Raw genomic sequence first — 72,089 nt, 5'->3', positions numbered from 1 at the left:
AGGAGAGGTCTGCCGCGCCATGTGGTCACCTCCGGGGCAGGCGGGAATCTAACTCATGTGGAAGTGGCTTTAGCTTCTTAGTGCTGTACTTTAACCCACTGCACCACCAGGGAGGGCCAGGATCCTAAACTTTTATTTTAAACTCTTAATGTTATGAAACTCTTTTTCTATTTGTGAGGAAGCATGGTTCTAATGGCCTTAAAACATCAACATGCTGGGGAAATTTGTGTAAGCACTCACACAACTTCCACAATATACTGACCTCATTCTCCAATTTACCCAAGAACATATGCTGAATTAATTAAAGAAGGAGGTCAATAGATTAAAGTGATTCTAATACATTGGCAGCCTACATAATAAGCAAGCCAAAACTTAAGCCCTATGAAGACCTCGAGGGATAGTAGAAGAGTATTGGTGCTTGGGTGGTGGGTGTGTTGTGTAACACATCTGAAGGGGTGTAAATCTATACCTCTCCCTCATGTACAGTTTTGAAAACCATGGTCTCAACTGCAAAAAAATCAATCCTAAGGATTTCCAATCACAGCCAACTAGACTTATTCAAATAACGCAACTAATGCAACCACTTAAGCTAGATGCACACAAGCAATTTCCTGGCTTTGCTTCTGTCTCATCCCCATAAGTCTTTTCCCAGTTCCTGTTGGTGGAGCTCTCCTAACAACTTCTGGTTGATAGTGCCTGGTTCAAATGGCCTGTTGCAGAGCAACTCTCAAAAATTTAATATATTTCATATTATTTTCTAACTTGATGAATGAATTAGCATTAAAGAAACATGTTGTAGGGGCCTCCCTGGTGGTGCAAGGGGTTAAGTCTAGGCATTGCAGAGTTGTCAGCAGCCACTGCAGCATGAGTTCCATACCAAGCCAGGGAGCTGATCCACATGGCACTTGCAGACCTCTCCTGTCTCCCCTCAGCTGTGTATTTCAGTCAATCTGCCTGTTCTGCTCCTCACTCAATCTCCTGTGAATCTTCTCACCTCCTGCACTTCTGCCCTATACCCCAGCTCTTGTATTAAAAAATAAATTAATTTAAAAAAAACCAAAACACATTGTAGCAAAATAGCTTGTGTGTGTCATTATCACCATAACAAAGATAATGATGATACCACTAACCCTTGGGTTGTGGAAAATTATTTCTAACCAAAGATGAGGAATGTTCTAAAAGAACACATTTTTGCAAAGGTGAATAAATGCCAGTGAAACTGAGTTTCCAGAATGGAAACAGGATTTTGTCAAAATGAACTTCTACGGGTTATATTGCAACTTTCACTCTAGAGTCACTGTGTATCAGGAAGACTTTGGAGGAAAAACAAAACTCAGCTACTTGGACACAGGTAGAACCAGGGAAGTCTTTGTGGGACTTCCCAGGTGTGTGTAGAGCAATCTCTGAATTTAGGGTAAAGATTAGTGTCCTTTCCCACTGGCTCACAGACTCCAGGCACTTTGCTCCAAAGAAAAGGGTGATGACATTTCTAAGCCTTGGCAAACCCCCAGAGGTTGCAGAAGACCCTTAGCTACCCTTGGATCTCTCCCTCTCTCTTCACTTACACAACAGCTTGGGCCACACTTACGCTTTCTTAGTCAAGTGAATTTGAAGCCCAAGATGGCTCCCTTTTGGTCTTGTAGATAAAAAGCAACAGAAAAAAATGGGGGAGAAGGGAATTTTCATGCCTAAATTCTAGGCTTGATTCAGAAATAGAGTTAAGAAATTTTCTAGGTCACTGTCTTGGAAGGGGGTCAAAACTGAACTTGACAGGTAACAGATATGCAAGATGTAGTTGTTCCAGTTGCTAAAATTTTTAAATACTTCTATATGATTTCCCTAAACTCACAAATCTCTAGACCATCACCCTGTTCTTCCTAGTTTCCTCTCTGGGACTTCCAGAAGAGAAGACTCCACTCCAACTCACCCCACTCTGGAACTTCACCAACAAGAAACAAAGGGTTTACTGTCTTGCTCTGTGTAAGGCAACTGCCATTCTATGGGCCTGTGATGTCTGTGCAGTACTTACTAGTAAGGACTTTTAACATCATCTCCAGTGAAAATATCCCTGGAAATGCGATGTTCACAAAATGGGGAAAACAGGTTAGGACATAGCACTGCAAGCTAGCCACAAAATGGGGGAAATGATGCTCACTGTAACTTTTGTCAAGGAGACTGTAGAGGAATTAGGAGGGACATCTTGGAGAGATTTGCAGTGTAAAACAGGATGAGAATCCAAGTCCTGTTCAACTCACCACAACTTAAGGAGTGGGTCTTGTTGAGTTACTTCTGCGTAATGACTATACATGGCCACAGTGAAATTGCTTAACAACTGAGGAAATATTGTCTACTCTCACAGACAGTAGCCAACTTTCCCTGCAAATTTATTTTGGACAAATGTTTGTTCAAATTTTAGTTTGGAAGAGATACTTGATTAGCCTCCTGGGAAACAAATATTATTTAGTCTAATACTGTTTGAGCAATATGATCCCAACCTCTACCCTAGTCCCAGCAAGTTCAAACTCTGTCTTACATCCTGGCACCCCTCCTGTCCTCAGGAACATTGACATAGTTCACTGCTAACTGCAACCACTCATATCAACTTTGTTGCTGCTTCTGGCAATATCTGCTTTGCTGCCCACAATTCATTTGATAAAAGACCCATCTCTTTTATCTTATCTGATAAGATAAGATATATTTTTTATTTTATCAGATAAGCTGACCCCTCTAGTCACTTTTCTTCTATTTCCCTTTTCTAGCTCTGGCACAGTTCTTCTCTGGGTACTTCACTAGAATACCCCAGATGATACCATATCAAATGGGTACCGGTAGTTTTCTAATACAAATCCCTCCATTTTATCCATTATTCTCTTTGGTTGGATCTCCACTTCTTACCTCTTGCCCTATCATATCAACACTGATTACCCATTTCTTCTTCCTCGCCTTGTTCCAGATCCCCTGGTTCCTGTCTCGTCCTTCTGCATCCTAAGGTCCTGAGGGGGCTCCTAGTTTCAGAACCTCATACTTACAGTCCTTTTTAGTTCAAGCCCCAACACAGTCACTCCACTCCTTACTTACTATTCCTATAAGTGGGAATAGTTTTTCTTTGCTTGAGATGTGATCACCATTCTTTGCCAGACTAACTCTTTCTCATCTTTGTAGATTCAATAATATGACACCTGCCAGCTTCTTCATGTCTGGCTTCGATTAACCACATATAGGTACTCAAAGCATCTTGTTTTACTCCTAGTGTTACAGGACACTCCGATGTGAATTGGGTTTCCTGCCTGTTGGTCCTCACCCGCACGCTAACGATTCAGTTGTATTATGGACACGCACAAAAAGGTTCAATAATGGATTTATTTACAAGGAGAAAGGTAAAGGAACAACCCAGGGAAAGAGGGAGAGAAACACAAGTTAACTAGAATGTCCTACCAGTTCTGCTGATTTGGACTCCACCTGCATGCTGTAAACTAATCAAGAACAAAACGACCAGCCGCGAACCACCAGGCCAAGAGACCCCCCGGAGCCCACATGTCCAGTTTTATCCTACTTGGGCTGCTCAGCTTCGCCCTCACATCCCAGCGTGCTTCTCCTTGGTATTGATGGGATTAGCAGTTCCAGTATCTGGAGTGGGGGCGGGGTCCATGAAACCTGTACCTGTTATCCTAACACACACTGATCACACTGATTATCATTGTATTATTTGACTCTGCCCCATGAGAAGTGAGCCCTTGAGAGAAGAAACTGCATCTTGTATTAATTTTACCCTCAACATCTAGAACAATGTCTGACACATAGAAAACTCATAGTCAACTTTTATGTAGAAAACTAAAAAAAGATAATAAAAATATGTAAAAGTTCTAATGCAACCCTGTGAGGCAGTTTTTGTATTATCATTTCCATTTTTATAAATGAGGAAACTGAACAGAAAATTTAAATGACTTTTCCGAAACGGCAAAAAGAGATTATCCTATGATTTTTATAGCTGATATGCCACAATGGAGATAATTTTTTTTAAAAGATTTATTTATTTGTGCATACAGAACTGGGTACAGGCCAGAGGCTCAGGGGCGGCGAGAGGCTTCACCAGAGACAGAGCGGGGAACAGAACAGGCAGATCGACGAAGTATACTGCTGAGGGGAGCAGCAGGCGGGTCAGGAGAGGTCTGCCACGCCATGTGGTCACCTCCGGGGCAGGCGGGAATCGAACTCATGTGGAAGCGGCTTTAGATTCTCAGTGCTGTGCTTTAACCTGCTGCGCCACCAGGGAGGGCCCTGGAGATAATTTTTATAATGTGATGAATTGGGGCCTTGAGTGTCATGGAACCCCCTAGGGCCCCCTCAGTTCTTGTGTTTGGCAAGGAAAGAATCAACATCGAGACCAGAGTTACAGAAAAACAAGAGACTTGTTGATAGATAAAAGGAAGGACAGGAAAGCTCCCCAAGTGGACCAGAGTCCCAAGAGGGTAGGCACTGAGGAACTCAAAAACAGCTTATATGGGAATAGTGGGCAAGGAGTCGGGGTTCTACCACTCTGTGGGCCATTGGGTATGTCCAAATTATGTCTCTCACTGATTGGTTGGAACCTCTGGGGTCTCCTGGGTTATTAAAACCCACTGAATTCCCATATTACCTGGCTTGCCTTTCCAGAACCAGCTTTGGTCTGTCGCTTCAGCACTGTGGTATTGTGTTGCTGTTCTGAACATTCCATTTTTAACTGGGTTGGTAGGCACCCTGAACCCAACTGATCAGTCCCCACTTAGTTTGATAAATAAGTTTGAGGCACATGGGCTTGTGGGAGGCACCCTCTTGGTTCCTGCTGATTGTTCTGATTGATAAATGGGCTCTGGCCACCCTGTTCCTAATGATACCTGTATCCACTTGCCAACTTCCTCCTCCACCTTGATTACAACAAATATAGAGCCACTCCTATAATCCCATCCTCCATGTCACTTAATATCATCTAATAGTTTTGAACTAGTATTTTGGAGATCAGTCACAGCAATTTGACTTGGGGGTTTATACCTAAGAATATTGAGCATTTCTCAGAGATTCCTCTGAACCTTAAATTTGGGTGGCAGTATTTGTCTTCAGTAATAAAGGTAAGTAGATTTATGTTGCATGACAATATTCCTGGTGCCAGCATTTCATCTGATATGCATGCTGCCTTAACAGACTGAGAGAATCCCCTAACATCTGCTAATCATGGCATGAAGCATGATTAGACAGTATATATAATATTTTAGGCTCAGCAAAGGAACAACAGTGATAAAACTGTTGTTAAGACTAAAACATGTATGATATTGTCATCATAAGCTCACCTGAGTCCTTGCTACATAGGTGCACACAAATCAACAGTATCATCCATAAAATTTCCTGAAGCCTGGCTCTGAAGAAAACATAGTTTTGGCTGCTACTCTTCTGATAAAAAAGGTGAATGTGAAGCTGATATTAGGTCACACACACACACACCCGCCACACACACACACACACCTCTCCCTAACTGTGCTCCAGTGACCAGAACAGGGCCTGGATTATTAGGCATCAGATGTTTGCTGAATTGGTTCTCTGAGCCACATGGAGCGAACTTTGTCCTTCCTTCCACATGGGCGCAATGTCCCTCAGAGACACAGCACAAAACCACCCAGTGGGCCACGCTCCAGCTTCAAGTTCCCAACAGGCTGACCCTTTGCAAGTGCATATTGAGATAGGGGACAGTTCTATGGGCCGATGTGCTGCCTCTGAATCCCAAGCTGTTCTGTAATAATCGTTTGGATGAACCGAGAGGGATGTTCTTCTCTATGTGTACAGGGTTCACTTATTTATTTCAAAGATTTATTTTTGCATCAAAGAATTGGGGAATAGGCCAGAGGGATGAAAGGATTCACCATAGACAGTGGGGAGCAGAACAGATAGATTGAAATACATGGCTCAGGTGAGTAGCAATTATGACAGAAGAGGTCTGCTGTGCCATGTGGGTTAGCTTCCTGGCTAAGGATTGAAGTCTAACCACAGAGGTGATAGTACTGAGCCTTAACCCCTAGGTCACCAAGGAGGCCCTTAGAGTCCCTACAGTAAAGGGGAGGAGCTAGCTGCATATGACATGGTGATGATGGCTGGCACATATCAACTGCTCCTTATATTTAGTCACTATTGTTACTGACGGTGGCCAGTGGTAGCAGCTGCAGCAGAATAAACATTGCCAAACCCAATTAAGGCTTTCAGAAATACCTTCAAAGTATCTTTGAAGTTGTTAGTAAACCTTGAAACTATCCTCATGAAATCCTTAAATGAGCATCAGCAAAAAGCTATAGAATGCTACTTAGATCTTTACCTAATCTGCATTCAAATCCACTGGGGTACATGTTGCACTTGAGTAAATTCTCCCTAAGAGAGTGCTTTGTTTTGATTGAAAGTTGCAGACAACCTTACTAAAGTGTCTGTGTATTCATTAGCTCAGTACATCTCTGATCCTTCCTCTTTTGCCGTGAAATGATTGCTGCATTATTTGCCTGTAAATCTTAGTTGATATTCCTTCTCTAACTTTCTTAATCCCAGGTTTACTATAAATTCTACACTATAAATTCCTATAGATAGAAGCCATGAAGCAAACAGCATTGTATTTCTTATTGTGCCACTCTCTATCTCCTCCAAATCCCAACATTCAGTAAGCTTTCAGAAATGTTTCTTAAGTATATAAAGGAAGGGAAAAATGAAAGCAGGATTTCAAATATCTGGGGAGAGAAGAAAATATAATCTTGACACACTTTTTGGTTCTACAAGGGATAATGCACCTAGTTACAATGTGTAAGTGTTCTTATTGATTTTGAGTCTTTAGAACTGATCTATAAGGGGAAAAGCTGAAGATTTAAATATGACTATATGAGAGATTGAAAATATTACCTACCCTACTGCTTTAAAGGTACAGACCTGGTAGAAAGATGACCGTGGAAGTGGGAGGAGGGGTGAGGTGTGGTTCCCCCAGAATCTTTATTTACATTGCTTGGTCTCCATGCCACCTCCCTGAGCTGTGACCTTAGGCAAACTATCCTCTACCCCTCCCAATGCCCTAGTTTTCTCACCTGTAAATTACAAACATTGCTAATAAAGGTTGTTATTATATTATTATCTTAGGATGCTATAAAGATTAAAAAAGAGTTCTTGTAAAGCACTTAGGACAGTGTCCAGCTCTTAGTAAATACCTGATAAAATCCAGTCATTAATATTTTACATGTTTGAGAATGAAGAGATACTATAGAAAGTTGATGGGATCAGAAACCAAGGTTTACATTTATTGCATAAAGATAAAAAGTAACAGAGGAACTAGAACAAAAGGAATAATAAGGAAAACCTTGGAATAGGTGGGGAATTGAGGAAAGTAGAAATAACCTAAAACGGGAGAGCTGGTTGATACTATTTTAAGGTAGAGGTCCAAAATATAAATTAGAATTAAGGAAATAACCATCAGAAAATTAAACAAAAGCTTTTGGATGACAGTTTCTGGGTAGTAAGACAGGTGTGAGCAGGAGTAAGAAAGGTGCTATTGCTATTTGCTGTAATTCTTCTTACTATTAAACTTTTCACCATATGATAGATGATTCTTATAAAGTAGAAAAATTCACATCCAGGTACATACTCACATTTACAAGACACAAGATGCTTCCAACAAAAACAAGAGCAGCTTCTCTCCCTGATAGCAACGAATATGGCACTTTGCCAAAATGTATATACAATGAATACTGTTACATGAACAGTGTTTTCATAATATCCAAGGGGATAAAATGATGTGTTATTATGAATATATATCAGTGAGCTAAAAATTACTTAACTTCTGTCAAATAGGTTAAGCCTGTGCATCTTTATGTTTTTCCTTACACTGCCAAACATGTGCTTCCTTATTCTCTAAAAATAATGCTCAATGTTCTGAATACTTAAGGAAAAATGAATGTATATTGAAAAATGACATATTCCTCGGTACAGAAAGTGTAGTGGAAAATTCTCAGATTTACTTTACTATCATTTGTATACACCAGGGCAGTACTAACGTCCCATAAATATTGTATCAAATGATAAGCAAAAGTCACAGTTCAGGTTTAAAAAGGTAGAAGGAATTAAGGTTATTCTTTATAAAATAAAACTATAAAGCAAAACACAGCAGGTCAACTAATTATATAACTTATAAATTCTTTGAGAGATCAAAAACTTTGAATAGGAATTGTGTTTGGCAATGACCTGCCCTATTTGGTTTGGATTTGGGTTTGGGCCTCTTGAAAATACAAGTTCAGTAGTCATTTCTTTTGAATATTGGAAAGGCTTAAGAGGTTTAGCAAGGGAATAATACTTTTTTTTCCGAAGTGAGTTATTTACGTAAAACTGTAGAAAAAAAATTATCAGAGTCCAATTTGGGGAAATACATGTGTACTTGTTGGGGATCTTATTGACAGATAGATGAAAACCTTAGTGATAGTTTGAGGCATTTGGGAATTGAGAAGATAACTAAAAACATGAAGAAAAATCCTGAATATTTTATTTCAGCTTTTTACCTTTTGTGCATGCTCTGTGTGGAACTCTTTTTATGGTGTTTGAATCAATAATTAGCAAGGACACCTGGAAGTGCTGAGAGCCTAGCCTTTGAAAAAATACTGGGTTCTTTCCCCTTGAACTAATACTGACCTGCTTTACCCTCCCTGCATCTTATAATCCAGTAAAGTCCTTAAAACAATAAATGAAGATGTTTCTGAATATTCTTACAGATGGGAAAAAAAAATCACTCAAGATCTACATTTTGCAGAAAAGTTTCTATTTAAAAAATGTGATTAACTTCAAAGCATCCAGCCATGACAGGTTTGGAGGGAGGCCCAGCTTCTCCATTTCTCATGTCTCCACTGATATAATGAAGGCGATAGTTCCCAAGCATAGTTATTTAAGTGCCCAAATTAGATTTGGTAATAGAACCCAGTGAGTTCAGACCCCTTGTCCTCAAATCCACATATTAGAAATCTGAGCCTATTTCTAAATCTGATTATCTTAGGTCTGGGTCATATATTAGATAAACATGTGTAATTACTTTTTGGATTGTGTAATTTACCACAGGAAGTGTTTGCGTAAGGAGTTAGCTCCAGGAGGAATGATTCTGTGTAGTTACTTCTGTCACCGCTAGATGAAGCTCCTGCTGCTTTTGCTCTTTGCTCAAGCGTATGTGTTATTTGGCTCCCAGATGACATCATCATGGAATTGAAAAATCCTCAACTAGGGTCTTGCCAATTAACTCTGCTCTGAATGGAAGGTGGCCAGCCTATTTTGCTAATTTCAAAAAATTCCAAGAGTTCAGTGTTAAAGTTCATTTAATGGCCTTAAGACCAATCCATGATTTCTCTAGTTGGTAAGTATTTAAAAAGATATGCCCATCAGTCTCTGCACTACACAAACAAATATTGGCTTCAAGGAGGCACAAACAAGGAACATCACTGGAAAGAGAAAAGTCCCTAATTCCTCTTAGATGTAAGGTATGACTAGCTTATTCAACATATTTTCAAAACTATAACCATGAGCCTATTCAATTTTATTTAGGTGACTCCAGAATTTCCATAGTAGAGCATCATGGTAACAGCATTCTGGCTGGAAAAAAGACTGGGAGTGGGCTTATTTCATAGCTACATTTGCACCTAGGGAACATGGTCAGATGATTCTCTGCACAGTTCAGGGAAAGAACTGATGATGAATGTTGGCTTAGGGAAGGCCAACATGATCGTGGTGAAAACTCTGTTGTCTGAACATCAAGCCTACAGAACTATCATAAAGTGTCAGACTTCTAGCTGATTGAAATTGTTCTGGTAAATGATGAGTATTCAGGTGAAAGTTCTAGGAAGACTCTTACTGAGGTTTAGGGAAGTCTCCAAGTGTCAGGAGAAGGGTTTGGTACTTCCATTTAGAATGGCAAGCTGTGGAGCATCAGATTAAAGCATAGCACATGAAGCTGTCCACAGCCACTGCAGCACAAGTTTGATTCCTGACCAGGTAGGTGACCCATATGACACAGCAGACCTCTTCTGGCCCAGCTGTTACTCCTCTCGGCAGGGTATTTCAGTGGATCTCTTGTTCTGCTCACCATACTGTCTCTGGTGACTCTCTCTCACCACCCCCCCAACCCAGCACCTCTGGCCTGTACCCCAGTTCTTGTATGCATAAATAAATAAACCTTAAAAAAAAAAGGCATGCAATGCTTTTGGACTAACCTTCTCACTAAGGACAACTGTAAACATGGAGGAAAAGAAAAGACACCCTTAAAGCCCATAAGACTAAAAAGATAGGAAAAATTATTGATATTCTAGTAATTCTAGTAAGGATGGATATTCAAGAGGTATTTAAGGATGCATTTTTACCAGGCATTTGCAAATTTGAAAAGAGGAACTCAAAGGCTGAGAAACCTTTCGACACTCTTATAAAACAGGAGGCCAACTCTGAATCTTAAGTCCTGATGAAAGTAACAAGAAAGATAAAAGCAGCCCTAACACTCAAGAGCTGACCTGGCCCTCCTGCCAGGCCTTGGTACTCTATTGAACATAAACAATTTTACAGAATATCAGTTTCAGACACCATCACTCTGGGACATTAATGGATGAAAAAAAAAGCAGACTCCTTAATTACGTCTGAACACAGGCAAAACATAAACATGATCAAAGTCAGAAAAATAACCAAGCAATCTTCCTATCTTGGCTATATGAGTTACTGCTGCCCTTTAACAATTACAAATTTAACCTTCTTCCTTATTAAGATAGCCAACCCTAGAATTATCCTTACCTTTACAAGCACGCCTAATCCAAAGTCCTGCTTCATTAAGCCCTTTCCCAAACCACCCAACACACCCAATAGTAAATCCTTTCCTTCTGTGATGCCCCATGCTTCTCCATGGTATTTGTCTTTCCTTGGGGCAATGAGTAAAAACTCCAGCTTATATAAATAATCACCACTTACCTGTTTACCAAGCTGGCAGATGGCTAATTCTATGTGTTGTGAGCTAACCAGGTGCAGGGCGGGCAGGGGGGCTTGGGAGGCGTGAGGTTCCCAAAGAATCTTTCCTTTTGGGATTCTCTCTGGTGTTCTCTCATTTTCCTGCGTCTCTGTAGTCACCCACCCTCCTGTATTGGTTCTGCTATAGCTGTTCCACTGTTTTTATAGCCTCAGCCTCCAGCTCAGGTGTGTCCACTTATGCACATATTCAGGTGTTCATCATCAGGCACACATACCCCAAGGCCAGGCTCCCTCACACTTCTGCATTTGAGGCAACAGCCAGAGGCCAACAGCATAAAAACCTAGCTCCTCACCCTACACTGTGGTTTTGTGCTGGGACAGTGAGTTACTTGGCATCAGTTTGCACCTTCTGGATCTTGCATTTAAGATTTGTTAGGCAGTGGGCCTCCCTGTTGGCCTAGGGGTTGGGTTTCAACACTGTGGCTGCTACAGTCTTAGTTCAGTTTGGCCAGGGAGCTGACCCACATGACACAGCAGAACTTCCTGTCCCCCCGCTGCTCCCCTTAACAATCTATTTCAGTACATCTGCCTGTTCTGTTCCCCGCTCTGTCTCTGATGACTCTCTCACCCCCTGTACCTCTAGCCTACATTTACAAGGAGAGTGAGGATGTTACAGGGCAGGAAGAGAGGGGCACCAGTGAACCCCCAAACCTGCCTGCTCTAAATAGGTTCTGCCATCCACTGCAACAAGACAAAACAAATAAAACTTTAATGAAAAGAGACTTCAATACAGTAAATATACAACACGGAACACAAAGAATATAACTTCTAAATCAAACACCTGACATCACCAATCCCCTCGTGGGCAAAAATCAACCCAAAAGGGATTGGCCCAAAGCAAGGCCTGAAAGCCCATCACTAGACTAAAGCACCTTCTGGCCGGGACCCATGGAAAAGGGTCAGAAATGGCCAGACAAATATGGGAGGAAAAGAGCAAAATCAAAATCAATATAAACACTGCCATAGTCACCTCCCTACAGGTACCTCACCCACATCTGCCTTAACCAGTCCAGGGCCAGGAAACAAGCACGGTGTTTCCATCACATGTTTGCTGCTCAGTGTGGCTTCCTCAGGTCTCCTCTGGCTCCCCATCCTGCTTCCTTCTTCCTTTTCCTCTTTTTTTCTCTGCTCAGTTCCACCCTCCTTCTGGGTGGGGCAGGGAACCTGGAACTTCCCCTTTTCCTAGGGACCAGGACCACCCTGTTACAGAAGTTCTTATAGATATTTGAGCTAAATCTTTAAGTGGTAGGAAGTCAACATAGATTTGCTTCAATAAGTTGGTTTTATCAGTTGGAAGGATAAAAACTTACTTTCAAAATAATTAACAAGGTCAGAATCATTCTGGTTTATTTTATAATCATTTTTCTTTTTGAAATATACCACTAGTTATTTAAACAATCTCTAAAGGGAAAATGACAAAAGCACCAGAAATTTTCAACTCGTTATTGATTAAAAATTTAAATGTAATGCAATTTCAGTTACCTAATAATTGTCGAATAATCTTCTCCACCTTAACAGTGTTAGAGTTTTAGCCTTATGGTTTTTTGTTTTTGTTTTTAGTAAATGCTGTGGGAGACATACTAAAGGTAATAGTTTTTTAAACTGATTTAAAATTCTACTTTATGCTGTTTTAATTTTCTACTGAGTTTAGGAGAAGCTACCAAATGTCTTTTCTAGCTGAAATTGTCCTCATCCTCCACCAATTACCCCTCCCCACCCCCACCACCATTTTAGTTAGACCCTGGGTCTTTGTATTAAAAACTTTGTATGTTTTCCTTTTTAATTTAAAAAAATTTAAACTATATTACAGATTCTGCATTTCACTGGAAAATGAACAGTAGTACAGCAACAATTCTGTGAAGTGTTTTTAATAGATTTTTGGAGAGCCTTAGAAAAGAAATGGAAGGCAGAGATGAAGAAATGTTTTCTACAACTGTCAATTGGGTGGGGTATTCAGAGGGTGCCATTGAGCACTGATAAAGGCTAAGCTGCACTTCTGTGAAGAGGAGGAAATGCAGTAGCCCTGGTAGCAAAAAGGGAGGCTGAGATTCAATAATGTCTCATTTGCCAGCAGGCATCTGTCATGGCATTCTTCCTGGACTCTCACCACTGGCCACGCAGCCAGCATTTGGAAATCATTTTTAAGACATCTGAGTGCCTGACATAATGTTCAATTAGCTTTGCTTGCTAATTTTTTCATGTTGCAGAATATTAGAAGGAATATTTTTTCTAAGCATTTTATCATTTTAATTATATACATACATACATATATATAAATATTTACATCGTTTTTATTTTGTACATTTTTTTCATCTCAGTTGTCATCCTCATGGACTTCCCACCACCAAGTCACCCATGTGCCATCACCATAGTTTCATGCACTATTCCTGCCCCAGTTTTGATTCTATTCCCTTCTCCTCCCCCGTAGAATGTCTCTGGTTTATTGTTGTTAGTCAATTTTAGTTTTTACTTTATTACTTTATTAGAAGTCACTTTTTGGCCCTCCCCGGTGCCACAGCGGGCTTGATGCTACACTATGAAGATAAGCCACGCAGTGGCTGCCATCCCCGCCCCAGAGATGATCCACACCATGCCCCAGACCTCTCCTGTCTCGCCCGCTGCTCCCCTCAGCAGTGTAATTTGTCAGTCTTCCTGTTCTGCTCCCCACTCTGTTTCTGGTGAATCCTTTCACCACCCCAGCACCTGTGGCCTGTTCCCCATTTCTGTATGCATGAATAAATAAAATCTTTAAAAAAAGAAAAAAGAAGAAGCCACTTTTGGTGAGATAGAGAGTTTAAATAATGCACTAACCAGTCACCCGGACACCATGCAACTTTCTATTCTAGGATTCTGTAGCTCAATATGATTGCACTGTTTCCTCACTCTTCGTCATCATTTCTGTTCTGAGTGCTGAGAACACACACGTACACACACACACACAAACGTGTGCTAGGCCCTGGCACAGCAATATCATTTCCTTTACCGCCTTTTTCCTTTCCCTTCCCTGCTGGCAATTAGATTTCCAAGAATTGGCCTGTGCTACCTCCTCCTTCTCATCCACCTCCTCTCACTCCCCTGTTTCCAGTCACCCACCCCCATATACACTCACAATGCCGCTCCTTACTACATGAACCGTCATTCAGTTTTGATCTTCCAGTTCTCCTTGCTTTCCCCTACTCCACTTTATCAAAGTGTTCATGAAGGATAAAATATAAAATAAGAGAAATGAGGCTTGAGAGTTAATGAGGACCAAGTCATGCCAATACTTGAATACTGGGCAAGGCACAGATCACAAAATGGAATGCACAGCAAGACACGGCAGTCCATACAGGTGAATGAAGAGAGTCTGTAAGACAGGAAGACCCAAACTGAGCGTCTTTCACCCAAGCATAATTTCTATGTGGATACTCTGCCCTCGAATACACTAGGATTTAAACAAAGCCAAAAAGAGGATAAGAGTGTCCATGTGGCTCAAGGGCCACCAATGGCTGCTGTGGTCTCCACACGGGAACCTGCCTCCTTGTATGAATGGTGGGAAACCATGGAGAGGCTTGGAGCAGGGGGTGGCATGACCAATAGTGAAAAGGGTGACTCTGCTGACATCATCACTCACTGCAGGGGTGGCCTGGAGAAGGAAGTGAGACTCCTTTGAAGGCCATTGTATGGAGAGATGAGGACCTGGACTACTTCACTGATAGCAGGGATTTTTTAGTCAAGGTAGGTAGGATAATATGAAAAAGGAAGAGTCAAGAGGACTTGCTAACCACTTAGAGGGATTTAGATTCAGAATAAATGCATGATCCCATCATAGATAATGAAGGAAAGCCGAAGCAAAGTTAAAGAAGAAGCATCTTTCGGGGTGGGGGTGGGGGGGACCGTGTTTGAGTAGGCAGCACCTAAAGGTAGCCGCTCACATCCAGCTGTTGAAATTGCAGCAACAGAATGCTGCAAGGAGAGGTCAGGGGAGAGAAATGTGGCGTGAGTGAGGAGAGAAGCACTAGCTCTGCCCACACACTCTCTTCAGGGAAGAGAAAAGAGAGGGTGGTGTTCCGCTTTATGGAATGTGGCTCACAACTCACCGTGATGAGGAAGAAGAGGCCCACTCACCTGGCATAGAAAGAGAGCTGGAGAGGAGGATAGGGCACAGTTTACTTATGCCCCAGAGGCAAGAGATTACAGCCTTGAAAATGTCAAGAGTAAATACCTGTGATCAAGGCCACTGAAGCTAACGGGAGGTTAGGGATATCCTGGGTTTGCCATTTCGGAGTGGATGGACAGAAAGGTCAGGTTTCATGGCCAAAGGACACAGCTCAGGGAGTAACTCAAGATTGTTCTTAAAATAACTTGGTGCTTAAAAACACTAACTGGTTCTGCAGACTTAACACGTGGAGATAAGCAGGTGGGGAGTTAAGTCAGCAGGAGAAGCAGCCACTGAGATGCTAGGCCTACTGATCATCCTAACCTCTGAATCCACTTGTTAGTTGTGGGGTTTTTTTGTTTATTTGTTTTGTTTTTTGCCTTTTTTGGACTAAAACATTTGTCATCAGCCCCATGTATACTTTTTTTTTTTTTAATATTTATTTATGTGTACAGAACTGGGGTACAGGTCAGAGGTGTGGGGTGGGGGAGTGGGTAAAAGGATTCACCAGAGACAGAGTGGGGAGCAGAACAGGCAGATGGACAAAGTACACTGCTGAGGGGAGCAGTGGGTGTGTCAGGAGAGGTCTGCTACACCATGTGGGTTACCTCCCTAGCCAGGGATTGAAATTGTGTTGCAGTGTGTGCTTGTGTGCTATGGCTTCACAGTGCTGTGCTTCAACTCATTGTGCCACCAGAGAGGGCCCACCTCATGTATACTTTTTTTTTTAAAAGATTTATTTATTTATTCATACAGAACTGGGGTACAGGCCAGAGATGCGGAGGGTGAGAGGATTCACCAGGGACAGAGCAGGGAGCAGAATAGGCAGATCGACCAAGTACACTGCTGAGGGGAGCAGCGGGCGGGTCAGGAGTGGTCTGCCTGGCCTTGTGGTCTCCTCCTGGGCAGGCGGAATCGAACTCATGCGGAAGTGGCTTAAGCTTCTTAGTGCTGTGCTTTAACCCGCTGAACAACCAGGGAGGGCCTCTTGTATACTTTTATGATAATGAACCGGATGAACAAGCTAAAACTATAACCAGGAAGTGTTACATCTTCTGAGTCTGGCTGGAAAGTGAAAGCAAAAATAAATTCCCCTCTATTCAAATCTGCAACAGCGTGGACTAAGGTAACGTGCATATTTCCCTTGGATTTGACTTAAAAATAAGAATTTCTCAGTGAGAATAAGGATCTGAACTAAAGGTATTGCACTGTTATGTTGAGGAAGTGGGGAAGGGGTGAAGCTACTTCTATTGTACCGTGTGCAGTTTACGGGGGCACTTGACTTCAGGAGCTGTCTGCTTAGCAGACTCATTGTCTCTTAAAGATCTTTAACTTTTCTCAAATGTTTGTTGGGATGGTCATGCCTTCTGGTGTTCTTGCCCACTGCAGTGCCATTAAAGGTACAGTGCACTACAGTGGCGCATCTGCTAGATCATGGCTCACAGAGCTGTTTCTCTTAGTTTCTGGAAACTAAGGTTCTGTACTAGCTGAACGGTAAAGTCTTTGCCAGTTGTAAAGTTAAAGATGACCCTTACTCCTTTAACAATATCTATTGCTCTGCATTAATATTGCATATTGAAAAACTAAAGTAATTGGATAATTAATTCTGAAGAACTTGTTAATGATGAAAGGGAAAAAGTCATATATGAGTTTTAATTTAATTCAACTCTGAAGTCGGTAACTAGATTCAGAGTTGAATCATGTAAGTTAATTATACTGTTTGGCCTCATTTTACACTTTTGCAGCTTTATCCTTATAGTAAGAAAAAAATGTCTTAGTTTTATTAACAGACAGTGAGTTCAATTTAATTTAATTGTGTTTTCAAAAGTACCCCAAGATGAGAAAGGCCAAAATAACTTAAAAAGTATTCTCGGTCAGAATACTATAAACTCAAATTTTGTTTCCATGGCTTTTGATGTATCGGAAGTAGGTTGAGACTAAATATCTTATTTGACAACATCCTTTATACCAACAGTTATAAAATTAAGACCATTCAGATAATATTATTTATTAAATGAGGTGAAGTTCAATATAATTATTAATGATAATATCTTGCATCCAAATAGTATAGAAGGTTCTTTATGACTCTTGAAAACAAGATAGACTGGTGGAGCAATTAGTTAAAGCACAGGACTATGGAGCTCTCCATAGCCACTGCAGCACAAGTTCAATCTGCAGCCAGGGAGGTGACCCACATGGCACAGCAGACCTCTCCTGAGGAGCCCACTGCTCCCCTCAGCCGTGTGTTTCAGTACATCTGCTTGTTTTGCTCCCCAGTCTGTCTATGGTGAAATCTCTCACTTCCCTGCACCTCTGGCTTGTATCCCAGTTCTTATATGCATAAATAAATAAAAATTTAAAAAATAAAACAAGATAGACATACCTGTGCAGTTTTCTTTCAGGTATGCTGGCATGCTTTTAACATGATGTAACCAAATGTTGAAAATAACCAACATACACTGAATGTATTCACCTGCCTTCTGCACATTACATAGCAATGTAGAGGGGATACTTCAAATGCAGTTTTAAGGCAGAGTCCTTTTATTTGAGCTTTAAATGATTTTTATTGGTAATAATCATATTTATTTTTTATTTATGCATAATAGCCAGAGTGTGTAGGCCAGAGGTGTGGAGAGTGAGATGATTCATTAGAGACGGAGGAGGGAGAAGAATAGTCAGACTGACTGAAATACACTGCTGAGGGAAGCAGTAGGCAAGACAGGAGAGGTGTACTGTGCCACGTGGGCCAGCTTCCTGCCTGGGGATCAAACTCGTGGCTGTGGATAGCTTCAAAATCGTGAGACTTGAATCACCAGGGAGGCCCACTTTCTCCTTTCTTTATGTGAACATTGGACCTAATTCTTATAGAGGACAAGCTTTCCTCATTTACATGTATCTTTTTATTTTCAACATATTTATTTATGAATTGGAATATTCTTCATGTTGGATTTTTTTTCCTTCCAGGTTTAATCTATTCACTGAAACTTATCCTTTGTGACTTAACTGGAACCAACAAAGTATGATGAACAAAATTAAGCCTGGATATTAATTTGTCTTCTAGAGAACAGATTCAGTATCCCATTTTCCTGCAATGGTTAATTCACACAGAAAACTAATATTTAATATTTACATTGGATTTTGCTACTCAACAATCATCTTTCCCCAAATATGCATTTGTTCTCAGTTCTCGATATCACCTCATAATCAACTCAATAAAAACCCTGGGGCTTCCCTCATAGCCACCAATGGGGAACCATTCCCTTGGTATGAGCTCAGGCTCCCAAGCATGGTCATTCCACTCCACTATGAGCTTTATGTCCACCCAAACCTCACCTCCCTGGACTTTGTTGGCTCTGAGCAGATTGAAGTGTTGGTCAGAGATGCCACTCAATTTATCATCTTGAACAGCAAAGATCTTGAAATCACAAAGGCCACCCTTCATTCAGAGGAAGATGTGAGATATAGGAAACCAGGAAAATCACTAGATGTTTTGAGTTATCCTGCTCATCAACAAATTGCACTGCTGGTTCCAGAGAAACTTATGGCTGATCTGAGATACTTTGTGACTATTGAATTCCAGGCCAAGTTAGCTGATGGCTTTGAAGGGTTTTATAAAAGCACTTATAAAACTCTTGGTGGTGAAACAAGGTAAGTTGTTGCTCCAGCTGTTTAAACTCTTGTGATACGTTCCTTTTGGGTTACATCTCTGCTAGGAGCAGGTTTCAGTGGTCACTTACAAAAAAAACAATAAATTGTGCAAACCTTGAAAGAGAAGTCTACCATTCCGTAAGGGAATCACAGTATAGAAGGGGAGAAAGGCACAGGCATAAAAGCACGAGGGGAAATAACTAGGAGGAGAAACAATGCGCTAAGAAAAGACAGATTTGGTGGGGGGGGGGGAGGTGCTAGGAAAAGATGATCTGTGCAGAAAGAGCTGAAATAAGGAAGGTGTCTCAATGGAGGTGAGTCTTGATCTGGAACCACAAGGAAATGTAAGTGAGATCCAGTGTAAGAGGAAATGTAAACATGTGCTTTGAAATGGCATGCCTTTGATTCAGAAAGCAAGAACAAGTCTGCTTGGATAATTGAAAACTATGCTCTATCCAGCCAGTTCAAGTTTATTGACCACATGCTGTATGGCAGGCACTGTTCTAGGCACTGAAGGTACAGTGATGAGGTATGGTGGAAAAATAAGTTAAATGGACAAGGTAAGCAATAAATGCTGTGCAGGAAATAAAAAAGATGCTGAGCTTGAGAGTAAGTGTAGCTGGGGATTGTACTGATTTAGCTAAATGGTCAAAGGAAGTCCTTTCCAAGGAGGAATATTTAAACTACGATCTGAATTTTATTTTATTTATCTATTTTTAAAGATTGTATTTATTTATGCATGTAGAATTGGGATACAGGCCAGAGGTGCAGGGACAGTGAGAGGGTTTATCAGAGACAGAGTGGGGAGCAGAGTAGGCAGATCGGCGAAGTATGCTGCTGAGGGGAGCAGCAGGGGAGACAGGAGAGGTCTGCTGTGCTATGTGGGTCACCTCTGGGGACTGGGGATCGAACTAGCACTGCAGCCAGTTTGCAGTGCTGAGTGCCAACCCACTGTTCCCCAGGGAGGGTCCTGAATTATATATATATATATATATTTTTTTTTAAAGATGTATTTATTTATGCATACAGAACTGGGGTGCAGGCTAGAGGTGCAGGGGTGGTGAGAAGATTCACCAGAGGCAGAGTGGGGAGCAGAAGAGGCCGACTGATGAACTACACTGCTGAGGGGAGCAGCAGGTGGGTCAGGAGGGGTCTGCCACACCATATGGGTCACCTTCAGTGTGGGGATCGAACTCATGCTGAAGTGGCGTTAGCTTCTTAGCATTGTGCTTTAATCTGCTGTGCCACCAGGGAGGGCCCCCCTGAATTATATTTTAAAAGAGACAATTATGACGACTTTGGCAAAGAAAAAGGAGCAACAAATGCGAAGGTTCTAAGGTGTGGTTGATTGAGAAAAGAAAGAAGGCTGGCGTGGCTTGAGGACAGTGACAAGGGAAAGAAGTAGAGTAGGAAAAGATCAGATCACTCAATAACTTAGGGCTCCTTGTAAAGCATTTAGGTCTTTACTGTGGTGGTGTATAAAAATCTAGTGTCTTTTGAAGGTGCTTTATAGAGAGGAAAAATAGAAGAAGGTGTCCATTTAAGTGTCTGTCTCAGTAATTCAGGAAAGAAATAATCTCATGGCTTGGGCAATACTTAATACATAAGTGTGATACTTATGGAGTGAAGTGATTGAAACAGGCAGGTGTTATGGAGCATGAAACAGAGACAATGCTTACATATTGGTAATATGTGGCTAGAGAAAAAGAGGAATTGAGCATGCATTCCCACTAAGGGTCTATTCTATAAGAGAAGAGGTGTCTGCCTTTAGTGCTTTCCCACTTTTTATCAGGTGACTTCAAGTGTCAGATAGGAGAACCCAAATACAATGATTTAACCATGTAGGGGGCTATTTTTCTTATATATCAAGAAATTCAGAAGTAGGACAACTCAGGTTGTTACAATGCTTACTAGCATTAGTAGATCCCAAGGTTCAACTTTCTGCTCAAAAACCGTTGGCCTATATATGCTTTCATCTTAATACAGGATGTTTTCTGTCTGTCTCAGCACCAAATTACAGACCATGCAAGAAGAGGGATGCAGAAAAGAAAAGGCAAAACAATACATTCTAGTTGAGTCTGACTCCTTTGACAAACTTTCCCTAACCAATGAGTTCAAACAGGCCAGAGAGCTAGCCTGGACCAAATTGTAAGATAGCCTGAAGCTTTTATATGGGCAGGCACCTGTCCAGATTCTGTGAGAGCTGATACAGGGGATGGATTTGGGTAGGCAACTTTAGCAATGTCTGCTGCATACTGTCATTCCTCTCCCTCTGTAGGTAATTACTGCCCATTGGGGGCTTATGGGTCCACTCTACAACCCCTAGCAATCTACTTCAGACAGTCCATTCTCAAATTCATCCATTAACCTCCCTTTGGGGATGTTCTCACTCACTGCAGCCTCAGTTTTCAGTTCTATGTTCAGCACAGGTTAGAAAAGAAACTAATTATCTCACTAAGTCACCTTGTAACCAGTGGTGACAATGCATTTTTCAAGTGATTAAAGTCTCCTTTCTAAGGAAATACATCTTTAGAATATCATTTTGAGAGACTAGAGGGGGAGATTTTTTTGGAGTTAGAGCTGGAAGACTTTCCAGCATGCCTCCAAAATTAGCTGCAGGCCATTTTTCACTCTTAAGATTAGTCAGCTCTCTTCATACCCAGTCACCTGGTTAAGTCTAATTTGTAGGATGATTCACAGGACAATGTCAAGTGAATCTTGTGGCTCTCTCTCACACACACCTACATGCACATATATTATATACAAATACACACACAATACACACACCCACACATATAGCTACATGCATGTACTTTAACACATACATACATACATACATATATGCACATACTACCTTAACCCAAAATACAATGATAATTCAGTTAACAATAGTTCTTTGAGAAACAGAAAATTATTGTTTTGTGTCCAGAGCTAAAATTACTTGTGAAGTAGCAAAGAAAATTTTAAATTTTTTGGCTTTTCTAATGTATACTTACAATAACCAAAGTTTTACAGTAGTCAAAGTCATTCCAGATGCTTGGGATTTGTTTATATTTGCAACTTGCTACCAGGCCCAAGCAACCTCCCCCACCCACCACCACCACCACCACCAGCAAGTCATTTAGATCCTTAGTCTCATTTTTCTAGTCTATATTATAGAAACAAAGTAAAACTGAGCAAACATTTCTTGATAATCCGTCTCTCTTGGTCCTTTTCACTCTTTTTCTGACCCTTAAGCCTTTCTATTCTTCCTTTCTTCTCCAACAAAAATCTGCTCTCCAAATTTACTTCTTAATTGATGTTTTTAAGTCCAGAGAATAAATGAGTAATTGTACATTTTCATGCATTATCCAAGTAATGAGGTAGAGAGAATTGCCAGCGTACCTATCTATGTGCATATTATAAAGCCTGGAGTGGCTTTGGAGAGAATAGAAAGCTACTAGGTCTAAGTTCCTCCACAAAAACCAGCAGTTGGCAATGGTGCAGAAGAAGTAAGAGTGAAGTTTGCCTCCAGTTGGGAAATCTATTTTTTTTTTTAAAGACTTATTTATTTGTGCATACAGAACTGGGGTACAGGCCAGAGGCTCAGGCGGTGAGAGGCTTCACCAGAGACAGAGTGGGGAGCAGAACAGGCAGATCGATGAAGTACACTGCTGAGGGGAGCAGCGGGCGGGTCAGGAGAGGTCTGCCACACCATGTGGATCACCCCCAGGGCAGGTGGGAATTGAACTCATGAGGAAGTGGCTTTAGCTTCTTAGTGCTGCACTTTAACCAGCTGCGCCACCAGGAAAGGCCTAGTTGGGGAATCTTAAAGGTGTCGTTTCCAGTCCAGAACTCCCAAGGATCAAGGTGAAGGAGACACCTGGCCTGAATTCTCCCTTTTCCCTGTTCTTCTTCCCTCAATCACAACCTGTTTCTCTTGGCAACATGTTCTAGGTCAATCAGGGTCTGCTCCCTGGGGACACAAACTAAAATATCATTCATAAGTGTCATTTTTGAATGTCTGATTAGGACCCTCTTCCCTAGTTTAGAGATGGTACTGAATGATTAATTTCCTGGTCAATTTTTAGATCAAATAGACTTAGCATGCCTATCTTATTCATCTACAGGCTAAGACTCTTAGTAAGATAACCAAGTTCCCTGAGCCTCATCATCTTTGTCTGCAGGGACTCAAAAGAGAGCCATCCTCTGAGTTATTCATATTTGGCAGCTATAAAATACAATTTTGCCTTTATACTTCCATAAAGAGTCTGATTCTCTAAGATTAAAGTTTGAACAATCAAATATGTTACTTACAGGTAATCTTCTAAAGGTATAAGTTCATTTTTTGGTTTTGGTTTGTTTTGCTTGTATATTCTGACTGGGATTTGGGTTGGGGTTACATCTTTTTACAGAATAATCGCAGTAACGGATTTTGAGCCAACGGAAGCACGAATGGCTTTTCCTTGCTTTGATGAACCATTGTTCAAAGCCAACTTTTCCATCAAGATAAGAAGAGAGAGCAGACACATTGCACTATCCAACATGCCAAAGGTATTACCAATTGGGAGAATCACCTTTAAATTGAGCTTTGGTCTATGTTGTGTTACTTTTTAATATTTCTTCTGTTTTCAGGATGTCAGCTATTAATTTGTTTTATTCATCTATCTAATATATAATAATTCCCATCCATCTAGCTTTTAACATGAGACTTTGTAACACAAGAATGTGACTTATATTTTAAGTCTGTTTTTATGGGAACAGTGTTCTTTTAAGTCAGAGTTACTTGGTCAGCAATGAAATTCAGAATCACCTAGAGCAATACTTCTCAAACTATAACACTCACTATGAATCAAGCCAGGATCTTGTTAAAATTCACATTCTGATTCAGTAGTTCTTGGTGTGAGCTAACAATTCTGCCTATTGCCAGCCCAGGGATCACATTTGGAATGGAAAGTTCCTTGAGGGCCCAGTCTGGTGCCCACCCTAGGAAATACTGATCAGGACTCTATGATGGAACTTAGAAATCCTTTTTTAAGTTCCACAGGTGCTGCTTAAAATTATTTATTATGGCTATAATTTTTTTTTTAGTTGAAAGAGACCTTTGAAACACTTAATTGGCTTGGATTTGTAACTCAAAATGCAGAAATTCTCAGACATGGCTGACCTTGAGTTTCAGTTGACATTCCTTCACTAGTGATGCACTTGCCATTTGTGCTGTTGAGCACAATGTGAAATATTTCCCATTGCTGCTTGGAAAGTAGGACAAAAATAGAGGCTCTTCTGATAGGGCACCCCATCTTCATAAGCCAGCAGGTGGCCCTCCACCATTGTCCTCGCTGCTTCTGCAGTGATCCCTCCATGGAGGAAAGGGGGAATTGAGCTAAATAATAGACACTGAATTTCCCCCAGATGTATGCTTAATGCTGGAAAAGGTATTTTTTTGAAATATAGACAGAGCAGATCAAGGGAAAAAGGAACAACACTCCTTGTGACACATATGCCAATTTTTCCATGATTGTACAGACAGTAATTTTATTAGCCCTCTCGTTTGCAGATAAAAATGATCTCCTGACTTAACTCCAAGTGTTTTTTCCCCTAATTAAATGTGCATTTAAAGCAATTCAGTTTCTTTCCTTGCAGTTTTTTATTAATATAATTTTCATATTATAATCTTGGAGGATAATGTGAATATTTAGTAAAGCCTTTTAATTAAAATGTAATGCAAACACAAATTACCATTTCATTTTTGTATTAGAATTGAAAATTTCTATTTTCAGAAACCTCCAATAACTCCCTATATTTAGGGAAAAGCAAGTCAATACTTCAGAAATTTTTATACAATCCCTGAATCTTTGCATTGACTTGATGACAGTCCTCTGGATCATACTTTTTTTCCAGCAAATACTGGCTTCACATTGACGTATCCTACCCAGGTTTCCATGGTTTGCCAAAAAAGGCAGCATTGGAGGAAAATTATAATCATAATTTTAGTCCCTGGATAATAATCATATCACATCAGATGGGTTATGGACTGGTGGGAGGAAGCAACACACAGTTGAGAATGCAACATTTAAGGGCATTGCAATAGCTACCAAAGTGCTGGTAGAGACAGTCTTGCCTTCTCGGCATGTCTTTGCTCCCTTGACTCCTTAAGGGAACTCACACCTGCTGGGATGACACTTGTGATGCAAGGACAGTCCTGCCAGCCTTGAGAAAACAGTTAAGTCTTTGTCTTGCAACATATGTTTTGTACTGGACGCTTGCATCACCATCCTGTAAGAACATACACTAACACCCCATACATTTCCATTTAAGGCAGTGTTAATCCACGTGGATCACTCCAGACCCCTATTCAAAGCATAGTGTCTATCAGTTACATCTTTATCTGGGCAGGGGACAGGAGGCGGGGGGAGGGGAGAAACAGAGGGATTTCCCATCTGTCTCCCAGCCAACTCCTCCACCAGTTGTCTAGTGCCATAGATGTTGAGTCCCCATAGTCCATGGCTTCTTCCTCCTGTCACCCTCCACACTCCTGACTAAATGGTTTTGTTGCTGAGTTTGGTTAGAAGAAAATAATCACAATGATCTCTCCTCAGCACTTACAACAAGACACCCTGTCCTCTGTTGGAATATGTGCCCATGTAACTTTGTGAATCAGACTCATAAAAAAAACAAAAAGAGGATTTTGCAGTTGATGAAAGTAATTTGCTAGTAAAGGTAATTTGCTAGTAGGTCTACTGCTGTCTTTCTTAGAGTATTCAGTCATATCTTCTGCTTTATCAGAACTTAGGAAATGGTTTTTAAAATAGAATTCTGTCTAATTTAAATTTGATTTAATTTAATCCTGTAGAATTTAATAGCACAAAAATGTGTCACTGAAGTAGTCTTAGTAATGTATGGTCATGCTTCAAGCTGTCTTCCCTCACCGAAGCAAACTAACTTTTTCAAACACGTAAAACTCACTCAATAAGCTTGGTTAGCACTGTCACAAGCCGAGGCCCTGAAAGGTGTCAGGACAGGTAAGGGGTGACAAGGTAGGGGGAATGATCTAGTCTAAGAATTGTTACCAATGTGAAGAAAGTTTTTCAAAATATTGGCTAGGGATATGTTTGGTAATAAGGCTGTTGTACCATGGTTACCACCCACAGGACGAACTATCCAGAGTAAATAAGAGCACAACTCAGTGCTCAGTGAATTTGATGTCTGTAACTGACCAGTCTGTAGGTTTTAAGCTTTTTGCTTCCTCAGTAGACAGGAGAAGCTTAGATTACTAATGACCTCCTTGGCCCAGCTGCTTTCACCGCTGAATCAATGAAGCAAAGATAAAATAAGACTATGACTCAAGCAGTCACACAGTATGTGAGGAATGAGCTGAGCCTTGCAGTCACATGCTCACATCCCATCACAGTTCTGCCATGGAACTAGCCGTGTGACTTGGGGCAATTGAGTTAGCATTACTGAGAGTCTGTTTCCTTACCTGTGAAATAACACCTACCTCACACACAAATAATAAGAGGATTAAATATAACACATAGCATCTAGCAGTGGGTTGTTTCTTGTTTACTTCTGCAATAGGGATTCCTGTTTATCATATAACAAAGGGAAAGGGGTCCTTCTCTTGAACTTTCACTTAGAAACATGGAAATTGAATTTATGCCAGTGTTAGAAATTACTGCTTTCCAAGAAAGAAGAAACATCCAAGATGTTTTTACACTTTCAAGTGACAAAATATGATTTACTATTTTGGGATCTCCAAAGCACTGCATTGTGTTTTTGAGGATGTTCAGGGACAAAATAAAGGGAGAAGAGGCCATAGAATGTGTGAGAGGTCATTCATCTCTTATTAGAGCATTAAGTCTCCTGGGAGTGCCAGATTTTCCTCTAATATATCTATCTTAAATCATTGGTGTAGTGGTGAACTACTCCAGTTTTTAAATACTGACTCTTACCCTTCTTGTACATAGGTTAAGACAATTGAACTTGAAGGAGGCCTCTTGGAAGATCATTTTGAAACTTCTGTGAAGATGAGTACATACCTTGTAGCCTACATAGTTTGTGATTTCAATTCTGTGAGTGGTACAACCTCATCAGGGGTTAAGGTGAGTTCTAATTTCAAACATGCAGAAAAGGATAATCAGCTGTTTTTCTTCTCATTTTTCCCCTTATTATCAGAGCATCATGCTTATTTAGAAAATAGATAGGTTAAAAAATAAAATAATCACCAAGTTATAGTTTCTGATACTAGTGTAAACTTTCCAAATATATTCTCTATATGTGTCAATATGTGAGGCTGTATACAATAACAATATAAGTACTACATGTATATATGTTTTGCTCAATTTTCATCATATTATGTCACTATTTTATAAGTGCATAATACTATATTACATAGAAGTACCCATAAGGATTTTTTAATTAGCATCTTATTTAAGCTATTCTTAATATTTCCAATTTGTTCTGTATAATATTTTTCTCAATGACAGATCTTCATAATTTTAGAGTTTTCATTGTTTGCAAATGTCACTCAAAAATTATAAGATTTTTTAAATGTCAGTGGAAACACTGAAAATAAAAAAGAATTCCATCCCCTGAGGAACCAATGATAGACATAAAATCATATTCAAAGAACTATAAAATAATGCTTGTAAAAATAGTTCTAAAATAGCTGCTGGCATTTCAGGATCTAGAGAATTGAGATATCCCTATGGATATGCACACACACACACACACATACACACATACATACATACATACATACATTAGGGGCTTTGCATAATAAATGTATTAGGAGCTTTGCACTCCATAAAACTTGAACCTTGTACTTAGCTATTTATGTGCCTAGTATAAGTCCATAACTATACATGAGTGATTTAGAGAAAGTTACTTGATTTCAGTGTGTTTCTGTTGTTTCAAGTCTAAAATGAAAATGGTAACACTTACTTCATAGGGTTGGTGAGAGGATTAAATTAGACTTTCCATGTAAGCATTTAGCACAGTACCTGATAAACCACTGAAATATGCATTCTTCTTTTATATGTTCTATGGCTTTTTAGTTAATTCAGAGCAAGACAATGGATCATGAAATGAAAATACTTGAAGCAAGAAATTTAGCATCAGATTGTTTTTTCCCCATATAGTCACTACTTATTTGGGTTAAAGGGGGGACATTGAATATAGTTAGACATTTTTGAATTTAAATGAACTAGATGTGTATAATTCAATAAATTCTTCCAGGTTCTCCACATCATAGACCTACATTATATTTGAATTTGCGTTGGTGGTCATGCTTTTGGGAGGATAGTTCTCAAGAATTAGGATATAACAATGATGGATTCAAGGGCTTGCCTGTTACAATGAGTTCATATAATTGGGAATTTACCAATTAACACCTAGGCAATAAATTTTAATAGACAGTGGAGGGGTCAGTTGTAATTTTCCAAACTCACTTTTGCTTTTTAATACTTTGTAACCTATGCTTAATGGTATCAAATAATTTCTTGAAAGATGCCATCTGCCTTTCTTGGATAAGGTTGTTAGAAATAGCATTATGCCAAGGAGCTGTCACTCAAGACCATTTCTGATCAATATTTCTCAGGTGTCCATCTATGCATCCCCAGACAAATGGAATCAAATGCACTATGCATTGGAAGCATCACTGAAGCTACTTGACTTTTATGAAAAGTATTTTGATATCAACTATGCACTCCCCAAGCTAGGTAAGTTCAAATTCTACATCATTTCCTTTATTTTTACTTGCTTTGATTTCTTTCATCTTTATATGGGATTTAAATGAACATTGAAAAGGTAAGCCCAGGAAACAATCATTTATATCCCAGAATAATCTTAAGTGTAGAAAATAGAGTATTTATATTAAACCTGAATAGTGAAATTGTTTTTCTATTCTTTTAACAGATTGATATTAAAATAGTAACATTGCCTATTAGATTTAATTGGATGTGTTCTCTGGAGCACACTTCCCCCCCATACCACATTTGTATAGACCAGCAATCTTTTATAGAAGTATATATAACAAAGAAGTATCTAAACTGCTGAAAATTATCCCTTCATCTGTTATGAAGAGTGCATTGAGGTTTGAAATTAAACCAGAGAATATAAGATTCTAAGTATTTTTGTAGAAAATAGATAACATGAATATGGTAGTAGTAGATCTTTAAAAAAGAAGATACAAAGAGTTTATGATGGTTTTAATTTTATATCTCAAAACATAAAAGTTGTGATTTTTTAGAACATATTAAAAGCATGAGAAACTTCATAATTTATATAGATTAGTTTTGAGAGTTTTTTGACAATGTAAAACCTGTTTTCCCTTTTGGACTTGAAGACATACTCCTGATTATATCCTTTCTCTCCTTTCCTTCTAACTTACATATAGCTTTTCTTAGAGAAGTTAAAAAGGGCCATCAAAAGACATCTCTAAGGGACTTATTCTTACAGTTCCTGAGTCTTACTGTTATGCTATAGTGCAGGTTCTATAAACCCTTTAGTACACATTTACTAATTCCTTTTACACATAATCTTCTGCTTTTCACTATGTCAAGAAAAAATCAACCAACAGCTAACAACCATACTATATTGCTCATGAAAAATGCAACCTTGAGGATCATATGAACTGTATTTGAAAATTAAGAAGAGAAAAATTAACTTAAAGAAAAAAACTAGAATAAAAACAAGTTCCTCTAGTGGTATGGGCTGCTAGCCTAAGGCCATCAATGCAATTTAGAAAGGAGTCATTCCCACATTTGAAATGTTAAAAAGATTGAATGTCTATAGGTTACTTCCCCTCAACCACAACTATCTTATAGAATTTATTCTATTTGGTAATGGGTATTGATTATTCAATACAGCCACAAAATATCATGCCAATGTTAAGATATTCTTGATGTTTTTGGAAAGTCTGCTTACATATACGGGAAGATATTTAAGGAGGAGACAAGACCCATGCCTGGCATGGATGTCCTAAAATCAAGTGTCATTGTTCCTTTTCATAGATCTAATTGCCATTCCTGACTTTGGATCTGGAGCCATGGAAAATTGGGGGCTCATCACATATCGAGAGACATCACTGCTCTTTGATCCCCAAACCTCTTCTGTTTCTGATAAGCTGTGGGTGACCAGAGTCATAGCCCATGAACTAGCACACCAGGTAACTGAGACCTACGGCATTCTTTTAGTATCAGTCTGAGAGAACATTGTCTGGTACCACTAATCTTCATAAAACAATCTATTTATTTCACTTTAGATGGAACTTTAGGGATTAGCAAACCAAATACAAGATATCAAATAGCAGAGGGCTCAATCTCTAGACTATATGACATTTTACTAGAAGAGAATTTTATCATAATAGAAGTTGCCACTTTATCCTTTAAAAGTCTTTAGAGCAAAGCCTTCAAATTTTTATTTTAGCAAAGAAGGATGGATTATTACTATGTAGGTATATATAAGTCCAGAATTGGAAGCCCAAATAGAAATTTCCATTAAAATTATTTCCTTATTCCTCCTAGGACTAAAGTCCAGGGAAAAATTAACCTCCCTTCAATTAGAATGTGTGAGTAAATGGACATTATGAAGAATTTCAAGATCCAGTAGTCATAGGATGTTGACCCTGCAAACATAATCTCTCTAAACCTTAGTGTCCTCCTCTGTAAAATTTACATTAACAATAGCTTCTGTTTCTAAAAACTGTTGTGAGGATTACAAATAGTGTTTGTGCCTGTCATATAGAAGGTACTCATATGTGTTAGTTATTAATGATGACATCACTACTGCTACCATTTCTGCAGAAGATTTCTAAGACCCTTCAGCACTGTGTTACATACAAATATGAAACTAGCTCTATAGATATCTGAGTCTATTCTTTCTACTTCATTTCTGAAAATTCCTAGTAATGCTCTGAATTATTAAAGGCACTGGAAATTTTCCATCACTTTGTGGGAAAATAATGTTCCATCATAGAAACTGGTTAAAAAAAAAAACTCTTATTTTTTAACTTTTAACTTTATCATTGCCATATTAATTACTTCCTTTAAAAAAAAGAAAAAAGCACTGACCTAAGCACCCAATTACATTAGAGCCATAGTTAGGACTATACTTCGAGAACAACGGGCAGCTTCCTCTGTTTAGAATCTCCCCACTGGTCCATTTTAGGGGGCTGATCATCAGTCACTGGAACTCTAGAACTCTTAGAATCTTGGAATTCATAATCTTTCTACCCAGTGTTTGTAGGGAAATGTCAGGAGAAATGTGCCTCTGATGATCCCTGCTCCCTCTGGGTCTTCTATTAATAGCTTTTCTTTCATGAATATTCAGTCTAGGGCTAAAGTTCCCAAGTTCCAGGGAACTTTGGAATTTTGCCTTGACTATTTTACATTGGTCTCCATATAAGTATATCACTCTTTTGTGTAAAACCCTGGCAAAGGTGTCCAAGGTCAACTCAGTGAATGTCAGAGTTCATAGGTTGGCGTATAAGTCCCACATGACCCAGGCCTTCTCTTATCTCTTACTAACACCCTAAGCTTTAGTCAAGCCAGACTGCCATTTACTAAACACACCATGTTGTGCTGTCCTTTGTGTCTTTTAAAAAATTATTTATTATTTATGCATAGAACAACTGGGGTGTAGGCCAGAGTTATAGGGTAGGTGGGGTTGAGGGCTGAGAGGGTTCACCAGAGAGTGGAGAGCAGAACAGGTGGATCCACTGAAATACATTGCTGAGGGATACACATGGGTAAGCTCCCTGGCCAGGTATCGAACTCACCAGTCCTGCCCTCCTTTGTGTGTGTGTGGGTGTGGGGGTGGGTGTGGGGGTGAGGGTGGGTGTGGGTGTTATGTATGTATGTATATTTAACTTCTAATAACTTTGAATGTTTACCTTCCAGTGGTTTGGCAACCTGGTTACAATGGAATGGTGGAATGATCTTTGGCTCAACGAGGGTTTTGCAAACTACATGGAAAGTATCTCTGTTAATGCTACATATCCAGAGCTACAAATTGTAAGTTCACAGTTTTTATATTGCATAGTGTAAGTCCTAAGGAATCATCAATTTCCTATTACAGTTTTCAGTGAATGTTAAAAGAGAAAACAATATAATGTGGTGTTTTGTTTGGTATATAAGATATCTTCTTGTATTAAAATTGTCAGAGCTGCCTTGACAAAGCACTGAAGATTCAGGGACTTAAACAAAGGAAATTTGTTTTTTTCTTACAGTTCTGGAAGCTGGAAATCCAAAATCAAAATGTTGGGAGGTTTGCTTTTTCCTGAGATTTTATTCCTTAGCTAACAGATGGTGGCTGTGTCCTCACATGGTCTTTGTGTCTGTACATCCCCAGTGTCTCCTCCGTACACCCCCAGTGTCTTCTAAAAGTCCAAATTTCCTCTTCTAATAAGTCAGGTTGGGTTAGGGCCAACTCTAATACATTCATTTTAATGCACTTCCCTCTTTACAGGGCTTGTCTCCCAAAACTGCCCCGTGCTGAGAGGTACTGGGAGTTAAGTACCTCAGATTCGAATGTGAACTAGAGGTGTGCAGACATATATTTAGTCTACAACACAGATTATAGAATTAAATAAAACATTGGGTCTTTTAGAGAGCAGTAAACATAAATCTATCATCCAATAACTGGTGGACAGAAAGTTCAAATAGTACACATATATAGCTGTGTATATGGGGTGAAAGCAAAGAACAGTGCCTTCTCTACATAGTTATCTGCATCTATAACATGCCTACATGGCATTAGACAAGGTAAATGCTCCTGATTATAGATCCATGCAGAGTTCTTGGCATTTAACTTCCACTGAGCGTTATCTCAAGTTCACTCTTTCGCCATTTCCAGAGGGCTTGTTATATTCCCAAAATATGCATAAGGTTTCATCAAACTTGTCTTTTCTAATAAGTAAAATCATATATCAAAGTGGTTAACAAAGGTTAATTAAGTTTTGGGGGTAAACGTATAGCCAAAACAGTATAAACAGACATGGACGCAAAGCCAGTATTTTCTATTTGCTACATGCTGAATCTATGTTTATTTATAGCTTCACATATTCTCACTTGTAAAATGGATTATGTAGCTCCTTGGAATGGTGTTGAACGATTAGGGGTGATGAACATAAGACACACACCAAGTGTTCACTAGATGGGAACCATTAATAGTTTATCTCTGTAAAGAACTGTTCATGGCAAATATTCCAAGGTAATGTGGATTCAAAATTTTATGAAGTAGAGGATAATGTAAGGGGAATATATAAAGGAGAGGAAATATCATGCAAGAAAATTGATTGAGAGTCCTCCCTGGTAGTTCAATGGGTCAAAGCACAGCACTGTGAAGATAGCTACAGCCACTTCACCATGAGTTCTATTCCTGCCCAGGGAGGTCCAGGGAGGTGATCCACATGGCACAGCAGATATTTCCTGCCTTGTCTGCTGCTCGCTTCAGCAGTGTACTTCATTGATCTGCCTGTTCTGCTCCCCACTCTGTCTCTGGTGACTCCTCTGCACCTCTGGTCTATACCCCAGTTCTGTAGGCATAAATAAGTAAATCTTTAAAAAAAAAAAAAAGCATATTGACTGAATATTTACTTCTAAGAATATCTTACTAAACCAGCATGTTTTCTATGGCTTTAAAGGTGTCAAATTGAATTGAAAAAAAATTTCTTTCCGCTTTAGGATGACTATTTTTTGGATGTGTGTTTTGAAGTAATTAAAAGAGATTCGCTAAACTCATCCCGTCCTGTCTCCAATCAAGCAGAAACTCCTACTCAAATACAGGAAATGTTTGATACTGTTTCCTATAACAAGGTAGTGAATGCTATAACTAAGGGAAGATCTATTTCAGGAGAAATAAAATGAGAACTGCAAAGTCAGCAGTTGAAGATGTTGTTTCTGGGTTGCTGCTTATTTCCTTGTTGTTTTATTTGCTGTTCATTTTTCACACATTACACGTTATATAAAATTTAAGCTTTCTTTCTTTAAAATCACATCATACTATGTTTTCCTTATTTTCTTTTGTGTGTATTTTTTTTTAAGGGAGCTTGTATTTTGAATATGCTCAAGGATTTTCTGACTGAGCAGAAGTTTCAGAAAGGAATTACTCACTACTTAAAGAGGTTCAGCTATAGAAATGCTAAGACCAATGATTTGTGGAGCAGTCTGTCAAAGGTAAGTCATACACTATGTTCAGTAGACTGCTGTTAAGCCTAAAATGTCACAGACCAGGTATGAAGAATCACAGTCAGTCAACTGATACTTACTCCTCTTCCACATCGTCAGGATTCCTAGAAAGCAGCACTTTCTTTTGTCCCCAGGTGCCACACAAAACCAGGATATCTACATTAGCCACAGAGAGGTAGATATTTGGTCTCTTTTTTTCAGTTCCCCTTCTATAGTTAACTCCACACTATTATCTGCCCTTTTGCCAAAATCTTTAATGACTTTGTAATTTTACCATATGATACCTAGTCATCTCTGTCCAGATTTTGAGGTTGAATGCTACTGGCTCAATTTTCCATCATTATTTTCTGCTTAGTGAAACACGTCTTGTTCCCCATAGAAAGAAATCCAGCTCTATCCCTGTTTTACCATATCTTTGTTTCTAGAGTCTTTGTTATCTGAAGTGCTCTTTCACCTTTGCAGAAATTCAAATTTTATCCATCTTTCTAGATCTAGCTAGTTTACTTCCTCCTTATAGATGGCTTCAGCCATCTGTGTGGTTGCCGGTGGGGGTCTTATGGGAGGTAACAAGGCCTTTGTAGGTCTGGGCAAGCATTTGTGGGGTCCCATAGAAATCCTCTAAGTCTCTGCTGCCCTGGGTAGGAGCCACTGGTGTCTTGTCACCCTCTGCAACATGGGTCCAAGGTCTCACCGGTACGAGCAGGCACTGGTAGTTTCTCACCTAAAGTCAGGAAGTGTCTGCCAGTCTGGGTGTGCACTGGCAGCCTCTTGTGGAAAGTTGCTAGGTCTCTCGCCCTTCTGACAACCTCCCTATGTAGGTCCAAGCTTTCACTGTCTGGGTAGGCACTGATGTGGTAGATCACAAGACCTCTGCTGGGGTGAACAGGGACTATAGGATTAGTTAAGACCAACTGTGAATTTTAGTCTTAATCATATGATGTTTATAACCATATGGCAGGCATTCTTATACCATTTTTTTTTTACAAATGAGAAAACAAATACATTATGAAGAGTCACATAGTCAGAAATTTACCCAGAGTCACATACTAAATAAATGTAGAGTCAGTACTTAAAACCTGTGTTCTGATTCTAAGTCCAGTATTTATTTCTTTGGTTGCATCACAGTTTCTCTCCTATTTATCAGTAAAATCTCCTATCTAAACTTCTCTTATAGATCCTAAATTACCCCTGATGCTAACTGAAACTATGGTATAAAAACTATGGTATTAAAGATCTTAACATTGTGCCACAGAACATTAATTTTAAGACATGTCAATAGCAATATGAGAACCAGAAGAATTATTTGTTATTTTTCATATCACATAACAGCATTAGGGAGCCTTAGTGAGTATATATGTCATATTTTTCTTTTATAGTTAGAGCATTAGCTCCTGATTATTCAAAGGTCAGTTGCCAATTTGTGGATTAACTTAGGTCCATTTCAATCCCATTCATTTCAAGATGTATTGTTTGCTTTCTCTATGCTACTGTGGTAGTCATTGAGAATACCCAAGGAAGGTGTTGCCCCCTCTGTCAAGAAGTTTGTGTTATGTTAGGGAAGGTTAGTAGGAGACAGCATTGTCTACATGCTAATAGGGGCATAAGTAACATGAGCAATAAAAAAAGAATAGAACATTTTCTAGGGGAAAAGGGAGAATTCAACAAATTAAATCCCTAAGGCAGCTATTCCATTTCTTTAGAAAGTGTAAATATTATTTGATTATAAGTTTATTCATCTCAATCTGGTTCTGATCAGAGAATTCATGAAAATGGAAAGATATTTTCCCAATGACCCTAGGAAATAGGGTTACTCTATGAATAACTTTGGGTTAATTCCTAGGCTCACTGGGACGATGCCTTCTATTTTCTTAAATTGCTATGCTTGTTACCATATCCAAAGGTATTAAATTTTCATATAGGCACGCTAATTAATGGCTGCACTTAAGTGTAATACACATATTCAGCCAACTATCAGTGTCTAAAGGCAGTGTGCTTTTATTCTTGTTTATGCAGAGTTGTTTAGAAGGTGATTTGGCATCTGGTGGATTTTGTTATTCTGATTCCAAGACAACAAGCAACACAGTAAGTATAAAGACTCACAGAGTAAAGGAGCTGAGGCATGCCATCATGCCATGGAAGTGTGGCATGCAGAGAAGCCCAGCTGTCCCTTTAAATAACTGGAGAGGATGAGGGATTCCACAATATTCCTTGAAACCGAGCTGCCTAAAGAAGGTTAGGGCCATTCGTGGATGATGTTGTTACTATTATATTTTTATTGCTATAACTCAGCTTTCCCACAGCCCCAATGCCCGCTAAAAATATCTCAGCTCAAAATTCTTCTGAGTGGTTCCTGCTGTGTTTGGCATTCTCTAGGCTTGAAAATGCCAACTCAAATATGTTGTTAGGTTTGGAAAGAGAGTGAATGGTTTTCTTAAGGTTTTGTCTTTTTGTTGACCTCTGGAATATTATTGAAGCGCTATAGGGGAAGGGGAAAAATCATGAAAAGAAAAAGACAAACTTAGAAGTCATAAGTTGTGGCTTTTTAAGGAATATTCAGCCCCACCCACTGACTAGAAATCCAAACTCTAAATTAGGAAGCCAGAGGTTTTGTTCTCCAGCCAGTGTACCTCTAAAGATAATATTGTTCTGCTCAAATATCTAAAGCTTCCCAAAAGACATGTGCCTCCTCAATCAGTCTCCAGAATTCCACAGTTATTAAAATGGAGAGGTTTTTTTTTCTTTGTTTTAGGGATCTAGTCAAGTCCTCCTTGTTGGGTTAATGCCTTGTGCTAAACCTCATGCTTCACACCTAGCCCTCCTTCAGGTGCCTGGATGAGAGCAGTCCTGGGGTGGCAGCCTCATCTGTCCTTCACTGCTCAGCTCTGAGATTCCAACCTGAAGTCTCCTTTTTGACTCCCCAAGCCTTCATCCTAGCACCTAAGTTCAAAGTTTCAGCTGTCTGATTTCTCTCTTCTGCCACTTGTGATTTCAGCTCGGTTTTCTAAGAGAACAGGTGGACGTCAAAGAGATGATGACTACCTGGACTCTCCAGAAAGGAATCCCCATGGTGGTGATTAAACAAGAAGGCAGTTTGCTTCACATACAACAGGAGCGCTTCCTGAAGGGGGTTTTCAAAGAGGATCCTGAATGGGGGGCCCTGCAGGAAAGGTGACAAGTTTTCTTCTCTTGTTCACTTCTTGCCTCTCAATTTGATCGTCATTTCCCTAACTTTATTTCAAGTTCTCTGGCAACTTGGTGGGTGCCATTTCTACATGGAAATATAAGGCCTGCACTAATCTTGATCTAAGCTAAGTCTTCAACAGATTTGAAAAGTTTCAGGAGGCACAGATGGCTTTGTTCAGCAATCCTATTTTTAGTAATTCTGCTGCTCTGCTGCTGCCTTTGAGCCCTGGTGCTGATACAGAGGGTTATACTTCTTCCATAATTTACCCTGGCTTTTTTCAATATGACATTCTTGTATTATTACAATTTAAATTAGCCTCAGTTATCTTATTGATAGTGGCTTTGTTTTCATTATTACAAAGAACATCGTGTTTGAAAACATTACATGTTAGTCTATTACTGAATAACAAAAGGCAACAGGAGGGCTTAGCATCAAATTTATCAGACAGGGAATATCTTTTCTCTTGTGATAAGATGTTTAGCTGTCATAACACTTCCTAGATATGGACCTGTTTGTGTTATCAGGTGCATGATTTTACTTGTGCAGGCTTACTACAGCTAATGTGGACTGATGTAATAGAAGAAATGAATCGAATTCTAGAAACTACTAGGAAATTAGAATAAAATAGCCATTTTCTGTCTACTATAATAGGACCATTGAAAAGTGATCGAGACCATTTCCTCCACTCCATTCTGCTTTCTGTTCCCTGAACATGGCCAACCTGCAGATAGATCCCAGTCAGTCTGTAGTATTGCTGACTGCAGACTCCTAGTCATTCACACTTGGGGAGGGGATGTTGGATGTGGGTTGTGTTATTGAACAAAAGGGCAAGTGGGAAATTATACTGAAGTAAGAGCTTTTTCTATTAAGGTTTTCCCCACAATTTTGGTTTTGTTATTTGAATGAGCATCAATCTGTCAGTTTTTGGAAAAGTGAAGGAAAAATTATAGGTTTTTATTTTATTTTATTTTACTTGGAAGAAAAGGCAGAATTTGTTATGGTATGAGATTTGGAAACCAGATGGCCCAAGTAATTGTGACAATTCAACTAGGTAAATATCACCAGACCTTCATCATAATCATGGAAGAATTCTGCATACCCAATAATCTGCTAGCCTAAGCCTATAAAATTTAGAAGGCTATGTCTGACATTGTGAAATTTAAATGTTCATTTAATCTGTAACGTCCTTTCTTCCTAACACAGTTATCTTTGGCACATCCCACTGACCTACACCACTAGTGCCTCTGATGAGATTCACAGACACGTTCTTAAATCAAAGACAGGTAATGCTCTAATTAGCCAAACAGGTGTTTTTCAGTGTTGAAATTTAAACATGTTCTGAACTACTTGGAGGAAAGATGGTATCAATCAGTCTAATAATAAAAGATTATAATGATGTAATAATTAAAAGATTTGGGTAAGTTTTATCCATACATAACTACTAAAAGAATCCTACAGCTAGAAAACCTGAATGTTTCATTCAGTGGGAATTTCTCTTGTGCTTCTAGCATTTAGAGATAGGTCTGTATGTATATAGAGAAATGATGGCATACTATCTTATGTCTTTTAATACTTACAGTCCAGCTCCTATGCTAGAAGGAAAAATGTATAGTGAAACAGCATACACCGTGGTATTGATTTATATCCTCATTCTATCATCTATTTCTCCTCTAAACACTTCCCTAAATTTTGATAAATTTTGAGTTTTTTCATTAGAATGTCACGTTCTCCCTATAGTCCTTAATTTCATCCAAAATAAATACTGGATAAATGGGTCAGTCATTTCCATACACATATTTTGGTATGCAATAACTCAACTGTGAGCCAACAGTAAGTCAGGTCATGCTCATCATCTGGCTTATTGAACTTGCCAGCTTTTGAGAAAAAATTCAGCTGTTCTTTCCTATTAGCTTGTTTATTCGTTAATTTAATGAAATTGTCCTTCCCCGAAGAAGCCAACTAGTGAACTATTAAATGAATATCATATCTCTTCCAAAGCTTTTCCTGCCCACTGATTTATAAGTAATATTTTAGAAATTAATGGTTTGGTAGATGTTCCTGGCATGTCTGCTGATAATGAAATGCCTATGTCAACTTTCTCCTCTTAGATATTCTGGATTTACCTGAAAAGACCAGTTGGGTGAAATTCAATGTGGATGCAAATGGCTACTACATTGTTCACTACGAGGGGCATGGATGGGACCAGCTCATTATACAGATGAATCAGAACCATACACTTTTCAGACCAAAGGACAGAATAGGTCTGATTCATGATGCATTTCAGCTAGTAAGGTAATACAAAATTTAATATGATTTCATTAGGAAATAACTAATCCATAACAAGATATGCAGATTTCAAAATCAAATCTTCTGTGTTGATCATTCATATAATAGGGATCGAGTGGAGGTTAAATACTGGTCACTAGGTCAAAGTGTATCCATGGATATGGCATTTTGAACCATGTAGTGTTTTAAAATTTAATCCAATCTTTTAAAAGCATAAAATTTTATGTAAAAATTCTAATTTCTGGGTTCTCTCTAAACTTGAAAAGATTTGGAAATTTTGAGTCCTCTTTTCCATAGGGAAACAAGAGAAGGGGGGCGATTAGCTTGAGCCAGACCTGCTTTCTTCCTGGTACCCACATCCCAAAAGTGACCTATTTCACTTACTTAAGGTAGACTCCCTAGTCATTTAAATTTGACCTCAGATTTAAATTTTTTTATGCTAGTAGCTTGCTATTTTACCAAAAACCTATGTAATCTGTCAAACAAAAAATATAAATACAATTTTAACATTTTCACTTTCAAGGAGACAGTAGCCTAGTGCATAACACATTCACTATTTGCTTACATGAGAAATCAATATGAAATGGATAGAAAATGAAAAAAACAATTGACTGTTTATTTTTGTTCTCCTTTAGCCTTTCCTGGGAGACAAAATGTTATCTACAGAAAATAATGCAGAATAAATCAGTGGGGGGGGGAGGGGTGGAATTGGGGTTAAGGTTGGATATTGTATATTGTAAGATTTTCTGTTCTGAGAATTACTACATGTACTTATTTTTATTCACTGTGATATGTATTTCCTATTAGATGCTTATTTCATGAGTGAAAGTAAGTCGCAGGACATCTCTTACACAAAGCTACTCCATAACACAGAATTTCCTTATTAGAAAAGAATGAGGAGTGAGATTTTAATCCTCAGCTTACGGGTCTTAGAACTCATGGTAGCAAAGCACATTGGAGACCAGGATTAGGAACAATATTCTTCTCTGCAAAGTGGTGCAGGACAGACTAGAGAAGTGGGGTATTGTTAGTTGGTGGAGGTTGGTCTGCTTAAAGGAGAAACTCTAAATAGATTACAGAGTAAGTAAAATAAAAGACGAGGAAGAATGAAAAATACCAACAATTCAGCAAATGACAACCAGTTTCAGGTTCTCCTCACTATCCAAAAGTAGAGTGTTCCTGTGAAAACTTTTGTGAGTAGAAATATTGCAAAGTGAAAAAGCAATTGCTATTCACTTACATGAAAGTTTTTAAAGAAAGGTTCCCCCCCCCTTTTTTTTTTTTTTGGTTAATACAAGAACTGGGTGTAGGCCAGAGGTGGGGGTTAGGGTGTGTGTATGAAAAAGAGGATTTACCAGAGACAGAGCGGGAGTAGAACAAGCAGGTCTCCTGAAATACACTGCTTAGGGGAGCAGCAGGCGAGGCAGGAGAGGTCTGTTGCACTATGTGGGTTAGCTCCCTGGCCAGGGATTGAACTCCTGTCATAGTGCTGATACTTTAAGCCCTGCAACCCGAAGGAGGGCCTGGAATTATTTTATAGTCCCCAGGCCCCTAAGATAGCATATAACTCATATCAAATAACACATAGAATCTAAGATAACACTAACATACATTTAAAACAGGAATGATAAATGTACAAACCATATAAAGTAGTTCTGAGGAAGGAGCTTAGTACTCTCACTGCTCCAGGTACACACAGCCTCTATAGTAACTGCTACAAGACACAGTTTGGCTTTTGTTGTAAGAGAAAAAGAAAATCCTCTCAGCTTTCTTTCAGTTGCTAAAATAAGGCACTAATCTAGGTCTTTCATTAAGTGAAGTGGCATATGTCAATCTTTAAAAAGTAGGGGCTATCTACTTTTGTTTTTGTTTTCCTATTTCTAGCTTATTAATTTATGGGTAACCTATAATTAAATGAAAGAAACCTTATGATTATTGATGCATCAGTGAAAAAAACAATAATCTTTTCTTTACTGTGCACAGGTTAATGAATCTAATATAATACATATTATTGTTACTGGAATTTAAAAGAGTTTTAAAAACTCTCTTAAAAAAGCTAATAGTTGAAGGGGTACTATTAAAGCTAATAGTTGAAGGGGTACTAATAGTAAAACTCTCTTAAAAAAGCTAATAGTTGAAGGGGTACTATTAAAGCTAATAGTTGAAGGGGTACTAATAGTACCCCTTCAACTATTAGCTTTTTTAAGAGAGTTTTTAAAACTCTTTTAAATTCCAGTAACAATAATATGTATTATACAGGGTTGTTTTGAGAATTGCTAAAATAATGCAGATAAGCACTAAGTATTGTACCTCGCCATACATTTCAACTGTGTTACTAGTATCACATAATAAACATTGTCTTCAAAGTCAAGAATTGAGTAGGAAGATGAGATGACAACACAGAAAACTGCATTTCAAATAGTGAGAAATTACAAAAATGCAGAATGTGACTGTTTGTTATGTTTGCAATTACAGTGAAAAAAAAAGTTATGGGGGGGGGAGCAGACAGATATATTCCAAGTGCTATCAGTAAATATGCAGAGTAGTGAAATAATGATTCTTTCCCCACTTTTCTCTGATTTCCAATTGTTTTGTAATTTGTTTATATTAGTTTTACATTAAAAGTAATTGCATAAAGAAACAATTTGTAACTCTCATATTAGACTTAAATATGTTTACCTGCTACATTTCTTACATAACACATGCTTCTTTCCTCCCAACTCTATGAAATATCTACTTGAGAGTTAGAGGAAGAAATCAGTGATCACCTATGGTTTGAAAACAAAATTTGACCCAGGGATAGATATTTATTTAATTGGGGTTTCATACTTTTTAAATATAATTTAAGATTTAGAATTCATCTGAGTTCAACAGAATTAAAATGGTAAGTTTAATTTTGTTACAGAAAAATAGTTTGTTTTCTTTAGTAACTCTTTAGTTAGTACCACATTTAAGTTGGTTCCTTAGGAATATGGCTTCTTTTTTATTGATTCTTCACAAAAATGCCACTTAGCTGAAACTGTATACAAATAAGTAGATAAGATTTCTCTTTTGGGGCTGAAGTGTACGTTTATACATGTGTTTAATCTTTAAACAAACATTCACGTAATTTTTGGTGCATTGATTGACGCATAGAGACAGTGGTGAGAAGCTATATTTTAAGCAATAGCTATTGTATGTAAAAAGAAAAGTCCTCTTTTAAAATGAATATTATGATTAAATTTTTTCCAAGTTGACAATTACAAAGGTTTCTAATAAAAGCATTGGTTTTAGCATGAAATAAATTAGGCTGGGCCAAAAGAAAAACAAGATTAACCTGAATTTTGTGTGTTAAAATATTTTATATTGTGAACCACAAATATATACAATTTCTTGTGTTACTGATACTCTAATGTATCAACTGTACCATATTATATACATAATCCAGGCGGGAAGGAATAATCACATGTTTTGGACCTATTCCTTAAAATATAACAGGCTATGGAATCATATTTCATGTGGTTCTATCCTTTGTATTCATATGAAATTTTTGAAAATTTTTCTGTAAGTCCATTTTAGAGTAGTATGGCATTGTAACCAAGAAGCATAAATTCACAACATAAATTGATTTTTTTAATCTTTCACTTCTTTCTAATTTCAGTCTCTTTAAAGAAAAAAAATTAAGACATTTTATTTATTTGTAATTGAGATATTTGTATACCCCCATCATGTTATAACATTTAAAAAACTCAGAGGATGTATGACATTATGTTAATGAAAATTTCAACCAACATACATCATTTCTTCTGGCATCTGTTTCCATATTAAGCTATTACACTTCACCTGGGAATTTGATGCTGACAAGAATGGCTCAGGTATCCGTGGGACTGGGGGACCTCTGACCTGAGAGTCACTTAACAAAACAGTACAATTGGTTTTCTTCTCTCTAGAAAAGACCCTAACACTTTGCTGTTCTGAATAATAGTCTTATTGTTTATTTTTCTTATCCAGAGAAAATGTAGAGAAGGAATATAATTTTAACTCTAAATAAGAGGGAAATACTTATTTTGTCTTTTCAACAATAACAGCTGCTTCCCTTTTGGCTCCAGGAGTGATATCAAAAAAGAAATATCATGGTACCTGTCCATAAGTTCCAATTCACTTGGAGAACTAATTCAAACCCACAAGTGAAACAATTAGAAAAGGAAATTTATGAAAATTTTACTTTTATTTGGTACTAAATGCATCAGCTCACATTTCATTTATATATCTCTTACTGTGCTTCACTTTCATTAATTCATTTAAGTTTTAGAGCAATAAAAGATACTATTACTCTCCCAATTACATAACAGAAACAACTGAGGCCCAGAGAGGTGAGGTGATTTTTCTGAGATCACACAGCCAGTCAGTGGTAGAACAAGGATTTGAACCAATTGATCTGGAAATAATGAAATGTTCTTGTTATTACTTCAATATTAATTTCAATATTAATAAAGTTTTTATATTTCAGTAATAATAAAATTAAAAATGTAAGTTAAATACAAGCCTCTGACATATGTTTATACTTCAGTGCAGGAAGGTTGACATTAGACAAAGCCCTTGACCTGACTCGATACCTCCGACATGAAAGAAGTGTCCCTGCACTTCTCAAAGGACTGGAATACTTAGAGTTGTTTTACCACATGACAGAGAGAAGGAATATTTCAGATGTCACTGAAAATCTCAAGGTTTGTGTTACTTTCAGAAAATTCATTAAGCAAATACATAGTGTCTGGAGGATCAGTGAGACTTAATTTGTTTTGATTGAACTTTTGGGGTGAACTGTTTGAGGAGGTAAGAAATGTTAATGAAAACTTCAACAGAGATATCATTTATTCTGGCATCTGTTTCTATATTAAACTATTACACTTCACCGGGGAATCTGGTGCTGGCAAGAATGGCTGATTGCACAGTTAATGCCAGTGTACCTAATGTCTGAGACTGCTGATTCCTTGTCATAACCATCTTAGAGTGAGGTAGCAGGATCTTGAGAAAAATATCCCTCCTGAGGTGATTTTATCAATTGATATTGCCCTCTCAGAGAGGAAAGTTAGGCATGTTTTAAAGCAGAAACTAACTCTTTAAGTATGGTGGGTGGTGGGGAGAGAGAGCTGTTAAGATAAGTAATTCTACTCATTCACTTTAGAGTTCAGCCCTTTCAGATGGGTGAATAAGAGCTGTGGTAAAGACTAAATTTAGCCTCCCTCTCTTCAAATCCTGTGCTCTCTGCAGCTTTACATTCTCCGGTACTTTATGCCAGTGATTGACATGCAAAGCTGGAGTGATGAAGGCTCCATTTGGGACAGGACACTTCGTTCGACTATCTTGAACCTGGCCTGTTACCTGAATCATGCTCCCTGTACCCAGAAGGCGACTGAACTCTTCTCTCAGTGGATGGAATCCAGTGGAAAATCAAAGTAGATACAAACTTCTGTTCTATCCTTTGTTCCTTTAACTTTGATGTTAAAGTCTTTGATCAAGCAAGACATTATATCTAAAACCTTTTAGTGAGGATAGAAAATAAAAACCATGCTGGGAATTATATATCCATGTGTCATGCTTCCACATAGTAAGTGCTCAATAGATTTTCCCGGGAAGTAAGGTTTTAGGCCCCTATTGTTGGGGGGGGGATGGTGGGGGGATGGCTAATAAACATTGACATGGTAACAGAAAAAAAAGGCGGAGTGGAAGTAGGGGAGACCAAGCTCTAAAAGTGATGCTTTGTAAAGATGAAAAGAAGTTTGAAGAAATAATGTGAATTATACATGCAACAAAAACACCAGCATCACTTGTGGGACTTACAAAAATTAAAAGGGGGTCATTTTTATAAAAAGTTCACTTTCTCATTGACAAGTACTGTAGGCTAAGGAAGCCTTGGCTACAGTTTCACCTTTGATGAGAAATGGGTGATTTGGCATGTCTAAAACCTGTGTATGATGACAAAATTGTCCCTTATGGCTATTATTTTTAGTTTTTATTTTTATTGAGGTAATACTGGTTTACAATGCTATGTAGGTTTTGGATGTATGGTTTACTTATAAATATCACACCACTTTTTTAAATAGAAGAAAAAATTCACGGTTTTTATACTCTGTTGTAATGGGTCTACTATAATATAATGGCGTCAATTTTTGCTGTGCCAAATTGCTATGATATACCATTATAATTTCCATGTAACTAAATCTTAGAGAGTTTTTTGAAATCTTTGCTTGAATTTATTTTTAAAAAGTGATTCTAGTTTTCTACTTTGGGGGCTTTTCTGCTCATAGAGATTATAAGGCCAAAAAAATGATTTGGAGATATCTTTTTTTTTAAAGATTTATTTATTTGTGCATACAGAACTGGGGTACAAGCCAGAGGCTCAGGAGCGGTGAGAGGCTTCACCAGAGACAGAGTGGTGAGCAAAACAGGCAGATCGATGAAGTACACTGCTGAGGGGAGCAGCAGGTGGACCAGGAGAGGTCTGCCACGCCATTTGGTCACCTCAGGGCAGGTGGGAATCGAACTTATGCGGAAGTGGCTTTAGCTTCTCAGTGCTGTGCTTTAACCTGCTCTGCCACATGGAGGGCCTGGAGATATCTTTTAACTATTACCTTGTTTTTCCCATATTTAAATGGGTTGTATGAGGTGGGCTAAAAGGTAAACATCTCACTGTCCTATAACATAAAAGAAAGGTATTCCATTTTTAAGCTAATTGCAAGAGAGATGACAGGCCTACAGTAACTATCTATGGTAGATTTTATTTATACTTGTGATTCAGAGTATATAATTAAATATTGTACAGTTTTCCCCCTAAGCTCTAAGACTGCTGGTACTAATTCTAATGAGAAATTATCTTACATGATTGATTACTTCATTAACTAATCAAAATATAATTCTTTGCATGTTACTTATGTGTCAAGAGCTACTGTAGGGAATAACAAGCAGCTATGTGTCATACTTTCAAAAAATGTATAATAAATGACTACCAACTTTCATAAATGTTGAACTACACTAAAATCAAAACAAGGTAGATTGACTACTATATATGTGTGTGTACATATTTATACATATATGTATGGTATAGTAAATAGCATAAGCATTATCATAGGTTCAAATTCCATCTTCAAAATGTCTAGTATGTCACTTGATGTAACTTAACCTTTCTCAGTTTTATTTCCACTTAAAAGCAATAAGGTTATTAATTATCTCACTGAATACCTTTGATACTTAAATAAAGTATGTAGGCACTAGTACAATCCCCATAATATGATATGAATAATTTCATATTTGCATAAGTGTAAACTTCCTGCCCTATCTTTACTTGTCTATTGGGTTTCTTCTGAGTCATCAGTGTGAATACCAGTTATTATCTATCTAACAATACTTGGGATTAAGAATCAAAGACCAAATTAGAATAAAAAAATTCATATCCTTTAGGACAATTAGCCCCCCAATCGTAGTGTTTGCTTTAGGTAGAAAGAAAATAATATTATTACATGTTATCAGGTTTTCAGAATTACAAATGACTGAACTCTAAGTAATTAGTGCTAAATTATAATTATTTAGACCTAGTAAGTGAGATGACCCTCAGACAAGCCATTAGAAAATACTTTTGGGCCCTCCCTGGTGGTGCAGCGGGTTAAAGCACAGCACTGAGAAGCTAAAGCCACTTCCACATGAGTTCGATCCCTGCCCCGGAGGTGAACCACATGGTGTGGCAGACCTCTCCTGACCCGCCCGCTGCTCCCCTCAGCATGTACTTCAGCAGTCAGCCTGTTCTGCTCCCCACTCTGTCTCTGGTGGGTCCTCTTACCGCCCCTGCACCTCTGGCCTATACATATGCATAAAGAAATAAATTTTTAAAAAAGAAAGAAAATACTCTTAACATGACATTAAGGCAACAAGGATACTCATCTTTCTTTTAAAGTTCTATAACACCAATGAAAGTTATTTAATGATAGACCTATTTATAAGCAAGTACTTTAATATATTTTTTAGAGTCATATCTCTCATTGAGGTTAAAATTTTATGATTTGTCTGTTTGCTAATATTATATCATCAGTAGAGACAAAAACAAAATTAAATTTGCAAGACAAAATTACATAAATTTTTTTATATAATAGTTTATTTTTTACATCATTTTGTGCATTTTTTTCATCTCAGTTGTAATTTCCTTGGGCTTCCCATCACCAAATCACCCTGTACCATCACCACAGTCCAGTGCATTTCCTTCCTCCCCCCCCCCCACTGTTTTTTATGCCATTCCCCACTCCACCCCCATAAAATATCTCTGTTCATTATTATTATTATAGCTGTTCATTATTATTATTATAGCGGTTCATTATTATTATTATTTTCTTGCCTGATCTGTTATACTCCTGGTATGAGAGAAACCATCTGGTATCTTTCCTTTTCTTTCTGACTTATTTCACTAAGCATGATCTTCTCCAGCTCCATCCATGCTGCAAAAGACATGTGTTTCTTTTTTTTTTTTTTTTGGTTGCTGAGTAATATTCCATTGTGTGTATGTACCACATCTTTTTAATGGGCTGCTTCCATGTCTTTCCAATTGTAAATATAGAAGCAATAAACATGGGGGTGCAAGTATCTTTTTGAATCAGTGTTTTTGTGTCTTTTGGGTAGATACTTAGGAGTGGGTCATATGGAGACTCCAGTTAAGCATTTTGAGGAAACTCCAGTTTTCCATCATGTTTGCATTCCCACCAGCAATGCAAGAAAGTTCCTTTTTCTCCACATCCTCGCCAACATTTGTTGTTGCTAGTTGTTTTAAGATGTCCCATTCTCACTGGGGTAAGGTGCTATCTCATTGTGGTTTTAATTTGCATCTCCCTTATTACAAGTGATGTTGAACATTTTTTTCATATGCTTGTTGCTTTTGTTCATATGCTTTTTCATTTCCTCTTTGGAGAAGTGTCTTTTTAGCTCTCCTGCCACATAAAATATTTTTATAAAAGTTTGGCAGAAAAAAGATTTACTAGGCTGGGTACTGAAAATAACTCAGGGATGATTTTTTTATGACAATATAAAATTGTTATAAGAAAAGGGAATTTTTTCTTTCATATAATTTTTTCTTCATTTTTGTGCTTGATATTTTATTACAGTATTCCTACCGATGTCTTAAAGATTGTATATTCAGTGGGTGCTCAGACCACAGCAGGCTGGAATTACCTTTTAAAACAGTATGAACTATCAATGTCGGGTGCTGAAAAAAACAAAATTCTATATGCATTGTCAACCAGCAAAGACCAGGAGAAATTAATGAAGTAAGTGCATCAATTAACTGAATTGTTAGAAATTAACTGTTACAAGTTTGGGAAGTCCCTACATTTTCAGCCACAAATAAATTAATTGAGTCAGAATTTGAGTTGCTTTGACTTTGTCTCAGAAAACTATATTGACAAAATATAAATGGAGAAAACAGGTATTCCCAAGTTATTAATCATTTAATTAATCAAATAACTGCTCTTTTTTCAGAATGTTAAAAGAAAATTATTATTGTAAGACTACATTCTTGTGGCGCAACAGGTTAGGACACAGCTCTGCAAACTGGCGGCAGCCGTTTCAGTGCAAGTTCGATCCCCTGCTGTGGAAGAGATCCACATGGCATGGCAGACCTCTCCTGTCTGGCCTGCTGCTCCCCTCAGCAGTGTACTTCGATGATCTGCCTGTTCTGCTCCCCAGTCTGTCACTGGTGAATCCTTTCACCATCCCTGCACCTCTGACCTGTGCCCCAGTTCTCTATGCATTAAAATATATATATATTCTTGTATATAAGATGCTAATTTTTTGAACTAATGAATGAATAAGATTACTGTTAGAAAAAAGTCACTGAAACATTAAAAATATTAGCTAGTAGAAAATTTATTAGTTTTTGGTAAATCTTATTTTCGTGATTTACTCTTTCTGTCCGATTCTCTTAATATATTAGTAGCCTCTGTTAATGTCCATTGCATACCACATGCTATGAAAATATCAATTGGTTTTTATTTCTTCAGATTAATTGGATTAGGAATGGAAGGAAAGGTTATCAAGACCCAGGAGTTGGCATCTCTTCTTTATGCAATTGCCAGAAATCCAAGTGGACAGCAATTAGCTTGGAATTTTGTAAGAGAAAATTGGACCCATCTCCAAAACAAGTTGGTATTCTTTTACAACATGTGTTCTTCCATCTAGATGTCTCACTTGTTTAAGACTTAGTGTAATCAAGTGTCCCTGAAGCTTATAAATGATACTGTTTTATCCTAATATTAAGATGAAGTATGTCAGCTTTAAAACTCCATGTACCAGTTTGTCCTCTCCAAGTGTAAGAGAAAAGAATGAGAAGACAAAAATAAAAACAAATTTCTCTCATTCCGTTCAGGCAAAGATTTCCTGGGAACAAAACAACGGATTTAAATGACCAGCCTTATTCCGACCAAGGGCTTTCCCCAGTCCAGAAAAAATCCAGTGAAGTCATATTTAGTGCCTCAAGTTTATTTTGCTTATTTTGTTTTGTTAATGAAGTTTTGATCTGGGGAAACTCATATGAAATTTTGTTGAGAGCTAATTTCCACCCCTGTTTTCTGAGGTGGCACAGGAAAGACTTGAAGTGGCTAAAACAAATCCAATTAGAAATGTTTAAGGCGCTCCCTTCGAAAACTGATTGGTTCTGTGTTTCTCTGGGTTTCAACTATTGGAAGAGCTAGAATTTACTCCAATATATGTCCGGGAGAGCTAGAATTCACTCCAATATATGTCCGGGAGAGCTAGAATTCACTCCAATATATGTCCTGAGCCTAAAATGTCCCTGAAGGGAACCAACATGATTAATTTCATTGGAATGTACAACATGGCTGTGCTTTCTCTTACAACAAGGGTGTTTAATCATTTCTCTTCCAAATCCAAAATTTATTTTGAACTATCTGGAAAGTATCCTGAATCAGAAACCAAATGGAATCAGTATGCCATTTGCTCTATTTACCTTAGTGTCAGCATCTCTGATGTCAACTAACCTGTGTAGTTCCTTCTTCCCACTCATGTCTAAGTTATAATGGAGCCATAGACTTTCAGAAGAGAACTTTTTATTAGCAAAGAGCACATTTCCCCTGCCTCTAAAACTTCAAAAATATCCACATGAGATCAAAGGGTTAGAATTGCTTTAATAAATAAATAAATAAATAAATAAATAAATAATCCATGCGTTTCCTTAAAGACATTAATGGAATGATTGGGTTTTTTTGTTTTTGTTTTTGTTTTTGTTTTTGCATAGTGGTCAGTTCCCTTTGAAATGATTACATTTTTTTTTTCTGCAATGCTATAGATCTCCTGTATAACTGGAAATTGTACCTCTGCCTTATCATGAGCAGAGTCAGGACTCAGAGCATTTTTTGAGATGTGGTTGTGCTTTTGTTTTTCCATCATGAATCTCTTTGACCCAACTACATAGGCTCTGTTTAAAACACCTGGGTGAAGAATGCAATCTGTTGTGAATGACAGCTCAATCTTGTCACAGTGCCTTAATAAATATAATGTTTAAACACAATGGTGTCCAAAATGAGATGGACAAGGGTGCATCTCATTGGCAGGCAAGGATAAAATTTTACTGTATATATTATTTTTTAGGCTATTCAGTTTTCTTTTCCATACATAATATAGGGTGTTCATATGATTCATAAATGAAAATAAAATATATTGGGAAGTTATTGTTCAAAAATCTTTACTGATGGTGTGTATAGGCAAACAAATGTACAGAACACTGCTTTGAACACAAACATCAATGTAAACATGAATATAGCTGAAAAGTTAGACATATCTCCTTTTTTATGATCAAATTTAATGAATTTCAGCATTGAAATTAGTATTAGATGAGTGCAAGAGTAATTCTTATGCAATTAGTAGGAGCTACTATAGTGCATAATTTTATCATAGAGCTTTTAATGTTACATACTTTAAATCTATAATATATGATGATAAATGCAAGGCTGCTATTTCTATTAAATCTGTGGGATTCCTTTTTATTTTCAGATTTGATTTGGGCTCATTTGCTATGAGAATAGTCATCGCTGGTACAACATCTCACTTTTCTTCCAAGGATGAGTTGCAAGAGGTTTGTAACTATTGCTAACCATATGTAGAATTGAAAGTAAACCTGGTTTGAAATTCTCATTTTATTAAAAGACAGTAAGCTCTTTGTCTAATGTCACACAGCAAATAAGTGAATGGGACTAGACTGAAACCCTATTCTTAAAGTATGGGTATTCATAGCATTCAAAATGAAAATTACACTTGAGAGTTAAATTCTTTCTATAAAAATTAATAATTATGCAAAGTAAAAGAAGAAAATAAGCTTAAAAGGTTGGCAGAGAAATGCTTGCACCTGTATTTGTATAATTTGAAAGCTGTCTGAAACCCCTTTGTAAGAAAAAATGTTTTATGAACCATGTCAGTGAATCTTTTCTTGCCTTCTTTCTTCATTTTTTTATTTAAAAAAATTTTTTTTTAGGTGAAACTATTCTTTGAATCTCTTGAAGTCCAAGGATTACACCTGGATGTTTTTCAAACTGTTCTAGAAACCATATCCAAAAATATGAAGTGGCTGCAGAAGAATCTTCCTACTCTGAGGTCTTGGCTACTGGTTAACGTTTAAATGGTCAATAGAAAGAACACATCTGACATGGTCAGTGAGCAAAGTTCAAGTCAATGTTCTGGAAGTTTTGTCTAACCAATAAGAAGCCACAAGAAATCAGCCAATGCAGTTGTCTACTCTCAGTTATGATCTATTTCTCCCAGCTAAGGGCTGGGAGAAATTTAGTTCAATTAAAAATATTTGAGATATGTGGAGATACAGAATCAGCTTTATAAATATAGCTATAGTTTAGCCACAACCCAAACCTTCTTCATTGTTGCATAGTATTTTGTTTTAATGCTTTTTAAAGTCTGGCTTAGTGACTTATTATTTTTCCTCAACCAGTTTTACCACCAAGGGAAAATGGCCAATCAATAATCTTTCATTTGTATCTTTCCATCTCATTTTCCTCCTTTAAGTCATCCTGAATAGTTAATTTTTACAATCCATGGGAAATCTGATACAAATTAGAACTTAAAGTTCAAGAAAAGGAAGATTTGTCAGAAAATCTCAGATTATTAGAAACTAGATGTCAAAATTTATCAAGGAAGAAGTGGGGGGTCCTGGCCTGACCTTCACTTTGATGAAGAGCCTCAGGGTTAGCTTGATTAGGTCATTTTCAGATGAAGTATGACTTGCAGTTACAGCAGTAAAAGAGGGAAAGATAATACCACACCATTTATAAAAATCCATGTGCTATTGCATTTTTAACGAATCTTTTAGATTCGTTTTGTTTTACAGAGGTTTTAGAACTAGATTATATTTTGTATATTTTGAGTTAAATGGTTTAATATAAAGTTAAAATGTGTTTATAATTTGTAGCCTACTGTGAGCATTTCTTCATATTTTAAGAGAATCTTTTAATCTGTAAAATGTCCTTCTAGATGCTTCTTTTCATTGTTTGACTATGAAATGTGGAATAAAGAAAATGCCAGTCTGTACATAAGTGCTAAACTGTACTACATTATAATCCCACATGAGTCAACACGAAGGTATATGTAAGTTTTAGAAAAATGTGAATCAATACACAAATAATTGACTCATCTGGGAAGGCAGGTAGGTATTGTTAAAGATAAATGGGGGAGGTATGATCCAATCCATTTTGAAATGATATAATGAACCTTTGTGGACCTTTTCCTGGTGCTACCATCGGAGAGAATACAGTTTGGATGGACTTAGGTGTCTTATTGTAGTTTAAATTTGATTTTATAGAATTTTTGGACTCTCTGAAGCATTTTTGGCTCTATGTTCTTCTAGAATTTAGCAGTATTTTAGGAAACTTAAAGAGTTCTTCTAGAATTTAGCAGTATTTTAGGAAACTTAAAGAGTAAAGAATATAACGGGGGTGGGGTGCAGAGGGAAGTGCATGGAATTATGGTGATGGCACACGGGTGACTTGGTGATGCGAAACCCGTGGGGATTACAATTGAGATGGAAAAAAAATGTACAAAATGATGTAAAAATAAACTGTTATAAAAAAAAAGAGCAAAGAATACTATTTTCCTTCCTTGATAATATGTAAATTAATAAGTAAATATGTATGACTTTGGGTACAACTGTATTATCAACATTTCCATAGACAAAGTTTTCTCTTTTGTATCTAACCTACCCCAAATTTCCAAGTTTTAAATTCTATTCCTCTTAGTTCCTTATTCAAATACATTCATAATTTCTCAAGAACTTAAGAACTGAGTACTGAAAATAGTAATCTCATTATTTGATAAGCATAAACCTAAGAGTTACTATGCCTATAGTACCTTAATGCCTTATGGCATTAGTGCGTTATGGCATAATTCATATGTCTTAATGAATTGAGGTATTTTATTTACCAATGTACTGCATTTGTTAGTGTTATTTTTCAGGACAACTATGGTGGATGGCAGACCCCAAACACCAAGGAAGACTTGGATAAAGTTAATTTTACTTTCTTTAGCTCTGCATGAACAAAAGAGTGATAGAAAAGTATACACAGGTTATGATTAAAATATGGGGTGAACTGGGCCCTCCCTGGTGGTGCAATGGGTTGGGACTCAGCACTGCCACTGAAAGCTCACTGCAGCCGCTTCAGTGCTGGTTCGATCCCTGGCCCCAGAGGTGACCCACATGGCATGGCAGCCATCTCCTGACCCGCCCACTGCTCCCCTCAGCAGTGTACCTTGTCCATCTGCCTGTACTGCTCCCCAGTCTGTCACTGGTGAATCCTCCCACTGCCTCTGCACCTCTGGCCTGTTCCCTAGTTTTGTATGCATAAATAAATAAATCTTTAAACAAATATGGGGTGAACATACACACCTTCTTCATGTGTTCCTGACTTCCCGCTTTATGACCTCAGCTCAGAATAGTAAATTTTACAGATCAGGAAAGGCAAGTAACTTGTCCTGCTTCCTTTTAATGCTTTGTATAAAGAAGAATGGACACTTTAGTCTCCTAAATTTCCATTTACATTCATGATAAGAATTTCTGTTCTTATTCTTTCTTGTTGTTATTACTTAATTCATCACCACCATCCCGTGTATCCTCGTGGCCCTTCCCCTTCATCTTAACCTCAGAGTCCTCATGGAGTTTATTGATGTCCACTGGTTTTCAAAGTAGTTTACACTGTCAAATTGCTATATAAATGCCCAGTATTTGTGTTTACTGTTCTGACTTGTTTTACCACACATAATTCTCTCAAATTACAGAGAGTGAGGATCCTTCCATGTCCTGACAATTGTTAGTAATGCTGCTATGGACATTATGGGACATGTGAATTTTTAATGTTCTTTGGTTAGATGCCAAAAAGTAGGGTCATATGGTATTTCCAGTTTTGGTTTTGTGCAATAAATCCAAATGGCTTTCTATAATGTTTGTGACAGTTTACATTCCCACCAACAGTACAGTAAGGTCCCTCCTCCACATCTTGGTAGAGCCGATCTCCAGCACTTGCTGAGGTCTTTTTATATGCCATTCTCATGCGTATGAGATGACACCTCATTGTGGTTTTCACCTAGAAATGATGGTGAGCATTGTTTTATACGTCTGTTGCCCTCCGGTTGTCCTCTTTAGTGAAATGCCTGTTCAGATCTGTTGTCCATTTATTAATTGGGTTGCTTATTATTGTTGTTATTGAGATGTAATAAGTTTTTATTTATCTTGGATATTAACTTTTTATCAGTTATGTATTGGTTGAATATTTTCTTTATTCAGTGGGATATCTTTTTTAAATTTCTGTTTTCTTCCAATGTATAAAGGATTTTGAACTTGGGGTAATCCCAATTGGTAATTTTTGTTTTATTTCTCTTACCTAGGGTCCAAAAAAATCTTTACATCTTTATCATTGACATTATGGAATGTATTACCAATGTTACTTCTATATATTTTATTTTTGCAGGCCTAATATCTAAATCTTAAATCCCCTTGGGATTTGTGTGTGTGTGAAACTACAATGATCCAATTTCATTCTTTTATGTGTTATTTTTTAATTTTCCTAGCACCATTTATCAGAGACTATCCTTTCCCTAGTATATGGACATAAGTGTTTTACCATTATCTCCACTTTCAATGCTGTTCCATTGATACATGTGTCTATTTTTGTGGCAATATCGGTATTGTTTTTAATATTGTTGCTACATAGTAAAGTTTCAAATTAGATAATGTAGTTTTCTACTTCTTTCCTTTTTTCACAGGACTCTTTTTGCAACTTGAGACCTTTTATACCATATAAATTACAATATTTGTCAGTTTCTTTGAAAAATTTTGCTGACATTTTGGTGAAGACTATTAAATTTATATATCACTTTGTGCACTCATTTTGAGTGTTTTGCTTCTCTCATTGAGGAGCCTGAAATATCCTTCCATCTCTTTATGTTACCATCTAAGTCCTTTAACAATATCTTTTAGTTCTAATTTTATAATTCTGTAACCTTCTTAGCTAGGTATGAAGCAATTATAATGGAGTTATTTTCTTTTGTTCTTGCTTGTTATTTGTATATAAAAACTACAATTTTTGTTTGTTAATTGTGTAAACTGCCACTTTGCTGTACTTATTATTTCCAATAACTTTATGTATTATCCTATCATCTGCAAATAGTGATAGTTTCAGTTTTTCATTCCAACTTGGAATTTATTTCCTGTTTTTGTGAGAGGCTCTGGCCAAAATCTCTAATAGTAAATTAAACAGAAGTGCTGACAGTAGTCATCCTTGTCTTGTTCCTGATCTTAGGGGAAAACTCAGTTTTTTACTATTAAGTATGTACTGGCTGTTGTTTTGTGATGTATGGTCTTTATTATATTGAGGAAGTTTCCTTCTATTCCCATCTTGTTTGGAGTTTTATCATAAATAGGTGCTGAATCTTAACAAATGCCTCTATAAATATTATCATATGGTTTTTATCTTTAATGTACTATGTTGATTGATATACATATATTAAACCATATTTGTTCCTAGTGTAATTCCTACTTGGCCATGTTGTATAATCCTCATAAAATGCTGTTGAATTCAACTTGCTAGTATTGTGTTGAAGATATTTATGTCAATATTCATCAGGGATATTGGTCTATAATTTTCTTGTGCTCTATTTTCAGTATTAGGATAATGTTGATATGATCCGATGTATTAGAGAACATTTCCTCTTCTTTCTTTAAAAAATAATTTTACTGACATGGACATTGTTTTCCCTTAAAGATTTGATGGAATTCATCTGTTGAGCCCTCTGGTCCCAGGCTTTTGCTTTCAAGATATTTTTATTACTATTTCAATTTCCATGCTTATTATCAGTTAACAAGTTATTCTTTGACTCATCATTTCTTCCTGGGTCAGTCTTTGTACATGAAATTGATCTAGAAATTTTGTCATTTCTTCAAGGCTATTAAATTTATTGGCATATTGTTGTTCATAGTAATCACTTATGATCCTTTGTATTTCTGTGCTAGTGAGATGATTGCTTATCTTTCAGTTGTGATTCTGTTAATTAATGTTTTCTCTTGTCTTTGTTAAGTCTAGACAGACGTTTGTCTATGTTACTTATCTTCTGAAAGAGCCAATTCTTAATTTCATTAACTGATTTTTATATAGGCCTTTTGATCTCTATTTCATTGATTTCTACTATTTCCTTCTGTCCACTAACTTTGGGTCTTGTTTGGTTCTCTTTTAGGTATGACTTTAGGTGCAATAGTATTATTTACCTGCTTCTTAATGTGAGTCCTATTGCAATTATTTTCTCTCTTAAGATTGCTTTGCTGCATCCCATAGATTCTGGTACTTTGTGTCGTCATTTTTGCTTTTTATAGGGCATTTTTTTTGATACTTTAATTTCCCCTTTCGTGCAATAGCTATTAAGCAGCATATTGTTTATTCTTCACATATTTATAGATTTTCCTATTTAAAAAAAATTTGTTGGTGGTGGTGTTGATTTCTAACATTATAATATTATGGTCAGAGAGAGTACTGTTCATCATTTTGATTTGAGTGATTTTATGGACAACTGACCTGTGTCCCAACATAAAGTCAATTCTTGAAAATGTTCTATTTTTACTTGAAAAACATGTATATGAAGTGGCTTTTAGGTGGAATCTTCTATAGATGTCTGTTGAAACTATTTGGCCTATCTCTTCACTTAAGGTCATTGTTTATTTATTCTCTGTCATGTTATCTGTCTATTGTTCTTGCCTGAGGCCCCCATAATGTGATTTCTCTTCAAACCATTTCTCTTTAAACTATTGCAAATGGCTCATACACTATTTTTATTTGTTTTTATTCTTCTTCCCCCATGTTGTTTTATTTGTGTGTTTCAAGCATTATTTCGTTAAGCTCTTTAATTCTCTCCATTTCCTTCTTTGTTTTTGTGGTCTTCAGTTTTATCTTTTAAATAACTCAGTATTTCTTAGCTCATTTATTTCTAATTGTAACTGCCTCATATATTTTCTGTCTTTATTCTGTTCCAGTTTTATATATACATCATTGTTTCTTTTCTTTCTTTCTTTCTTTCTTTTTTTTGATGCCTACAAATATCATAACTGTTACCCTGAACTCCTGTTGAGTCATGTTCTGCAGTTCTGCTGGATTGAGTCTCCTCTAGGGCCTTTGTGCTCCAGCATTTATGGTATGTTCTCTGTCCTCCTTTTTAGTTTTTAATGGGTTGTAAAAAGGATAGACTTTCAGACTGCTGTCTTTGCAACTGTTGAAGCATTCAGAGAAATGGTATGATAATGCTGGTAAGTACAAGAAAGGATCAGGGAAGTAGGGCACCAAAGGATTACTTCCAATAAGCATCAGGAATTCACACTTCCTCACTCTTCCTACTTCACTGCGGGTACACCACCATTGTGTGGTGAGGCTCCACAGTGATTGGTCCTTTAGGCAAGCTCCCAGTTTTAATGTCTTTTATGGTGTTGAATCCACATCTACCTCTATACTGGAACCCTAAATGCAGTAATGGACACAGATCATAGTGATACTGTGACAAAGGCCAGGTGTTCTCTTTTCTTTTCCTGCACGGAGCTTTCTTTGGAGCATTTGCTCCCATTACTAACAGATGATTAAATTCTAATTTATGCAAGTATGCATCGCTTTGGTGTTAGCACTGGGGTGGGTGGGATTGCCAGTTGTTTTGCATATCCCCATCTTGGCTCTGAGTAGTGACCTCTTCTAGGAGGAGAGAAAGTGATCTAACCTGTGTTTCCAGGATGATTTTTAGGCTGCCGCTGTTTCTAGATTGAGAGCCTCAGCTTCAAGCCAATAATCCTTGCTCTGCACCCAGCCTCTACTGCTCTCTAATAGTGCACCTTCTGTCCTGGGAACCCACACTGTGTGGCCCCTCACTCAGTTCAGTGGAACATCTCCAGGGTCCACAATATCGTGTGTGCTCCCAAGTAGGCAACAGCAGCAGTTTCTGCAAGGCGGCCCCTGCTTTCTCTTATCGGTTGTGCTGCCCCAGTTTCATTGTAAACATGGTTCACTTAAACTTTTTCCTACGCTTTTCTGCCTGACTATTGCTTCTAGTATGTGCTGTGGTCGTCTGTTTTCTCTTCCTTGCCTTTGTTTGCTGTGATCTAGTTGTGTGTAAGTATATGAAGATGAGCTTAGCATCTTCACTCTGCTGCCATCTTGTTGGACTTCATTGTAGGAGCTTCCTGTATGTGCTTATGTACATCTGCATTTCATTCTTTGCTGTGTTACTGTGTCTATTTGAAAATCAGGGGCAAAGAGAAGCCAATCTGACCTGGAACTACTGTAAATGATCCAGATTTTCTGAGGGAAGGTCCTAGTATTTTTTTAGTTGGATGGTATTGGGGGTGGGGGGGAGGACTATTCCTTCCCAAACTACAAGAGGACATCTACATAGCTGTAGAAATTAGCTTTTCAATTCAACATTAATGGCTATCATCGCAAGGTTTAAATTTTCACGTTTTTTACTCTACAATTTCCCTTTATGTATTTCTTCTTGATGCTCTTTCTTTATTTATCCACGTTGTACCATTTTTCACTTCAACATATAGTGGTTTACAACTTTTACAATTTTTGACTTATGTCAATTATTTATTATGTTCTCTGCTTTCTGAATCCTTAGTCTTATCAAAATCATGTTCCAAATCATAAGAGAGAAAGGGTGGGGATTGTTTTCAGCATTGAAGCACATGCATATATTACATAATCTAATATTTTAATAGTGTCAGATTATTTTCCTGAAAGAGGGTGTTAAGGAATTTTATTCCTCTCTGTATGTTGTGTTCTTGTCAGTGCCAAATATTAACCTCTTATATCTAATAATGCCTTCCTTGGTAAATTATAATTTTCCTGGATATTTGTATAGCTATGCCTTGAGTTTCTTTTGTTATTTGCCTGAGAGATCTTTTGTATATTATTGCTTTGAATTTTTCTCTTTTAAATGGGTCTTCTGTGAAACAAGCTATATCTGATGTTGTTTCCTAACTATGTTTCTCAACTTGGAAAGTACCTAAGCTTTAACATCAGTTCTCTCTATAACCTCAAAGGCATAAAAGCATAAACTTCACAATGAAAGTTGACTTCAACTTTTTGCTCATCTTTTAGGATTCCTGACTTGATTTAGTTTTTCATCCTTGAGTATTCTTTACTAGCTTTCCAGGTCATCAGTGTATTAAAACAATTTTTAAATATACTTTATCCACATTTTTAGTTATTTGTAACAGGAAGTTCAGTTAGGATAGCTAATCCAGCACGTTTTCAGAAGCCATACTAGTTTATTTTTCCATATGCAAATGTATAACACTTTTACAAAAGAAGATCCTTAAAATAGAAAGTGGTTTACAGTATTGAATGTAGTATTGATTTCTCAAAAATATGATTGCAGATGCACAATATAAACAGATCACTTGCTTATACTAATTGGAAAAAATTTCCATTCACAAGGAGAAATACAAAGTCTGAGAAATGTAAACTTAATAAGGATAGAAAGACACCTCTGTACCTCAACTACTTTTCCAGTCTTACTTCTCAAGCATAACATTAAGATATTTAACTAACTGGTTCTTCTTTCCCCTTAAGTCATCTTTACCATGTCCCTTCATGTAAGTGGGAAATCAGTTTACTATTCCCTGTACATGACTCATTAAGCGTCATCCTTAGGTAGTTACACATATGATTTCCTATGCTTCAAAGTCCATGTATTCCTCTACTGAAGTGAGCCATATTTCTTTTTTTTCAATGAAACACTTCAAGTTTATGACATTGGAAGGAATGTCATATTAATTCCACCTGTCATGTCCTTTCAGTTATTCTAACATTAACTCAGTTCTAATTACAAACTTTATTTTAAAGCAAGCAAATAAATTGTGTATAAAAACTTAATAAATACAAAATACATTATTTCTCAGTTTTAAAACAGTAGTTCCCTTTAAAATCTGTTTTCTAGTAAACTGAGTTTGGAAATTCTAACTCATTTATAAGGCTTTGCTTTGGAGTTAAGAAACAGAAGGAGAACTTTTTCTAAAAAAAAAAATAATTGGGTCTATGAACAAGGCTGCTGTTATACCATTTTACTTTCTTTCTATACATTCCTTCGGATATAAATGAAAGTCTAAAATTAGGAATCTTACAAGGACACATACAATGTTTTAAGTGGTAAGTGATGAATAGGTAGAGACCTAAAATGAAAATAATAAAATATATTGTCTGAAACAACTATGTGCAACCTATGTGGATCATGCAGAGCTCAAAGGGCTCAGGCCCAACTTCCGGGGTGAGTAAATTTAGCTCATACTCAGGGACTGGTTTGAGTCACTTAGCCAATAATGAATAAGTTGTTGGTTAATGAAAGAGGGTGATTTCGTATTTGTTTATTCTTTTTTTTAAGTTGTGCAGTACATATAAGTAACAAGGCACTACTGGTCAAAACACTGTTCGGAAAATATTATAGAAAAATCTGCATCAGGTAGGAAAAACATATTATTCTTGTAATTGCAGAAACCAAAAACTGTAGCTGTTTGGATTTTAAGGCCAAGAGGAATACACTGTCAGCTCCCCAGTCTGACTGAGGACATAGAAATAACACCTGCAGTGTTGGCCTTGCAAATCCAAATAAGAAAAGTACTGTCTTAAAAAAGAAACCTCACAGAGTTTTTCAAAATACCCTTAATGTAGTTGCCTCTTCTTTTATAATTTCACCATTGCAGATTTATTCCTTGGGGCTGACAAAAGTTAAAGTAACTATTAGTCAAGCTTTAGTGTAATTGTGTTGTTTTATTTTTATATACATAGTTCTTCACAGCTAGCTGAGAAAGGTGAACGAAGTAGGGGAAGAAAAGTTTCTGACACTGACAGAGGGTTGGGAGTGGAATCTGTAATGAGGGCAAACCCTCAAATATTGATTGGGTAAGAAGCTCCAAAGGGCAGTATCTGACTTAATTCAAGAAGGGTTTACAGAGATGGCATTTGGTAAATATGTGTTGACGGTGTAAAGCAGCATCTATAAATAAAAAAGAAAAACAGGGACTAAGGAAAACTTAGAGACAAACCTCCTTAGGAATTCTGCTTTTAGCTAGTGTCGCTAGTACATAATTGTATATATCACTATCAAGTATTATGAATCATGAAAAAATTCTGTATGCTAATCCTGATTAGACCAAGCTATTGTAAGAACATTAAAAGCAAAACTTTAATTAATTTCTGTCTTGTTTTGGGGGTCCTGCATATTGTCGCATGCCTCAAATGCTGCCAGCTGACAGTGTGCTGACAGCAATCAGTCAGAGAGTGGATTAAAAGCATCTGAGTCAGCTGAGATTCAGCCAAGTGTTATTTTATGCATAAATACTATAGGGCCTTGTCATGCTCAAAAAACAAACAAAAATTTTATGCATTTTACGCAGACAGACCAGAAACAAGCTTTGCTCCAGCATAGAAATAAAGGGAAAAGAAAACTGAATCAGAATCTTCAGGAGTGTAAACTCCTTAGAAAAAAACAAGTTAATCAAAACTTCATCTTGGGATTATTTCTTAAAATTGTATAACTCCTGATTTTTATAGAAGGCCTATAACTATTTTTCATGGCTAACATAGGGCCCCGTCCTTACAACTTCTGGACAACTAGGCCCCACTTGAAGTGAGATTTGAATATCAACTCAACATCAAAAACTTGGTTTCCTCAGCACTTCATTATTTTAAATGGTCATGTTGAACTATGCCAGCATTATATTACAAATATGCATGTTTTCACAATACACTTTGTAAGTCTAGATGTTTTTGTGTGGAATATACACAGTACTAAAGTTTCACAATTCATAACTAGTGATAATAACAAATATATCTTTAATGATTATTTTGTGTGAGTCTGTGTTCAAAGCATTTTCACTCTATGTTAATTCATTTTATCTCCTCACTAGTTCTAGTGTGTGTGTCTGTGTGATGCAGTGGGGAGAGACTGAACTAAGGAGAAAATGAAGCACACGGAGATTATATTTCTTGCTATAATCCAGAAGTGATGGCTTTTAGTAAATTTACAGACTTGATTTGAGTGTCCCTATCAACATGGTCAATTTTAGGACATTTTCATAATCCCAGTAAGAAAACCTATTAGTAACCACTTCCCATTCCTCCCTCCCTTCCATTTGAAACAGTCACTGATCTTTCTTTCGCTAATCTGTCTAATCTGGATACTTGCCTAATCTGGATATTTGATAGAAATGGAATAATATAATATGTGGTTTGCTGTAACTGGCTTCTTTACTGGATATTAGTGTGCTTATAATTTGTGGGTGTTAGGAATAGTGCTTTGAACCTTCACATACACATTTTTCTGTACGTATAAACTTTCAATTTTGGAGTATATTTACCTAGGAGTGGAATTACTGGATCTATTAGCAACTTTATTTTTTTTTTTCTTAGTTGAAAACTGTTTAACTGAACCAGACTATTTTCCAACACAGTTGGACCATTTTATATTCCTACCAAATGTATATGAAGGTTCCAGTTTTTCTACATCTTTGTTAATATTGATTATCTTCTAGCATCTTGATTTTAGCTATGCTATGCCTATGCTTAGTTTTACTACAAAGTAGAATCTCATTATGAATTTGTACTTTCCTCAGGTTAATGTTATTGAACTTATTTACATATGATTATTGGTGGTTTTGCACAATTTATTTACAGAAAAGTCTATTCAGATCAGATCCTTTCCTTCTTTTTTAACTGAGTTTTTATCTTTTGATGTTGAGTTTTAAGAAACCTGTATAAATGCTAGGTGCAAGTCCCTTGTGAAGCATGGGAGTTACAAATATTTTCTCCCCTTCTGTGGGAAGTACTTTTACCTATTGATTCTATTCTTGAGAGTACAAACTTTCTTGATAAGGATCAAACTCTCACAAAGGGAGAATGCCATATGAGGGCTGAAGTTATCCTGTTCAGAAGCAAGGAATTTCCAGAACTGCAGAGAGAGGACTGGATTATACTTCCATAATTCATGCTTTCAGAGGGAATATGGACCTGTCAGCCTCTTGATACTGGGTTTCAGCCTCTGCAACCATGAGACAATAAATTTTTGTTGTTTAAGCTACTCAGATTATGGTGATTTTTTTATAATAGCAGCAAGCTAACACAAATGCTAATTTTTATTTATTTATTTTTTTACATTTTAGTAGTTACTTTCAGGTCAAATTTAATGGTTTCATAATACACCATTTTTCTTTGTAAACCTAACTATATTGACAATATTATTTTATGAAAAATTACACTGAACTGAAATCAATTTTTCTTTATGTATGCAGATATCTTGGGTCTAAAAATTAGTAACAAAATGTTATTAAAATACATACATTCATAAACTTTCTTGATATTTAGTTTGTCTACCTAACATTTCAGTTAAGAACTACTTTTCACTTCTGAATAAGAAAAGTAATTTCATCCAAATAGTTTTCCTTCCCCATATAAAACAAAGGAGGTGATCCTGAACTCAGCACTCCTAACCTCAGCTTTGTCTAAGAAACAGATCCTGGTAATCTTTGTTGTTCTTCCAGCGACTGGTTTAGAAATGTACGAAATACTGTTGTGCCAAATGAGGGTTAAGCAGAATTCTGATGAAAGATTTCTGAGAAAAATTTCCTTGCTCTTAAGAAAGAAATACCAGAACATAAGTTTTCTTCCTCACTGCAGCAGTCACCTCTTTTAACCACAAGGCATTTGGTCTCTCAGAAAATTGGTCAGCGTGGACAGAGTGCGAAGTTGGGTTTTTGATGAGGTTGGGAGCTGTAAGTGGAGAGTGCCTTATCTTTGATCTCATAGGAGATGATTTTTATTGGATTTTGGTTTTTGTAGTCTAAATGTCTGAACTTTTCTCTTTGGCTGAATCTTTTTGCTAATGTCTATGCACTACAAAAACTCTGTTGGATAATTATCCTGCTTTCCTCATGCACTATTTCTTTATTTATATAACTTCAAGCATCACTAACTGTTGCAGAGCAAATGCTGCAAATAGGCTACAGGGGTGGAGCTATTAACTCCTACAATCGTGGTGTGACTATAGATTCTGGAGTAGCTAGGAACCTGAGTGTTCATATTTATCCAGGGAGCAAGCTGTTTTCTCCATTTGTTCAGAAGTGCTGGACAAGTATCATTTTCAGATATGTAGAATAAATTAATGTATTTGTTGCTTGCTTATAAATAATTAGAGAGAACAGTTAGTAATGTTAAACCTAAAACTGATATGGAATATCAAATTAAATTGGCATATCATTTAATCCTTAAAGAGCTAGTCATGTAGTAATCTGAAGTTAACTGTGTTTCTCTTATTACTATTTATTTCATGTGCTATTGTCACTCACCCTAATTACTCAATGGAAGCAGGGGAGCAAAAATCTACTCCTAATTCAGAACACAGAACATTCCCATTCATATCTACAACTGGACTGTGAGTAAATCTCCTAACTTCTTTAGACTTCAGTTCCCTCATCTGTTCAACTGAGGCTTAAATTAGCTGACTCATGGCAGCAGGTCAAGTGTCTTATTTTGATAAAACCAAGGGTTTTTTTCTTTTTTGGTCATTATTTATAAACACTGCTTGTTATTAAGGGAGCTCATATCTTCCCTCCCCCCCCCCCTTTTTTTTATCTGTATATGTTATAAATAGCCCTCCAAATTTTTGGCTTTCACACACTAAACAGTAGACAGCAATGATTCTGAAAATAGTAGATGGATGTAATAGATAGTATCTCCTCTGATAATGAATAATAACTTCAAAATAATTTAAACTGCTGTACCCTTGAACTAAAGAGGAAGTCCTGTGTGGGCGGGCAGAAGGAGATTAAAGATAGAAACATAAAGGGTTTCAGTAGAGAATCAGTGAAATTATGATCCCTCAGAAAGACTTCATAATTGAAATGTGAAATGGGTTTCAAAAAACATAAAATAAAATTTTAAAAATCATCATTATTCTTTTAAAGGTAAGATTGTGACACATCTGTTTTTGTTTTTACTCTATTTCTTACCTCCAACACAAAATCACAATTCTTTTAAATGACTGTGTGTGTGTGTGTGTGTGTGTGTGTGTGTGTGTAAGGATGTGAGAGATGAAAGGTAAGAGATTGACAGAGGACAAAGAAGTTATTTGTCAAAGAAACTCAGAAAGAAATGAAATACACTTATCTGCCAGTGCTTTGGTGAAACATTTTTACAAGTCTCCGCAGAACTAAAGTATTTAAGACAAAATGCAAGGTAACATTTCACACTTACAAGCATGATAGACTCTAGCTTACAGGTAAGGTGAGGTGGAGTGATATAACAAGCTGTGGAGTTTTAAATATATCTGCTATAAAGTGCTTTGGCTATAAAAATAACTCCAAAGAATCATGATATGATCTAAAATATAGACAAAAGCTGCTCATCTAAGCAATATAGAGTGCTGGTGTGTTTTAGCAAAAATCCAGCCCCCCAATGAACTATATAATATCTAATCACGATGCACCAGTTTCTGTCATTCACTTCCCATTTTTAGTTCTGAGGTGCCCTTACAGGAAGGCAGCCTAAGGGCTCCTATTAGCTTTAACACAGTGGGGAAAACGGAGCCTTTTTGGTTTACCATACAGACACATTCTCTGTACCAATCACAAGCACACCATTCAATACAGAGATATTCTCTGAAAGGGTTTTTCAGCAAAGCAGATAAATTAGAATCCTAAATACCTCACATCCATTAACCTACTCATTTAAAAAGTATTTACTGCATTTATTTATGGATCGGAATATCATCCTTTAAAAAAGGTAATCAGGGCTCAGGGTGAAAGTCTCAGCACTATCAAGCGATAGACAGCCATTGCAAAAGGTACTCCATCCCTAGCCAGGGAGCTAACCCACAGGGCACCGCAGACCTCTCCTGATTTGCCTGCTGCTTCCACTCAGCAGTTTATTTCAGTAGATCTGCCTGTTCTGGTCCCACTCTGTCTCTGGTGAATCCTCTGGTCACCACCACCACCACGCTATCCCTGGCATACACCTAGTTCTTGAATGCATAAAAAAATAAAAATAATCACCTTGTCTAAACAGTTTGTATTCTTGAGAGGGAGATTGATAATAGAAGCAAAAAACATTGTTTAAAACAGTGATTCATGAAGTAAATAATACCGGGCTCAGTCTTTATAAAGTAGACCATGTTTGTGTCTATTTTTGATTGTGTGGTCAAGGAAGACCTCTGCAGAGGTGACATTTGAGCCGAGACTGAAATGACAAGAAGGAATCAGCAGGCAAAAAGAACAGTTCATGAGTGAAGTACACACAAGAGGAATGGTTAACAAAACTGGGTGGAATCTTCTAGCAATAGCAAGAAGTTATCTCTGGCCAAAGCGTCATGATCACGTATAGGAGACGCAGTCTCAGAACCAGGTAAGAAGTTTGGCTTTTATTCTGTACGATGATGTCCATCGGTGGTTTCAAAGCACAAATAGGGAGTAGGTTATTTACTACCACTGACATTTAAAAATACTATATTCCCAAAACACAATGCTGCGCTTAATTTTACTTCTTTGAAAACTAATTTAATTCCCGCGAGGGTCAAACAACAAAGACTGCCTGTTTGCCCAGGCTGTTTGCGTTCGCCGCCGGCTTGTTTGCACCCGACGCCCTGCTGTTGACAGCCTCGGAGAAGCGTGTGACAGTTGGCAGGCGCACGGAGGTTTGGCCCGAGCCAAATCGCCGCAGGGGCCCGGACGGCCGCAGGCGGTGGGGAAGGCGGAGGGAGGGGGGTGGGCGGCGGTTGTGGCTGCGCGTCGGGAGGTCCCGGCCTCAGCCGCTAGCTCCTTGGCCAAGCGCTCGCGGAGCTGGGGATAAGGAAGGGTCCCCACGAGCTTCACCCGGGCTCATCTGGATCCCTGTGGTTCCATTATAAGGTCCTCGGGATCTGTCTGGATTTGCCATTAGAAACAATGAAGGCTCCGGGCAGGCGGCAATGGAGCGCGTGCTGGGGAAAGTGAACTGTTAAGGAAGTTTCCTTTCATCGGCCTAGTCGCCCGGCTGCTGGCCCCAGAGGCGGCACCCCAGCACCCGCAGGGATTGATCTAAATCTGGGTGCCCTCAGGCCTTATGCCCAGGTCCAGCGGCCCCCAGTGAATCCAGAGCCGTGTTTTAGGATTCGCCACTATGTAGAGGCCACTCCGGGAGCCGCTATCCGGAGCGCTGGACCCGGGCGCACTCGGCCTCCGGGGAGGATGGTGGGGAGGAGGAGGAGGAAACTCAAGACTTCTCTTCCGTAGCCGGGCCGCCGACGCTTGGCCGGTGAGGGCCGGCTTGGCCCTCTGCTAAGAGTAGGCAGCCCTGCCGAGACGACCCAGAGAGCTTGCTCTTTCGGGCCTGGGAGAAGTGAGCTCCAGGGAGCGAGTTTCCCCAGGGACACCGAAGCTCGCACTCTGAGACGCGGTCTTAACCCGCCGGCTCCTGCTATGCCTCAGATCTCGGCTTCTCTGGCACTCCTCACGGGACCTCTCCTCACCAAGCCATCCGAATTAGCTACCCACTTAACTCTCCATCATACCACCCTGATTTCATGCGTTATTTTAGTTTCGCGTGCCTTCTGTGTCTATGACCTGACTCAAGAGTCAGCTCCACGGGGCAATGACCGCGTGTTTTCCGCATAGTGCCCTGTCCCAGCGACTAGGATCGGGCTGGTCTGGTGGCTGCTGACCACCACGTTGGCTGGGTGGGTGGACGCTGGGTGGGCCCAGCGCTGGCAAGGCTAAGCGGGGCCGGCCAGTTTGGCCAGGGGCGGGGTTTGTTGATGCCCCACCCACCGACCTGCCCCCCCGCGCTGACCGGCTCCTCCCTTTCCTCTGCCCCGAGCCGCTGGGGAGGTAGGCTCAGACGCCGAGTGGTGTTTTTCTCTCTAGTCTCCCTCGCTCTTTCTGCAGCTGTCGTGAAAACCCGGAGCGGCGGAAGCCTAGAACGGAGGAGCGGCTTCGCCCCCTCTGCACCTCCCCGACAGCCCTCGGCGCCCGCGCTGGGCATGCTCAGTCAGCCGGGCCGCTTCAGCTCTCGGAGTAGGAAGCCTGGGCGCTTCGGCTGTAAGGAGCCGCGGCGGGGGGAAAATGGAGCCCTTCACCAATGGTGAGTGGGCGTCCTGAGGCTCCGGGACCGAGGCTTTCTGGGGCCCAGAGGGTGGTGGGGCGTCCTGACACTGGGATCTGGTTGCAGTCGCCCCATCGCGGGCTTCCCGCGAGGGTTTGGGAGGGTGGAAGGGGGCCCCGGTGGTGGTGGGTGGGTGGCGGGGGGAGCCGGCGGCTGTGCAACTGGGGGCTCCGGGGCGGGTAGCTGCCGGCGCGGGGCCGAGGGCCGGCTGTAGATCCGGGCCAGCGCCTGTCCCTCCTGGAGGGGTGGGGGGGTTGGGTGCGGCCACACCGGGCTCTCCGCTGCGCGGCCAGGTGAACCAACGGCAAAGTTTGGGCTGCGGTGCGCTGAAGAGGGGGCTGCGGGAAAGTTGGCAGTCTGGTTTGTCCCCAGAGAAGGCGGTGTCGGCCTCGGAAATTGGGCAGAGAGACTTAAGTCGCGGCCCCTGCCAAACCCAACTTCTGTGTTGCGCCGGGAACTGTTCCCCTGTCCTTCAACGAGTTGCAACCGTGACTTTTCCTAATAGGGCCGTGGGGGGGGCGGGGGGACCTAGGCAGGTTAATTTAGTGGAAGGAAGAGAAACGTGCGTCCCCAGTGCCGAGGAAGTCCTGTCCGCATTCCACCCTTCTGCCAGTCGCTGAGGGCGTTCAGGCTTCCTTTTACCGGCTTTCGATGTCTGTTTTCAGTTCAAGACTCAAAATATCATGGGTTCGTCATGATGTTATCGCAGTGTGACTTAAGGCGAGGGTCAAAGCAGGAGCCTGCAGGAGGTCGTGCAAAACAGCACAGCCCTTTACTGAATCCAGAGAATAAATCCCAACCTCGTTAAAACGGTGGCTTTTGTTTGGACCAGGAGTGCCTGAGTCACAAATAGGGGAGAGATGGCTTACATTTTGTGGCGTTGAGTATATATATTTTCTTGTGAGATAGGAAGTAGGAAACCTGCAGTAAAGGGAGAATTCACACAAAAATTAGAGTCACTGTCTAGTTAACATGTGTATTTCTGCAGGTGGGTGGTTGTTCTGGTGGGTAGTTTGTCCCGGTAATAGAAGCAGCCCACCCCTTTTGAGTGGATCAGTTATCACCGAAAAGAAAGACATGCTGTCCACTGTTTTTCATACCCCAGCCAGACTTCGTGATTTGCCGGTCTTTTCATCATGCGGCTTGAACTACTCTTTATATTCTCCCTGTTCGAATTCAGAATGCCTAATTCTACTGCCACCTTCCCGGCTGTGCTCTTTATTTAAGCTTAATGATGACAACTTTAACTCTGAATTTTTTTTTCATTCAGGTTCTATTTGTAATTACTTAGGTTCTAAGAATAGTCTGGTAAAGTTACTAAGAGAAAATGAAGATTTGAGCTGAAAGAAACCTTAGAAACTGTCTCGTACTTTTAACGTTAAAAATATGTTTAATACATATCATTCAGTCTTTGTTCTAGGTAAAATGCTCAGAGCTACCCATTGTAAGATTTTAACGTGAAATTTCTTCTAAATAAAGATATTCACAAAAAGGGCTAGTCACCCACTTGCTAAGATTGTTACCAGATTTGTGAATCTGCGCCTACAGAATTACAGTACATTCTCAAGTCTTAAAATTGGGACCTTTTCTCAGAGATTGTGATCCTTTAGATGTAAATATTTGCAACTGGTCATATCTGGGAAGGTATTGGAAAAATTCCCCAGTGAGGAGAACAAAAAAGAAGCAGTGCTTCAACCTTTGTGTGGTAAATTGCATTTCTCATCCTTTTCTAGCTTGCAAGTTTTCATTCTATGTTGGAGATAGGTTGGCAATGCATCAATTTAGTTACTGTGTTAATCACTTCTCAGAGCCTTATTTAGCATCATTTAACAAGAATAGAAACTGCAACATCTAAAGGCAACAAGAAATTTGCTTCTAGCAATTTGAGGTGCTTTTCACGCTTCAGATAGATTGGTTATTTATTGCAGAACTTTTGAAGTATGGTTGTAGAATGTTTTAGTGACTTCAAGCAGGACATGAAATAGTGGAAAGTATGTTTCTTTATTCTCAGTACTTTTGAGTACAAAATACGTGCATATCTAACTCTTCTCCCAGAGGTCTGGGTATTCTGGTGCAGAGTATTTCATTATTCATAGAATTTATGATTGTGGACTTACCAGGCTTGGTATTGACTTTGGTTACACATTTATCCTCTTTGAATAAGATCACTACCACTTACACTTTCTCATATATGGAGAAAGTACAGAGAGATTCAAACAAAAATAGTTTGAATCTTTGAGGACCATGTAACTTTCAAGTAAAATTTTGTTTGTGGTTTTAACTCTGACCTACACATTTGTAAAAGAGGCAGAAATTTAGTTTCTGTTTTGTCATTCTGGCAATACATATACATCTATTCAGGGATGTTCTGTATTTTCCTTGCTTTTTTGTCAAAACTTGTAACTGGTAAGTCTTGTTTTTCTGGTTCTGTTTTTTGTTTTCTTGGACTGCTGGTAATGGCTTTATTTTGTGAACAAGCTATGTGAGCCTGTCTGGGTAATATACTACTGTAACCCATTTAATATATACATCTCCAAAAGGGACTGTAGTGCTAGTAATTCCCTTTTGGGTCAGGAGATATTTCTGGTCTTGCACTGGAAAGGACTGCTAACTATTGTTCTTAAGATTGGATAATCAGTCTGGTTTTGGATCTTAGGTGACTTTATGAGGAGAGAATGTGTTGGACTGGTATTCAAGATTGGCACTATAAAGTTTCTATAAGGCAGGTAGAGGTGAACTATTAGGAAGTATTGACTTAAATATTACCAACCAACAAACAAATATATAGTAGCTTTTAAGGTCTTCTGTTAGAGGTACTAGCTTAGGTCAAGTAATTATTTAATGACTGTATAGCTTTATTTTTCATTTGCAGGTAGAATTGGGGTATTACAGGAAGAGTGGGGTTATTACCTTCATGTTCAATAATGTAAATACATTATAGGGATCACCCC

At 38.2% G+C, this 72,089-nt stretch overlaps 2 protein-coding genes across 3 annotated transcripts in view; both read left to right on the top strand.

Annotated features, from left to right (window-relative positions):
- Positions 1-18,159: 18,159 nt before the first annotated feature.
- Positions 18,160-52,736, top strand: ERAP2 (endoplasmic reticulum aminopeptidase 2). Of its 2 annotated transcripts, XM_004678119.2 has the most exons (18): positions 18,160-18,820; positions 23,215-23,353; positions 26,767-26,901; positions 28,398-28,518; positions 29,812-29,966; positions 31,699-31,812; positions 33,484-33,615; positions 33,844-33,975; positions 36,001-36,069; positions 36,980-37,155; positions 38,375-38,454; positions 39,280-39,463; positions 44,007-44,163; positions 44,708-44,892; positions 48,580-48,741; positions 49,474-49,614; positions 51,482-51,563; positions 51,960-52,736. In XM_004678119.2, exons 1-18 carry the CDS (start codon positions 18,264-18,266, stop codon positions 52,101-52,103), a joined length of 2,865 nt encoding a protein of 954 aa, XP_004678176.1. In that variant the 5' UTR covers positions 18,160-18,263; the 3' UTR covers positions 52,104-52,736. The 2 variants fall into 2 exon arrangements, with proteins under 2 accessions (XP_004678176.1, XP_004678177.1); XM_004678120.2 differs by lacking the exon at positions 26,767-26,901 and having other exon boundaries at positions 18,167-18,820.
- A 16,259-nt stretch (positions 52,737-68,995) lies between these two features.
- LNPEP (leucyl/cystinyl aminopeptidase) overlaps positions 68,996-72,089 on the top strand; it is a 76,670-nt gene continuing 73,576 nt past the window's right edge. The window contains exon 1 of the mRNA XM_004678118.2: positions 68,996-69,117. Coding sequence (XP_004678175.1) covers positions 69,099-69,117 — 19 coding nt within the window. The 5' untranslated portion in view covers positions 68,996-69,098. The remainder of the gene's footprint in view (positions 69,118-72,089) is intronic.

This window comes from Condylura cristata, unplaced genomic scaffold (genome assembly GCF_000260355.1).
Source record: "Condylura cristata isolate star-nosed mole 26May11 unplaced genomic scaffold, ConCri1.0 scaffold00007, whole genome shotgun sequence".
In the NCBI taxonomy this organism is placed as follows: Eukaryota; Metazoa; Chordata; class Mammalia; order Eulipotyphla; family Talpidae; genus Condylura; species Condylura cristata.
The sequence above is the reverse complement of the archived record's forward strand: the minus strand, read 5'-3'. Positions and strand labels throughout refer to the sequence as shown.

Coding starts and splice junctions, on each gene's coding strand:
- ERAP2 (XM_004678119.2), top strand. CDS start 18,264: ATGGTTAATTCACACAGAAAACTAATATTTAATATTTACATTGGATTT. Junction 33,616..33,843: donor ATACTGTTTCCTATAACAAG/GTAGTGAATGCT, acceptor TTTTTTTTTAAG/GGAGCTTGTATTTTGAATAT. Junction 39,464..44,006: donor GATGCATTTCAGCTAGTAAG/GTAATACAAAAT, acceptor TTTATACTTCAG/TGCAGGAAGGTTGACATTAG.